Consider the following 72,089-nt stretch of genomic DNA (forward strand, 5'->3'; position numbering starts at 1 on the left):
AATCCCAATTTCGAATTCTCTTTTATTGTTTTATGCCCCTGACTAATGCGAGGAAGGGCCAAAGGGTGAGGAAGAAAAATATCCAATTACTGCTTCCTACGGAAAGAAACAACCAGCTTGGGTCGGAAAGGGGCGTGAGGCGCAGGACAGGAAAGCCTGCTCGCCGGGTCCGCAGGAGGGCGGGTGCTAGTAGAGCCCACGTTCCAGCTCCGATTTCCCCCGGCAGCGAGGCAGGAGGCGGGGCTGCGCCGACCCCGCCCACTGCAGACAGGTTTCTCTGAAGCTCAAGGTGCACCTGCGTCACACCGCCCCCACCGCGCTGATTGGCTGATTCTGGGAGCCCCGCCCTCTCAGCTGTAGCAGGGCCGGCATCAGTGCCGCCGCCATCTTTGTTGATGTGTCAGCTCTGCCGGGGTTTGGGGAATCCGCGACTGACCCAGCTAGGTCTTCGCGGGGTTCCCCGCCGCGGCCTTCCCCCTCCCACTCCCGTCGGTTGGCCCCAGCTATGGAGAAGCTGACTCCTGAGCCAGAGCTACAGCGGCCTCGTTAGGGTGCGGCCTGAGTCTGGGAGAAGTGGGGTGAGTGCCCAAGGGGTGCCCGGGTCGGACCGGAGAGGCGCGGCAGAGGCTCGGCGGAGTTGCTACGTTCCGGCGCTGTCCTTGAGGTCCCGGGGCGGGGGCTAGCTACTCCCGGTCTGGCTTCGGGGCGGGGTGGGGGTAGGGGAGTTGAGTGCGGGGTACGGAGTTTAAGCCCCTTCCTCTCCCTGCCGTACGTCCCTTGGGTCCCGGGCCGAGGTGGTGGGGAGGAGCGCGACCCGTCGGGGCTGGGCCGCGAGAGCGGCCGAATTTGGGCGGATAGCCTGGTCTGCAAGTACGAATTGTATCTAACCACTACCTGCTCGGGGGACTTTTTTACAGACTGAATCGTATATTTCTCTTTTCATCTCCAAAATGAGGCTGTGTGTGTGTGCGTTATGTTTACTGTGTACCTACTTTTTTTTTTTATCACCTTCTAAACACTCCGATTACTGTGAATTTAAGTTACTTAGAAACGCTTCTTCGGATTTGCGGATTCTTACGGTTATATTGCCTTTCTTCCAAGGCCATCAATGGATTTCATAAACCTTGGTTGGTAAGGCATGCAATTACAATATTCAGTTTGTGCCTCTGTCAAATGTGTAAAATGGTAAAGCCCACTTCCACTCTCCCGAAGTATCAATTCTGGAAAACAATGCAGGTGTGATTATTGCCCAGCTGTTAACAATTGAGTAACTTCCTCTAATGTTCACATCATGATTTGATTTAAAGGAATGAAGCCTGGATTTGGAGTCAGAACACCTGAGTTTGAATCCTGCGTTTTCGGTAGTCTTGTTACCTTGTACAGTTTCCTTCTCTGTTAAATAGGAATGTTACCTGTTTCACGGGAATTAGAAGAGCTAGTATAGTAAAATATGCAGTACAGTCTCAGGTACTTGGCAGTCTTTTTGTGTGTGTCATGTACTGTTGATGTCCACCTTTTGTATTTCTGCCAAAATAACAGGCTCGGAGTTTTTCAAAGAAAAATGTTCAGTAAATCAATGGAGCAGTGTTTCAAGAGTGTGCTGGTTGGTGGTCATTCAAAAAACAAAACAAAACAAATTATATCAACTCTTTAGTACCTAGGTATGCCATTTGTGAGCAGAGACTTCCCAGCTACTGGCTACACCTTGGTATTGACAGTGTGTTGTTCTTGATTAAGGCTGAAGAGACACTGATAGTGAAACTGTACTGTCTCCTTGGGTAAAGGTTTCTGTTCCTTGTACACTTTTCAGTTCTTTATCCACCATTATACAAATAGAAAACAGTGATGATTGTCCTAGTTCTTTTTTTCCTCTCTTTTTGGCATATTCATGTTATTTTAAATTCAGTAATGGTATTGGCTAATTCACAGATTTAGCAGTATTAAGAATTAAACTCCTTTTTACAGTGTAATAGGCAAGCATGTATAATTACTGAAGAATATCCTTGGTAATGCATGGATTGTGTTTATATTGATTTTATCTTTTTCGAGTATTTTATATAATTCAGAATAAATGCATATAAACTTAAGGTTTCTTTGCACAATGGCGATTCCATAGACTCTCATTGGCATTTCAGAATCTTATTTATTGCTAACATGAAGGGAGTGGCTAGTGTGTAGCACAGTAACCACTTCTAACCTTTAGTTCCTTCACCCTATAAACTCAGGAGTTGTCCTTTGATGTTATACAATGACAGAATAGCTGATGATGATTGCTTAGTATATTCAGTTTAAAAACATCTATTTACAGCTACATGCTGACATCATAGAATGAAGATGAAACAGTGCAGTATACTCACTTCTTAGGAAAGAGTTGATAGGTTGATAGCCTTATTTAGAGATTCGGAAAATCATCTTTTCTTTTGAAGAATGACTGACAAACTCTAGTAGTTTCCCAAGCTCATCTAACAGTTCCATGTTAAACTAGGAATCCTTAACCTAAGATTCTGTTTTTTTTTTTCTTCTAATGATTTGATTTTTTAGAGCCCTTATCTCTAGCTTTAAATAATAAAGCTGATTCTTGAATTTCTCTTAAACATATATTACTGGGCTTAAAATATTATGACTATTATATTTAGTACTCATATTAAGGGCAACAATGAAAGCATAGATAATTTAACAAATACCTTCCTAATCTTATCATGTTGTTTCACACTTCCCCATTGAACTTTCTCAGCTCCTGAGATTTTAAAATTTCCTTGGGCTGAGATGTAAACAAACAGAAATATTGGCGTGAAGAGCTGATAGACACAAAGTGGAAATTGATTCCTACGTATTAAAGTATTAGTTGGATTGTGAGTAGATTTCTTGTTAACACTTGTCTGTCACTGAAAAATGTGAACCAGTAAAGTGTCTATTGTAGGGGGATGATTGTATAGTAAAAGCTAATGAATAATTTAATTTTTTTGTAAACTACATATACCAAATTAACCAAGCCCAGGCCAAAGGTGGTTTCAAAGTTAAAACATTAACAAAAACTTTAATGTAAGGCAGACTTATAAATTATCTTAAAAAATTTTTAACCTTTTTGAAAAGGGAATTAGAGATCATGTGTTTTTTTCCTTTTAGTTTTCAGATTAAAACAATTAGCTGAAAACACTTTTCATATTTTCTTAGACTCAGAGTTCAAATGGTGAGATCTACACAAGAAGCTCCAAACTAAGATTTCTCACTCATAACTTTCTGCTTTTTTTTTTTTTTTTAAATTAGAGATATGTAAAATTGCATAGATCTAAAACCATACTGATGATCTGACATATATGATATAACTTAACATTATGGTGCTGCCACTGATCCTGTTTTTCTTGGAATCTTGATGAATCACAATTTTTCTTCTGTTAACTTTTTACCAGATTTTGAACTCTTCTGAAAGGTCTTGTTCCATCTATTGCCTGCCCCCCCTCCTTTTTTTTTAAACATTTTTTTGGGGGGTTGTCATTCACATAACATAAAATCACCCCACCCTGTCTTGAGGGCAAAGCTAAACAAATCCCTGCAAGGATAATTGATTTTGGCCTGATATAACATACTTTTCCTATGGTGTACTAAGGCAACTTTTAAAATCTAATGTTGTCTCACTTAAAGGAAACTCAATATATTAAAGTTAAATTGTACCAGAAAGGCTAATCAGGATGTGACTACCTTAAAAAAATATTTCTTCCTTTCCATAGAACTGTAGAGTTCTTTGAAAAAGTCAGCCCAGTTTTAATCTTTTAAAAGTATAATTTGATCTGCATAAATTCACTTTATGTGAGACTTCAGTATCATCATGTGAAACAAGGTTTTCATGTCTCTTACATAGGTTCTTTTCTGTTATTTTATTCTATTTTTAAAAAGCTTTATTAAGAAAATGTTTTTTAATGTCTATATCAAAAATCAGTTATTTGGGGGTTATTAGATCAGTTATTTGGGAGTTATTAGATTATACTGGACTGTGGATGCTTTGATTAATTTATTGCTTCTGACTTTAATTGCCATATGGAAATCTTGCTAGGACTCTTCAGAAAGGAGTTATTTTGTTTGCTTAGCTTTCAAAGTGTGTTTGGGGAATATGTATAAAACCTTTCAAGGTACTTTTTCTACTAAGGAGAGTAAGCCATTACATTGGCCATTATAAGGCCATACTTGCTTATCTTAATGACATTATTTAGGAAGTATACAGCTGGTATTATTTGAGACTTAAATGGTACATTTTATAATTGAAAGTTCGTAGATTGTTGTAAATAATATTTATACTGATCTGAATCAGATTTGCCTATTGGATGTAAAGCACTCAGCGTTTCTGTATAGTTTCTGATGGAACTCAGGCAGGCTTAACATTAAAGTACTGTAATTTTAAAATAAAAATTTAATGTTTATTTATTGGCAGCAACACATGAAAAGTAAAAAATTAATATAGAACCTTATATACTGGTCCACTATACCAGAATGTAAGCTCCATGAGGGGTGTCTGTTTTATTCATGGTCGTATACCTCGTATACCCACCGCCTAGAACAGTGCCTGGGCATAATAGGTGCTCAATACATATCTGATGAATGAATTAATTAACGTTTTGTTTAGAGATGTATTTCTGATGTGGTACCCATTGTATGAGACTTGTTTGTTTCATAACCTGTTATCAAATATTTGTGGATTGTATTTGTTCGTATTTGCAGTTTTTTGAATATGCCTAAGTTTTTCTTGTTGCTTATAATACTAATTAGCAGAGATAAAGGAAACAGCTAAAACCTACGTGGTGCTTTCATTTGTATGGCTCTTTTATGGAAATAATTCATAGAATTGCAAATTTTAAAAATTTAAGTAATTTTTTAATGAGTGTATTTTAGTAAGTGTATCCAAGGTGGGAATGGTTGGCTTTATGGCAAATAAAAAATGTTTCTTGACCAGTTGCCTACAGCTGATGAGCTCCAGTCAGAGCGAAACCAGTTCTCACGCCACAGAAACAATTTTGAAGTGTGAATTGGTCCTGTAGTACTGTCAGAAACAACTCCTGGGCCAGGTGCTTGAATTAAGAGGAATTTTGTGACTGTTGTAAGTTTTAAATACAGTATTTCCCGCTAATGAGTAAGAGCTGCTGAAAAGTCAAATAACTTGCTATTTTATTACCTCAAAAAGCCAACACATATTGTAATCTAAAATTGTAAATTATTTTAAGTGCTTGATTTGTACAAGCACTTAAAATGATCTTGTAAATAAATGGCTAGTTTTACATTCTTCCCCTTTAGTCTCAATACTGACTAGGCTGTTCTGTCCTCAGTAGCTTTAATGCCACTCCTAACCCTCCTACCCCCCAAAAAAGAAAAAAACAAAAACTAGAGAGAAAGTAAATTGGCCTATATGGCATTGCCAACTGGAAACCCACAAGAGGACTCAGCTTCTGTTTTTTTCTGCTGGTTAATCATGGACCTAATGCAGCTCATGGTTTTTTTGATCTGCTACCACTTCTATGCAGTTAATTTTTGTTGATAGCTTTGTTACATACTTCTACATAGATCTTCATTAACACCTTCTTTTCCTTTTGCTTCCTGTCAGTATTCATTTGAGCTTCAGAAAACTAAGCTTGCAAGCTAAGCTAAATTGGCTATCAGATGCCAGTTTTTATGACTTTTTCAAACTGAGAAAAAGTTTAGAAAGCACTTGTCTTTTGGGAGTAAACTAAGTCTTCCTTGATTTATAGAAGGATAATATATAAAAGTTAGATTCTAAGGTTAGGTAATTATAAATTTTTTTTTTTTAACCTAGATAAATAGCAGCAGAACGTGACATTATTTTTTGTTGTTCTGCACTGTCTTGCATATTACATGTCGTCTTGCAAACTGATTCTCTCCCAGTAAATGCAGTTTGGTTCCCCAGATCATTGTGTAAACCCAATGGTTCCCACTCCCTTTGAGAACTACTGAACAGCATTTGCAAAAATGAGTGTTAAATGCAATAGAGGATATATTGTTATATTTATTTATCTATTTATTTATTGTTACTATTATTTTGCTTGAGATTTAAGAGGCTTGATTTTAGTTTAGAGTAAGGCTTCTTGCTAATGCAGATATCATCCAAAAGACTGGAGATAAGCTGTCCAAAAATGTCTCAAGGAAGACTGATGATTATAAAGATATTATATGCTTATTTTACATGAGAGATTATTTTCATACTTGCAATGAGAGAAAATTTGGAGGAATATGTGGCATTAAAATTGGTCCTCTAAACAATTAGGCCCTGGATAGACTGAAGGGAAGAACAATCTAGGTGTGGGCAAAGCCATGGAAATGTTAATGTTTGGGAGAATCTTTAGACTGATTAGACTGGTGGAATACAGTGAACACTAGATTTTAGGAATATGTTGAGAGATAAGATTAGAAAAGTATTACAACTGGTTTACTGAGGAATCTTAATTCTGGGGTATATACATGGAATGGTTTTATTGTTTTCCTAAATGGGTCTCTACTCATACCGTATAAAACTCGCCCATCCCTCCCACTTCCCTCTGAAGTGTAACTCCTTTAATAATGGCTTAGTCATACCTTTTCTGCCCTTTTTGGTTACTAGAGAATACTCATTTCAGAAATTGACAGGTGTCATTTATTTAAAAAATAAAAACTAACAAAAAGAAATGAGTTTAATCACAAATTCATTCTGCTCCCTGAAGAGAGGCTCAAACTGTTGCTCCCTGCTTTGGATTGGAGAAAACAAGGTGTAATCTGGCTCTAAAACATGCTCACTTTTCTTCCTCCAGCTAGCCCCTTTGGAGTTGGGGAAGATCAGCCAGCAGAAGCAGAGCTGTCATTATGTGAACTTCTATAGTTGAGAGGTGGCCCTGGCCTCCCTCTGGTTTATCTGTTTGAACTGATGGTGGTCTCTGGGGAGGCTATGTATGTGGACTTTTTAGGGGCTGTGTTGTAATTCACTGGCCCCTTCTGCCACTAAGGACCCACTTTATAGCAGCAGCTCCTGCTCCCCTTTTGGCAGTTGATGGTACATACCTCAACCCCTTCTCTGGATTGGATGACCTGTCATTTGGCCTGATGGCCCCCTGGGCTGCACCTAGTCACCTGCTCCTCCGTTTTTAAACCTCCTTGCTTCTTTACTTGGAGTTGCAGGATGGAAAACAGTTGAGGGAGGAATGGAGAACAAAACCAACAGTTCAAGTCTTCCAGGTATGAGGTGGTCAGGGGCCTGGAATAGTTTGCAGATAGGAGTCAATTACAGTAGAAAGGAGGATTTAAGTGAAGGCGATATAAACTTTGTAAAAACTGTGAGGAAATAGATGACTAAGAAAAATGATAACATTGGTAGAAATTGGAAAGATTAGCTGAGAGTACTCCATTATAGGGACTGTAATTGTGATTTTGGATTTAGCCATTTTGACTTTGAGGAGATAGTGGAACATCCAGTAGAAATCCATATATTCAGTTGGAGATTTTATATCTAGACAGACACAGTAAAGAGGAGCTAGATTCCTCATCTGTATCTCAAGAGCACAGTACTGAATGATTATATGGGCATAAGCTATGAGTTGTTCAAGTTGTTCAAGTGGATGAATTCTAGGAGGAAAAATAAAGACTTGAGGATGAACACTGGGAATATGAAAACTGGGTAAGAAGATGATAACCAGTATTTCCATCATGCTTTTCTGTGGACAAATTATGGCACACATATAGGAGCCATAAAGTTGTCAGGTGATAAAGTTTCTTCTCTAGGGTAGAATCATAATGCCCTTACAGTCTTATTCTCTCTTTCCCACTCTCTTTTTTTCCAGTTTAAACTTGTTTCCCTTTTATTAAGGTCCAAGTTACCTTTACATAGTTTGGTATTCAATAAAGGAAAACTTGTTTGAATAAGGTAATATGTTATCATCAGTTTTCCAGGGGATTGTTTACAATCAAAGTAGCAACTCCAATAAATCCTTGGGAAACCCATCCATGGGAATTTACACTTTGTCAAGGCCCATTTCCCCTGGAGTGGAGATTCTCAATTCATTTAAAGTTGGTCTAAGATCCTGGATGACATGGGGGTGGATTTCCTTAAGAGGTCCTGCCTTGTCCTTAAGAACCTCTAGGATGCAAACTGCACTTCAGCAAAATTATTTAACTGTCTGCATGACCACAAAGCAGCAGCCATAAGTTTGGATTCTGATACTAGATCATAGCCCACAAGCGTGTTTATTTCTTTATGCAATTCCTTGGCATCAAAATATGCCTTGTTGAAGCATGTCACCCAGTGAGCATCAAACCTCTCACCTGTCACTCTGCGGTTTCTGGGTTGGACTCGCACCCACGCGTGGCGGAGTACTCTCTTTTAAATGGGTTCTTTATCTGCTATGCATTACATTTTGGTTAGCTCTTAGCTGACTTATGTTAGTGTAGCGTTAGTTGTGATTTTTTAAATCACTTCATTAGTTTTTAGATTGAATTCTAGATTGATTTTAAATTCAACAGCAACACATTCACAAGTTATCTTAATTGGGTTACTTTGGGAAAGATAATTAAGTGGCTAATGCTTTTGTTACTTTATCCTAAATTTTGGAAAATTTAAAGTAAAAATTATTTTACTTCATCCTGAATTTTGAAATACAGCATACTTGTAAGGTGTTTTATTTACTTACTACATTTATTTGTATTATCTAATCCAAGCCTCTAATATTAGAATAGGCTTTGGCTTGGTTATAAAATATATGCAAGAAGATGATAGGTTTTTTGTTTTTTGTTTTTTTTGGTTGTTTGAAAATATATTTTACATAGATAGGCAGTTTAGAGTATAAAGGCTAATGTCTATATTAGTTGATGCCCCAAAGGGCAGTCTAAACTAGAAGGCCAGGGTATTTAGCACACAAGCTGTCTTTTCTGCATTCCTAGAATAATGTTTCTCAGTTACTACTTTAGTCATATCACTTTTGTGCTTACAGGCAATCATCAAGATTGCTGAAATATTTTGTATTTGTCTCAGGATAATTTTTAAGTCGACTCATTTTCATAAGATCGCTAGAATAGTGAACCTCACATACAATATAAAAATGTATTCTAACCTTGTGGAATTACATTTTTTTTAATGTTGCTTTTATGACGTAGGCAGTGCTTAATGGACTCCATTTGATTTGCACTAAACATTGTTATTCCTGATGAGAATGTTTAAAAATTCTATCAGGGATCCTTTATACCCTGGCTTCCTCTCAGTTCAGCTTTTAGATCTCTGGGGTATAGGTAGCTGTGTCTTGTTATTGCTTAGTTTACCTTCTTACTAAGTTTTTATCATCATTATTGTACATTGTTTCAATTATCTTGGTATGCAGTTTCTCTTCTAGAGCTTTCATTGCTGTCTCATTTTCCCTGTATTTTCTTACAGATTCTTTCCGTAGTCTTCCCATTTATTGAATTGAAGTAATTCTAAACAATTCTTTGATGTTATTCTTTCAGTTTACTAGTATTATTCCTCACCTAACATCTTATTGGGGTGATTGGGAATGACAAACTGCAACTGAAATTAACTGGTGAAGTTATAAATAAGACAAAAATGGAAAGAGGAAAGAATCAGATTTTATAGCTGCCCTGCTGGTTGTGGCACACTTGGGTTGGCTGTGCTATTCTTTTATATTTTCCCTGAGCAGAGGCTTTCAAAGGAATTATTAATAATGAAATTTGTGTTCTTAGATATTTAACATCATGGAGGTTTGCAAATATATAGAGAGTGTCTTGGGTAATTTTTTTTATTTTTTGTTTTGATGTTTTGACTTAGATGTGAAACGAAGACCAGAAGCAGATATGAAGAGAGGCAGTGTGAATTGATACCAGTCAGCATGTCAGAGATAGAGCATGTAGCCTCTACTTCCTCTGATAAAAATATTGGAACAACATCTGAATTAAAGGAAGACTCATGCAACTTGTTTTCTGGTGGTGAAGGCAACAGCTTAGAAAATGAATCCATACTATTGTCTTCAAATTTTGATAAAACTTTATGTCAGCCTAATGAACACAATAATCAGATGGAAGCACAGGAAAATTATATTCCAGATCATGGTGGAGGTGAGGAGTCTTGTGCTAAAACAGACATATGCCCAGAAAATGCTGAACAAATAGCTAATTTTCCTGCTGGAGATTTTGCGAACCGAGTTTCAAAAACAAATGAAACAGAACAGACAGTAACACAAATATTGACGGAATTAAGGTCATCTACGTTTACAGAAGCAGCTGATCAAAAGTCTTATTCAGAAAGTCCTTATGATACAGACTGCACCAAGAAACTTATTTCAAGAATAAAAAACGTTTCTGCATCAGAGGATTTGTTGGAAGAAATAGAATCTGAGCTATTATCTACAGAATTTGCAGATGAACACCGAGTACCAAATGGAATGAATAAGAGTGAACATGCATTAATTATATTTGAAAAATGTGTACAAGACAAGTATCTGCAGCAGGAACATACCATAAAGAAGTAAGTTTTTGATGGCATTAGATTAGCAGTGATTTGAAATTGAATTCTTTAAGGGAAAATACCATCTTGTCCACTTTTAATCCCAAAGTAGAGTCATGCGTGTAGTAGTTGATCAATAAGTATGTATATGTAACCTTTAAGAAAGGAAACAAAGCATACTAGTCGTCACTAAAATAGAGATCAATTCTCTTTTTAAAAATTATATTAAAAATTTGGAATAGAGATGTGTGTGTGTGTGTGTGTGTGTGTGTAGCAAAAGGGAGGGAGGAAATCCAGATTCCAGAGGAAGATGACAGGAAAAAATATACTGTAATCCAAATATTGATGAATATAAAATTGTCTTTTAATGATCTCCTTGCTTCTAGTTTTTACTCTTCCAGATTATCCTGTAGTCATTGTGGATCAGTCTTCGCAAAACCAGCTCATCCTTTATTGACTTATCCAGTGAATTATAATCTCTTGGTGTCCAGGGTCCTTCTTAATACTACCCCAAAACCAGTGCCTGCTACTCCTATACACATCCTTACTGGAAAACTTCTGTTATTTGCAAGTATATGCTTATTTGCTTTTATATTGAACCATCAGTGCTTCTGTTGTTGTTTTTAGGGCATCTCCCTCATTTTCTTCCTATCTATATCTCTTCTTTTAGACCTTAGCCCTGAGCTTATTCTTGATGCCTCCTCTCACTTTCCTTAGGTCTGTACTCTTACCACTTTCATACCTTTCTTGTAAATTATAGGACATTGTACATTGAATAATAAATAATAGCAGCAAACACTTATATGCTGTTAATTATGTGCTTGACTCTTTATATATATTAACTCATAGAATCCTCACAACAACCCTATGGGGTATGTCCTATCACTATGTCCATTTTACAGATGAGGTACCTAGAGCACAGAGAGATTAAGTAACTGCTAAAGGTCACGTGCTAGTAAATGGCAAAATCAAGATCTGAGCCTAATTAGTCTGGCTTCACAGTTTTTATTGCAGTTATCTGCAATGAATTAAAGCTGTCAAGCTGTCTCAAAATAATAGACATGCAGTAGAAAATTCCTCTTTTTTGTACCATTGTTATAATAGTGGCAGGATGGTAGAGTGGGGAAAGCGTGGAGTTAGAAGGCTCCCACTGCCATTTGCAAGTTCTGTTAGATTGGCCAAACTAATCTCTCTGAGTCATATTTTTCACCCATATTACGCGGATGGTCCTTACCTGATGGAATTGTTTTGTAAACATTAAGGTGTTATACAAATTTCAGTTATTAATATTAAATCTGGATTAATCTTTTGTTCTACACATATTTTAAATTCCAAAATAAAATGCTTTGTAGCTTAGTTTGGCTCTAAAACAACTAATTTTTTAAACATTTTCTCTGAAGAAAACTACCTTTCAGTTCTTTTGACTTTTAATTTCTTCTTTGGCTTCTAAATTTCAATGAACATACCTATTTCCAAATGTCTATTTATATATCCATTCCTCTGCTTTCTAACATAACAGTATTATTGTCTAAGGTCCCAACCAAAACTCTTACTTAAAAACAGTTAGTGGTGTATAGGATGTGCATTTGGCCTATAAGATTAATAGTTTGAGTGCTTGCTACTCCTTACTCTTCCCTTAATTGTTCTCTTGTGAATTATAGCCAGGATTCTTGTTTCAGGTAATTTTCTGTAACAAGTCTAGTCTATGTCTTAACCATATAAATTATCTAAATTAAACCACTTTGCCATAAAAGGCTTGAATAAATTTGCATCTGCATTTGCCATTTTCCTAAACACTTGAATGATTGCTTCTTCAGTTCATTCCTGTGCTCAACTGTCACCACCTCTGAGAGGCCTCCTTTGACTACCTTATCTAAAATCATCACAGCTAAAGGCAGTCTTTGTCCTCTTGCCCTCTATTTATCCAAATAGAACTTAATCACTACCTGGCATTTTATTATGTATCTATTATTTATTTCATTTTGTGTTTCTCTCTTAGAGTGTAAGGTCCTTGAGGTGTATCCCCAACTTCCAGAACAGTGTAGGAACATAGTAGGTACCCAGTTTGTGTTAGTTGAATGTATGCGTGATCTTCCAAGTAGAAAGTGGAAAGGTGTGGGCTTAGGAATTAGCTATGGGTCCAATCTCAATTCAACTGTTTATTAACTGTGTGAACTGGAGCAAAGTTCTAGGCTTCAGGGTTTTTTGTTGTCTTTTTTTTTTTTTTAATAAAACAGAAGTAATAATTTCATAGACTTATTTTAAATATTAAATAATCCACTTAAAGGTAAACTTAGCAAATAGTAAGTGTGTAATAAGTTAGGCAATGGCTATCGTTATACTTTTGCAAGTAATTTTTAAGATTTTATTTATATTTTTCTGGAGGGACTGAAAATGAAATTTCTGCCCGAACTTTTATTGTTATTTTGTTTACTTGCTATTTGATTTGTATATTTCTGTAACCATTAAAATATTTTAAAAATCTAAAGCAAGATTTCTCAACTTTACCGCTATTGACATTTGGGGCCAGATAGTCTTTTGATGTGAGAGTGCTGTCTTCTACCTTGTAGGATGCTTAACAGCATTCTTGGCCCTTGTGCACTAGATCAGTAGCATTCCCTGCTTCAGTTGTGACAATCAAAAGTATCTCCAGAAAAATGTCTGGGGTGGGGGGGATATTTTCTAGGGGCAAAACCACCCCTGATTATAAACCACTGATCTAAATGGATGAAGTGCATAATTGAGATACTAGAAAATATATACTTAAGTGGGTTTGGTTTTCTTTATCTGATTATATTTTACTTGATTCGAAATACACAAATTTCTAAGAAAAATTTAATAGCCTTATTCACCTGAGAATATTTTGCAAAGCATAATGTATCATTAAAAAAAGATTACTTAGGAATGTTGATTTATAAATCATTGATATCTACCCCTAATCAGCAAACATTATATTCCATATATCATTTTTTCTCCATTTTTACTTGCATTTTACCTGTACTGCCCTTTTTATATTTAGGCTACTTAAAGAAAATAAGAAGCATCAGGAGCTCATTTTAGACATTTGTTCAGAAAAAGACAATTTAAGAGAAGAATTAAAAAAAAGAACAGAAACAGAGAAGCAGCATATGAGCACAATTAAACAGGTAAAATGACAAAAAATCTTTAATGACTATACTTCAATTTACAAAATAAATGCATTCCTGAAAAGTTGTGTAAAAATTAAGTTATTTAAGTAAAATCACATTTTCAAAAGCAGAGAATTGCTTGGTGTTTAGAGTTCTCTTTTATAATGTGGAAGAGCATAGCCAGTTTTTCTTTTATGCAAATCTTCGTTTTTATATAATATATGTGACTGTATTCTATGAAATCTGGGATTAAAAGATTATTGATGTGACAGTCAACTAGACTGTTTTTGCCAATTAGGGGATAAAGCAATAGATACCTAAAAGTTTATTATCTACCATTAGGGTATTTTTTAAGCTTATAGTTTAATGTGGTTCCATTCTTACAATTTTTGTAAACTACATGGTGAAACCTGACTCTCATAATTTAATCTTTTTCTGGCTAGCTGGCTCCCCTACCCTATCTTCCTTCTTCTTCTTCTTCTTTTTTTTTTCTAATGAACTCTGATGCTTGTATCAACAAAGTGAATAGTCAAGCTGATTACAAATCTGAGCTGCTCTTTATCTTTCTAAGCTGCTTTTTCTTCTGTGGATGGGATAGAAAACATTCTAGCCTTAAGAATGTTTCCTTTTGTATCATCTTTCACATAAAATAACAGCAAGCAATTGGTAATAACATAAAAAATTAAATGGTTTCACTTGATAATGTGTTGGTACACTCAGTACACCTTTATGTAGTTGGAAGGTTGACTGTATTTGGAAAATTTTATATATTTATATTCTGGGGTTTTTTATGTGCTTTAGGTCTGCCCCACGTGAACCAAATTTAGAACTTTAAAGGGGTGAGGGAGCCTTAATAAAAGGCTCAATCTTTATTTTGGTAGTTGGGTCATACTGCTCAATGATCAGAAACTTCACACTGAACAGATGGGAAGAAACAAGAGCTGTCCTTTCATGACCTTATTAGCAGTTTTGCGTTTTTCAAATAGGATTCACCTTTCTTTTGCTAGCATTTAGAGAATTTGACACTTTTAAATAGAAAGTTGGTATAAAAGGATTTTCTCTCTTAATTTTTTCCCTAGATCTGTGCTATGCAATATGGTAGCCACTAGCCACATGTAGCTATTGAGCACTTGAAAAGTGGCTAATTCAAATTGAGAAGTGCTATGAGTGTAAAATCCACACGTAATTTCAAAGACTTAGTATGGAGAAAAAAATAAAGAATGTAAAACTAAAACAGCTCATTTTTTTCATGTTGCTTATGTGTTGAAATGGTAATATTGTGGATATACTGGGTTTAGTAAAATATATGACCTCACCTGTTTTTTTTAGTATTTTTATTGTGGCTACTAGAAAATTTAAATTACAGACAGGATTGTGTCATATTTCTATTGGATCATGCTGCTCTAGATAGGGTTGTCATAAGGAAAGTTTGTACACATGTACCATGAGCTTTAGTTTTGTTTTTTGGTTGTTTTTTTGGTTGGTAACAGTTTTACAGAGATATAATTCACATACCATACAATTGACCTTTTTAAAGTGTATGGTTCAGTAGTTGTTAGTGTATTCACAGAGTTGTACAACTGTCACCACAGTCAATTTTAGAACATTATCACCTCAAAAGAAACCTTGTATCCCTTAGAATTCACTCCCCATTTCCCTCCAACTCTCCCAGCCCTAGGCAACAACTAATCTATTTTCTGTCTGTATTTTCTATTCTGGACATTTCATATAAATGGAATCATATAATATGTGGTCTTTTGTGATTGCTTTCTTTCACTTAGCATAATGTTTTCAAGATTCACCCAATATTGTAGCATGTACAGTACTTCAGACCTTTTTATTGCTGAATAGTATTTCATTGCATGGATATACAACCTTTGTTTATCTATTCATCAGTTGATGGGCATTTGGGTTGTTTCCTCCTTTTGGCTATTGTAAATAATGCTGCTGTGAACATTCATGTACAAGTTTTGTGGGCGTATATGTTTTCATTTCTCTTGGGTATATACCTAGGAGTGGAATTGTTGGGTTGTATGGTAACACTATGCTTAGCTTTTTTAAGAACTGTCAGAGTGTTTTCCAAAGTGACTGCACCATTTTACATTCCCACCAGCAATGCATGAGAGTTTGAGTTTTGCCACATTCTCACCATCACTTATTATTATCTGATTCCTTGCCTATAGCCATCCTAGTGGGCATGAAGTGGTGTCTCATTATGGTTTTGATTTGTATTCCCTGATGGCTAATGATGCTGTTTGTATATCTTCTTTGGAGAAATGTCTTCAGATCTTTTGCACATTTTTAATTGGGTTATTTGTCTTTTGTTTGTAAGAGCTCTTTCTGTATTTTAGATACAGATTCCTTATGAAATGTGATTTGCAAATATTTTCTCCTATTCCATGGGTTATTTCGTTTTCATAATAGTTTTCTTTGAAGTACAAAAGTTTTAAATTTTGACAATGTCCTATTTCTCTCTCTCTTTTTTTGCTTCTGCGTTTTCATCATCTCTAAAAATCTAGTACCAAATCCAAGGTCACAAAACTTTACCCCTAAGTTTCCTTCAAGAGCATTATAGTTTTGGTTCTTAAATTTAGGTCTTTGATCCATTTTGAGTTAATTTTTGTTTATGGTGTGAGGTAAAGGTCCAGCTTTATTCTTTTGCATGTTATCATCTCAACAGATATAGAAAAAGCATTTCACAAAATCCAACATCCTTTCACCATAAACACTCTCAGTAGACTAAGAATAGAAGGCAACTTCCTCAACCTGATAAAGGGCATCTATGAAACACATGCAACTAATATCAGAAAGATTCATGTGAATTCTTTTGCATGTTGTCCCAGCACCATTTGTTGAAAAAACTGTTCTTTCCCCATTGAGTGGTCTTGCCATCCTTGTCAAAAATTAGTTGACCATAGATGTATGGGTTTATATCTGGACTCTCAATTCTATTTCTGTCAATTCTATATGTCTCTCCTTATGGTAGTATCAACTGTCTTGATTACTATTGTTTGTGAGTACCACAGCTTTGTTCTTCTTTCTCAAGATTGTTTTGACTAGTCTGGGTTCCTTGCATTTCCATATGGTTCTTTGTGTTAACGTGTCAATTTCTAGAAAGAATTCAGCTGGGATTCCTTTTTTTGAAACATTTATTTGGTTTTATTGAGTTATGATTTTTTTTCATTTTTTAAAATTCAGTTTTATTGAGATGTATTCACATACAGTCATCCACAGTGTACAGTCATTTGTTCACAGTACCATCATATAGTTGTGCATTCATCACCACAGTTTTTGAACATCTTCATTACTCCAAAAAAGAAAAAATAAAAATAAGAATAAAAAAGGACACACAAAACATCCTATCCCCCCCGTTAATCATTTACCTTTTGTTCCTATTTTTCTACTCATCTGTCCATACACAGGAGAAAGGGAGTGTGAACCACAAGGTTTTCCCAACACATGGTTGCACCATGTAAGCTTTATAGTTATAGAATCATTTTCAGAAAATCAAGGCTACTGGTTGCAGTTCAACAGTTTCAGGTTATTTCCTTCTAACTATTTCAATACACTAAAACCTAAAAAGTGATATCTATATAGCATATAAGAATACCCTCCAGGATGACCTTTCAACTCCATTTGAAATCACTCAGCCACTGAAACTTTATTTTGTTTCATTTTTCTTCCCCCTTTTGGTCTAGAAGCCTTTCTGAATCCCACGATGCTGGGTCTAGGCTCATCCCCAGGAGTCATGTCCCATGTTGCCAGGGAGATTTATACCCCTGGGAATCACGTCCCATGTAGGGGAGAGGGCAGTGAGTTTATCTGCAGAGTTGGCTTTGAGAGGCCACATCTGAGCAACAAAAGAAGTTCTCTGGGGATGACTCTTAGGTACTATTATAAGTAGGCTTAGCCTCTCCTTTGCAGTACAAGGTTCATAAGGGCAAGCCCCAAGATCATGGGTTTGGCCTATTAAATTGGTAGTCCCCAATGCTTGTGAGAATCAGCTGGGATTCTGGTAGGGATTGCATTGAATCTGTAGATCAATTTGGGGAGGATTGGCATCTTAACAATATTAAGTTTTCCAATCCATGAACATGGGATATTCTATTTATTTATTTTTTCATTTCTTTCAACATTTTTTAGTTTTCAGAATATGTCTTGCACTTCTTTTTTTTTAAACTTATTCCTAAGTATTTTATTCTTCTTGATGCTATTAGAAATGGATTTTCTTTATTTCATTTTCAGATTGTTCATTTCAAGTGTATAGAAATGCAATTGATTTTTGTATATTGACCATTTATCCTTTAATCATTCTAAAGTTTTTTAGTAGATTCCTTAGGATTTTCCACAAAGGGACTCTAACCGTCAGGATTTTCTGTATACAAGATCATAACATCTGCAAATGGAGAGTTTTACTTCTTCTTTTCCAGTCAGGATACTTTTTATTTTATTTTCTTGCCCAGTTGCCCTTGCTAGAACTTCCAACGTAGTGTTGTAGAAGTAAGAGTGGACGTCCTTGTCTTGTTCCTGATCTTAGGGAGAAAGCATTCAGTTACAATTGAGTAAGATATTTTATGTGTTTCATAGATGCCCTTGGGTTGAGGAAGTTCCCTTCTATTCTTAGTCTGTTGAGTGTTATGGTGAAAGGATGTTGGATTTTGTCAAATGCTTTTTCTGCATCTCATTGAGGTAATCATGTGGTTTCTACTTACTATTTTATTGATAATTGATATGGTGTATTACATTAATTGATTTTTTCAGATGTTAAACCAATTTTGCATTCCTAGGATAAATCCCTGTTAGTGCATAATTCTTTTCATATAACATTGAATTGGTTTGCTAGTATTTCATTGAAAATTTTTCCATGTATATTCGTAAGAGATAATGGTCTGTGGATTTCTTTTTTTGTGATGTTTTTGTCTGGTATTGGTGTCATATTAGTACTGGCCTCATAGAATGGGTTAGGAAGTTCCTTCTAGTTTTTGGAAGAGTTTGTGAAGAATTGGTACTAATTCTTCTTTAATTGTTTGGTAGAATGAACCTGTGACGTCATCTGGCTCTGAACTTTTCTCTGTGGATAGTTTTTCTTTAATGCTAATTCATTCTCTATTTCTTTACTTGTTTACTTTTCTGTTTCTTCTTGAGTAAGTTTTGGTAAGTTTTGGTAGGAATTTTCCATCTCATCTAAGTAATCTAATTTGTTGGCATACAATTGCTCATAGTATTCATTCCTTCATAATCCTTTTTTACTTCTGTAAGGTCAGTAATCATGTCTCCTCTTTCATTTCTTATTCTAGAATTTGAGTCTTTCTCTTTTTGTCTTCGTCAAGCTAAAGGTTTGTCAATTTTGATGGTTTCGTTGCTTTCTCGCTATTTTTCTATTCTCTTATTTCGTGAACTTTTTTTTTTGAAAGATCAAAGTTTATTTACTACCTGCTTACAAAAACATATTGCACACCAAACAACCAAAATTGAAAAAAAAAAAAAAAAAAGGAAAGGGAAAAAAGAGGACTAACGTAGCTTATACAGAATAAACCTTCTGGAAATTGTACTTTTTAGTAGTTCAGGTTATATCTGAATGGACATAACTAGTTCAGCTTAGTGTTTTAAGTAAAGCTATGTTTAATTTTTAAATACTGTATATTTTAATAAACAAACCAAACAAAGCCTCAATGTAGAACAGTCACTGCCAATAACACTCAGTTTCCCTGCAGATAAGTTTAACAAATGTACTCCAGTAGTCTGCAGATTTTCCTTTACATATAGCATTTAAAAAACGCGTTAAAACATACCAGTTTCCAGACTAAACTAATGGAGAAATTACAATTTAGTGCAAAATACTTCCGATTGCATTTCATTCTCGTTTTCCTCAAGTGAAGAAGTGGTTGCATATTATTAAAAATATAACAAAAGCAGCTAATGCTTTCATAAAGAATAATAGGTTGGGGATCCCACCTCCCCCCATCTCTGCCATATTTTGAAAACAAAATAGCATTTCTTATAGCCAGCAACTTTTTAAAATGTTACATATAGTACTTTCAAGGCACTTCTGATGATAACTTTTTAGAACACATAGGTGTCTAAATATGTTTAACATATGATTTCTTCAGGATCCCTCCCCCTTTCTGAATTCCACATGGAGGAACTGCAAGTGTGATGTAAAGACTGGTGATCCATAGTCTATCTTTGGCAAGCTTGTACAAGCACAATTGTAAAATATAATGTAAAAGAACTGTAAACTAGGAGCGTCTTCAGTTTATGAAACACCATACAGGACTACTTTTCTTCTTTAAGGTATTAATCTTTTCTTCTCCTGGAGTATGCTATAGCTTAGAAATTTCACCGCCAGAAGCACTAGTTGGTCCATTTATTGCCTTTTCTGAAGGACCATGGTCTTCAGTCACATCTTTTGCCTAGCGCATTTTCATTAACTGAAGCTGTATCATATTTAGTCATTCCATCCATCAGAGCATCATCTTCATCATTCCTTCGTCTATGAGACCGTCTACGATGGCTGATACTGTGATGAGATTCACTGGCATCAGTGCCTGCAGTCTGATCTGATTCTGTATTATCAAGTAAGCTATATGGATTGCTGTCTGGATCTTTGAGCGCAGAACTCATGGAGGATTTGCTACCACGTGGTCCACCATCACCTTGACCCCCTGAAACACCTGTACCTCTTCCTTCTGGGCGTCTCCTGCTGTCACGCTGATGCTGGCTTTCTTGATCATCTTTTCCTGTCATGCTCAGACTCTGTTTCAGAGGGGTTGGACAGCTCAAGTTTGTACCATAACCAGAGGTGTAATTAGGGCCTCGATGACCTCTGCCTCTTCCACTGTAAGACCTAGAACCAATCTGTTGCAGTTGTTCATCAGTCTGTAGGCATTCCATGTCTTAGCTGTTCTTCTTCCTTTAGATAAGCAGTATGATACTCTAGAAGAACTTGCACATTTCCGATGCTTTGTTTAATGCCAACAAATATAAATGGAACCATCCCATCTTCTCTGGGTAGTTTATTTTCATTGTCTCCTTTGATTCTCACCCAAACCACACCAGATTTGTCTACTATTTCTTGAATCACTTTGATACATTTCCAATCACTTTTCCTTGTAAAAAGCCCCATTGGGAGCTGCGAACCTCCACTGTCAGATCCGCCATGTTAGAACTGCGGAGGCGGCTGGTCTGTTTCATGAATTTTAACTCTAATCTTTATCATTCTCTTCCTTCTGCTTGTTTTAGGTTTAGTTTGCGTTTCCTCTTCCAGTGTCTTAAGGTGGAAGCTTAGGTTACTGATTTCCTATCTTCTTTTTTTTTCAATGAAGGCATACAAAGCTGTAAATTTCCCTGTAAGCATTGTTTAAGCTGTCTCCCGTAAGTTTTGGCATATTGTGTCTTCATTTTCATTCATCTCAAGGTATTTTCTAATTTCCCTTGTCATTTCTCCTATTTGTTATTTAGGAGTATGTTGCTTAATTTCCACATGTTTGTGAATGTACCAGATTTTTTTCTGTTATTTCTAATTTCATTCCATTGTGATTGGGAAACATACTTTGTATTATTTCAGTTCTTTTGAATTTATGGAGTTTTATTTTATGCCTAGCATATGGTTTATCCAGGATAATGTTCAATGTCTACTTAACAAGAATGTATATTCTGCTATTGCTGAATGGAGTGTTCTATATATGTCTGTTAAGTCTAGTTGCTTTATAGTGTTCAAGTCTCCTATTTCCTTGTTGATCATCTGCCTAGCTCTATCCATTATTGAAAATGAAGTATTAAGGTGTCTAGCCGTGATTGTTGAATTGTCTGTTTTTCCCTTCATTTCTGTCAATTTTTGCTTCAGATAAATTTTTTTTAATGAATTTTTATTGTGAACTTTAACATATGTACATAACAGTGATAACTTTCAAGGTATGATTTAAAAAGTAGTTAGAGAGCAAATTTCAAAGAATGTCATGGGTCACAGTTCCACAACTTCAGCTATTTCCATTATTGTAAAATATAATATACATACAGAAATGTATTAACTTTTGATGTACAGCTCAACAAGAAGTTATATCGGTAATTTCAAAAATTGTTACGGGTTACAGTTCCACAGTTTCGGTTCTTTCCTTATTATTCAATATAGGTTATATACAGAAAGTGAAGACTCAAAACACAATTCGATGAGTAGCTATAGAGCAAATTTTAAAAGATATCGGTTACAGTTCCACCATGTCAATTACCTCCTTCCAGCTATTCCAACACTCCAGCATCTAAAAATATGTATATATTTATATAAAGTTTCAATATTCATAGACCTTGTTAAACCTTATCTTGTTTGTTGCTACCCCTTCCTCTCACTTAATCTCTTGCTCCGTCTTCAGGCAGGATTACTTCAGATATTTTGATGCTTTGTTGTTAGGTGCATATGTATATCATTTTTATGTCTTCTGATGTATTGACTCTTTTACCATTATGAAATATCCCTCTTTATCTCTAGTACCATTATTTTTTGGTCTGCTTTAATTGATATTGGTATAGCACCTTCTTCTTCCTCATGGTTGTTGTTTGCACTACTTCCAAGATTTTACTTTCAATCTGTTTTTACCTTTGCATATAATTTGCGTCCCCTCTGGACAGCATGTAGCTGGATCTTGTGTTTTACCCAATGTGACAGTATCTGACTTTTGATTGAATTAGTTAATCCATTTAATGTTACTATTGATATAGTTGGGTTTACATCTGCCGTTTTACTTTTTGTTTTCTGTATATCTCATGTCTTTTTTGTTCCTCTGTTCCTCCTTATTGCTTTCTTTTGCATTAAGTGATTATTTTGTAATGTAACATTTTAATTTCTTTAATTATTTTTTGGCTGTAATTTTTTTGAGTTATTTCCTTAATGGATGCACTAGGGCTTACTATATCATCTTAAGTTATCAGAATCTACTTCAGACTTAGATTAATCTTTTTCCAAATGGATACAAAAACATTGCTGACATTTGGTTTCTAATTTGATGGTTTAAGTGTATTTATTTCATTCTTGATGTTTTATTTAAGTTGTTTATATTTATTTGAGGTATTGGTAATCTGTTTCATAAAGCTTATAAATGTAACCTGGAAATAATTTTCTTTACAGTTAGAATCAAGAATAGAGGAACTCAATAAAGAAGTTAAAGCTTCCAAAGATAAACTAATAGCTCAAGATATTGCTAGTAAAAATGCAATTCAACAGTTACACAAAGAGATGGCCCATCGGATTGAACAGGTATTTTTCATGACATTGTCATTATTAACTTTGATACTCTGGGGCCTCTTGTTTATTAAAGTAAATTAATCCTGTTAGGGCATTTTGGAGCTGAATGGTGTATTAAGGATAGGTAATTTTACTTATATAAAAATTAATCTTTTTAAAAAATACTAAGACAATACTTTGTCCCCCTTTATCTGTACTTTTGCCTCCTTTGCCCTCAATCCTTTTCCATCCCATTCCTTGTTCCATGGGTAATTATTGATATTTGGGTTATGTATTTGCCACATGTGCATATACAAGTCATACATACTTATATGTGTGTATGTGTATTCATATACTTCCCTATTTAATTGGAATCTTACTGTACATATTTTGTAACCTCTCTTTTCCCCTACTTAAATATACCTTGGTAATCTTTTTGAGTTTGTATATATAAATCTCAGAGAAAGTAATTTTAAGCAATGCTTTTGTATTACTTGCCTAAACTTGTTAAGAGTGGGTCTTTGTCATCTTCATTTTTATATCCCCAATACCTAGCACAATGCATGACTAACAATTGGTCCTCACAGTGAATTTAATCTGATGGGTTAATTCACTTACACTGTGAGTGAGATGGATCCATTTTGTTTTGGAGCTACTACCATAGGGGGCTTCCTGGAAGACCTTTAGGGAACAAGTTATCCTCCCCCTTCATATCTGTGGTTCTTTACCATATACTAACCACTTAATTTGGAACTGCTATATATTTAAAATCCATACTATCAGATCTCCAACCTTTTCCACTAATTGAAGGGAATTATAGAGTCTAGAACTGTAAGAGATTATCAGTTTTAGTGAACCCAAACATAAGTGATCAGAAACCTAGTGAGCTTTTTTTAAAACTCTCTGAAGTTTATTTTATTTGTAATAAAAACAAAATAGTAGTTTGATATGATAATTCAAGCAGTAAAAAATTAATCTTCTTCCACATATTTTCTCCCATTTCCCTCCCTCTCTGGAGCAGCCACTGATGCCAGTTTCCAGTGTATCCTTACAAAAATGTTTGCTGCATGGACAAGCAATCATAGAGCTCCTCCTCTCCCCCCTTTTTTTTGTTTTACAAATGACAACATCTTATACTCATGTATCTGTTTCCTTCCTAATCATGAAGAGTGTAGATGATGTTAATAATAGCTAATGTATTAGATTTTACTATGTAGCAGGCCATGTTTGAAACACTTTACTCTCTAAAGGTATTAACTATTTAAAATCTTCAGGATGATCTTAAGAGGGTACTATTCAGTCAATTTTGGAAATTCTTCCACTTAATTATTTATAGATCTGTTTCATTCTTTTTTCCCCTAACTTTTTATTTTGCAAATTTTGAAGCCTGTGGAAAAGATGAAAGAATAGTGAAATGAACACCTGTTTATGCTTTATCTAGAATCACCAAACCTGGTGAGATGCATTTAAAAATAGATCTCCAGCATATGTTTGCATGCTTGCATCTACATGTACTCACACACAAATTTAATTTAATTTTCCAGACTGAGATGTCCCCATTTCCCATACCGGATAGGTAGAATGAGTTTGAACCTCAAAGGTACAGAAGGGTAGAGCTGTGATTATAAATATTCGGGGACTTTTATAACATGCCTGCTCCCCTTACCCATTTATTTTTCTTTGATCTGAAGCTGAAACAGATGAGTTACACATTATGTTCCTTTGTTCAACCCGAGGATTTTACTTGTAATGGGTGTTTGTGGGTGCATGGTGAGGTGGGCTGGATATCTTGGTTCCAACTCTGTACCTTGCATTGGGCTTAAGATCTTCTCTCTGACCTCTTTTTCCATAGCCTGGTATTGGTAAATGTCCTTAGGGCAATAAAGGTTTGAGCCCTAGCATACCATTCTGGATTCTTGCTGCTTCTTAGATTTTTTTTTTTTTTTTTTTTTGCTTTGGGTATTTCCCATACTTTCTTTTTAAATTTTTTAAGAAGTTTAATATTATTATCACTCTTATTATTATTTATTAGAGAAGTTGTAGGTTTACAGAAAAATTGTGCATGAAGTACAGTGTTCCCATATTAACATCTTGCAATTATTGTAATACATTTCATTGTAATACAATTCATGAAAAAAACATTTTTACTCATACCTTATGAGCTCAACTGTATATTAAAAAGATGTTTGTTTTATTTCATCTAATATTTTTGGTGTTTTGCATGGGCAGGATTTATCCGCCATATTGACAGAAGCAGAACTACTTACATTTTTACTTATTTTTAGCTTGCTGTTGATCTTGTTGATTATCTTGTTCATTCTTTAGCTTCATCTAATTCTATTATAAAACATCTTAAATTGGTCAAATCCCAAGATCTTTACTGGCCCTCTTCCTTTATCAGCCCCATAAGTAGGCTGACTTCCTATAGTAGCTTAAGTAATATTTACCATATTATTTCCTTTCACACTCCCAACAACTCTATGAAGTAGATGCAGCCATTACCTGGTATGGGACCTAGGACTGTGAACTTTTAATAAGCTCCTCAGATTATTTCTTTGCATTGGATCCATGGATGACCCATTGAGTAATAAAGCTGTTATCCAGTGTACCATACATGCTTTAGTCAAGAACCTCCTAATATTTCACCTTATCTATTGTAGTTGTTTTTTTTCCCTGGTCTTTCTGCCTCCCATATAACAACTTTAATGAAGCTTCCATGGTGCCACCAATTATCTTTCTTCAACACACATTTAATAAAAGGTTCTGATTTATGAATCCTTCTTTGACTTCTTATTGTCTAGTGGATAAAATCTCAACTTTTAGCTTCTTAAGAGAAACCCTTCTTCTAATCTCTACCTCTCTGTTTTTATAATCATTTCCTCCCCACTTCAGCCAATACATACAAAATTTAAGTCCTGCAAAATGACTTGCTATCCCCTAAATATACCATGCTGCTTCCTACCTTCAGGCCTTTACACAATATTCACTCTATCTTGAATTCTTTTCTTTGACTGATGCCTTGTATTCTATTGAATTTCTACTTATTCCTCAACACCTAGCTTACATCCTTCTCCTAAAAAAAGTATTTTGTGTTTCCAAAAAACTTTGTACATTCATCCATTAGAATTTATCATATTGTATTATACTTTTTTGTTTATATGTTATTCTCACTCATCCAGGACAGAAGCCATGACTTATTCTTTGTGTTTCCAATAGCTAATAGGTTATGTGAGGATTCAGTTATCATGAAACCAAACATCACATGAAGTTGACATTGAGCCATTAATTAACTTTTTCAAAGTACAATTATTCAATTACCTAAAATCTAGCTAATTCTGTCATATTTGCAAACTGAATTTCCTTAAAAGAAGGGTTATCTGTATATATTTTCATTATGTGAGATTTCAGAATATGGAGCATTATCTTAAACGCATAGAAAATTTAAATGATCTTATATATTTCACATTTAATCCAACTAGGTATTTATTATTAAGTGTGAAATACTTTAGAAATCTGTTCATATATAGAAAATCAAATGATCACTAATTTGTATATGGTTGATTAGGTTACTTTGGGGGAAGAAGATAAGATTAAGATCTTAGAAATTGTCAGCCATATAGTCAAGATCCTGGCCAAAAATAGATGACACACTATTATGGATAATTAGAAGAAAATTTAATAAAAGGACTCTATGAGGATGTGGACAAGGTTTAGGGGAACTGAAAAGGGAAAATTCAACTTTCTAAAGAAGCAAGGAGAGGGAGCAAGTAGCGCTATCCAGAGAGGACAGTTGTATAGGGAGCTCCTGACAGGAGCAGTGACCTTCAGCCAACCTGTGCTAACTCTGGAGGAGCCAGGCGTCATGCCCTTCTTACCCTCCAGATCTTCTGCCTGGTGCCTCCCATTGGCTGAACCCAAATGGAAGTTTGAGGGCAAGGGAACTTGTTGATATGGTCTATAATGGCCATCCTCCTGGGCATAGGGTGGGGAGGAAAAGGGTAGGAAAGTGGATCTGGTGCAGTAAATAGAGGGTAGCAACCATGTTAGTCAAAGTAAGAGGAATAGGAAAGGTTAGAAGTAAATATTAGTGATATTAACTTATTGTTCATTATATAATTTTTCTATAATTCTGAGTATTTTCTTTCATTTTAAAATTGCATGACACAAATCCGAGAAATGCTGTAGAAAGAAAACAAAAAATGCGTTGGCAATATAGGAAAATATTATTTTTATATGTCTTTATGTTTGTATTATTTGAACAAATGTTTTTTGTTAATGCTAGATAATATTTTTTTCAAAGGCCAACAAGAAATGTGAGGAGACACGCCAGGAAAAGGAAACAATGGTAATGAAGTATGTAAGAGGTGAGAAGGAATCCTTAGACCTTCGAAAGGAAAAAGAGATACTTGAGAGAAAACTTAGAGATGCAAATAAGGAATGTGAGAAAAACACTAACAAAATTAAGCAGCTTTCTCAGGAGAAAGGAAGGTTACACCAGCTGTATGAAACAAAGGTATAATTTTGCTATTGTAACTTATTTGAAATGTGTTCCCTTTGCTCTTCCTTATTTAATCAAGTAATCATAACTTAACATGGTTAGAACACTCTTAACCATAAACTTGTTTTTATTAGCTTACCTTCCAAGAAAGTGATTATTTTAGTAATTCCACTATTTTATCACCTGTCTGCAAAAAAAGTTCGCTGGGGAAGGATGAGATAATGACAAATGTTGCTTATTAGATAACTTTTTCTTGATGGGTTTTTTTTTTTTTTTTTAAGTTTTCTTTTAAAATCTAATGTTGGGGATATCAGTTTGTGCCTCAAGGGAGGATTTTATTTAGTAAAATGTATATGCAGTAGTTTTAAAATGTGAAGAGTTTCAGAGACAAAGCATAATTTGGCCGGAATCTTAATGTACCACTTATTCACCAAAGGAGAGAATTCAGATTTTTCTTACAGGAAAACTTGCACTTTTAGGGGCTGTTCCAAGGAGAGTTAATTACTGAATTATTCAGAACCCTTGCTGTTCACAAGCAGCCTCATAGTGTGGTCATGTTTCCAGTGCATTATCATTTTTTGGTGGTGAACATTATTTTTTTTTCATTAGTTTTTAGTTCAGAAATGTTGCCATTGTTCTTAGGAATATGGCAAACAAATTTAGTTCATAGTTAATCTTAATGTCAATCACTGGAGAAGAATCATAAAGGTATGCTTATGCTTGCAACACATCCAGTGGGCTAAAATACAAATGCTAATCATCTTCATGTCTATTATTTGGATTTAGTGATTTTCCAGCCCTTTTATGACTGGAATTTTAAATCAGTTTTATGACCTGTAGGCCATAGTGTGCCCACTCCTGATAAAGTATTGTTGCATTGATTGTTTTGAGGGGTACAAAAGATACATAAATAATTAATTGATAGTTTAAATGAAAAATATGACACAGTGATACTGTTTTAGGAAGGTGAAACTGCTAGACTCATCAGAGAAATAGACAAGTTAAAGGAAGATATCAACTCTCACATCATTAAAGTGAAATGGGCACAAAACAAATTAAAAGCTGAAATGGATTCACACAGGGTAAGTATTATAATGCGGTAAAATAATTAGAATCAGTTTTAAGAGCAATTGCAGTAAAAGTTAATGAGGCATGAAACCTAATGTAGTGATTGATGGAGGGGTAGCTTGGGCCTGAATTTTTGGTAATTGTAAAAGAAGGTATTTCTTTGCATGTTTTAAATATTCAGTTGGATAGAAAGTTAAATTTTATTATTCATTGTTTACAGCCCTCAAATTAACCCTGTTCTTTAAGCCTTTTTTGCATGCTGTATTTTATATTAAACATTGTCAGAAATTTGTTGGGGTGAGAGGAAGAATCTGGGTTATTAAAATTGAAAGCAAACTCTGGCAATTTTTAAAAGTATCAAAAATGCTAAGATTCTTCTCATCAAGACATTATATTCATGATTACAAATATAATAATGATTTTAAGAATAAAATAAGTTTGTTATGAGTAATTTCATTGATATTGTGGCTAATGAATATCATTTTATTAAAAAATAAATATAAAGAAAAGTAATTATAAAAGCCGGTACCTGATACCGTAATTTCAAACAGTAACTGAACTGGTATTAGAGGTAATAAAAATCTGAAGATAATGGAATGTGAAGAAGAAGAACAACTCTGAATTATGATTTAAGCAGAAGAGAAATGCTTTGGAAATATCAATTCTTAAGTTTTCAAAAATAGGCTCAGTGATATTGTTTAAAACCATAATCACAGATTATCTCATTAAATAATTCCAGATTAGTAGAACTTTAATAACTTGTGGATATTCGTGTATACTATTATCAGAGAAAACTATAGGTAGAGTTGTCTGTGTTGACAGTGATCAAAGATAGGTTAGAGAGAGTGGGTTTCCCCTCAGGTCTTCCACTGTCTACTCGTCAGTGCATGTGTGTAAGGAAACGGAAAGAACTACCCTGCAGAGGCAGGGAAGAATACCAAAAAGGAGAAGGTGGAACAATCCCTAGACTCACACATGGCTGGGAGCTGTTTAGAATTTTTTCTTTCCCTTGGGTTGATGGGAAATTAAAATTAAAATTAAAATTCCAAATCCATAGGACTATACCATGGTAATAGTTTTTAACTACCTGAGTTGCTTCAAGATCTGAACATAATGCCTGGTTGTATCTAATGACTGTTGTACTTCCCTTGTCCTCATCTATACTCCTAAAAACAGGATCCTGAAACTGATTAGAATTGTAGCACTAAAGAGTTAAAGACTGTTAGAAGGCTCCTGTGAGCCACATCGTGTTCAGAAAATGGGTGATAACTCAGATACTTAACCAGATACTCTGTAAGTGGGATAGAGGGGAGGTGTAAGGCTGACTTCTGTAAGGTTACATGGTGTGGATTGCTAGAAAATGAAAGTGACAAGCATATTGACCTGGTATGTGGAAATTAGAAATTTATCAGTTCTTTTCAGGTAACAGCATTTATTAGGCAACAGGTATTTAGTGGGTCTTCCTCTGCATGCAGCACTATATTAACCTAAACACATTTAATGTGATTGTCACTTTTCCATTTGCCAATTATTCATTTATTCAATATTTTTTGACATACAGAAATTCTTAGTTGTTACTTTAAAAAAAAAACTATATTGTAGTAATGTATATACAACTCACAATTTACCATTCTATTGCTAAGTTTTTCAGTGAATGAAGTGAGTATTTCCTATGTGCCAAGCTGTTTTGTGATATAGTAGTGGGAAAAAAACAGATAAAGTTCCTTCCTCCCTCTTTCTTTGTAAAACTGATAGTCTAGTATTTTTTTTTTTAAAAAAGCAATATTTGATGTCTCCAAATAGTTGCTTTTATTATAAAAGTGATAGTTTTAGTACAACTCATATTATTATTAAAGACCAGCAATTGAAAGTATGTAACTAAGTTCTTAATAACGTGGTAGAGTCAATAATGCTATAGCCTAGCTCTTAGAAAAAAGAGCACATTGTTACTAGATTTATCTTTATTAAAAACGGCATAATAAGAAGCTTGTGAGGGATAGGTGAGATTTGGATGGTATGAGAGATGAAGAGAAAGGCATTCTAAGTAGAGAAACAGCATGAAAAAAAGAACAAAGAGAATTGAATATTTGGTGTATTGGGAGACCAACCTAATTGGAACAGAAGGTTTATATTAAGTGTTCCTTTATTAATTCAACAAATATTAATTGAATAATTAATATGTGGCAGCTACTGAACTAGGTATTGATATAAGAAAAAAAACACAGGCCCTGCTCTCCAGAATCTGTATGCTTAATGGGGGAAACATAAGCTACAGCACAGTGTATTGATTGTTATGATTTAGGGATGCCCTGGATTCTGTCGACTGACAGGAAGAATAGCATCACCTAACCCTTTGAAGGACTTACTACTAGGAAGAGGTGATATATAACTCACACTTGAAATCCAGATGATAGCCAAGACTATGGTACTCGATGGTTCTCTGAAGGAGAATTATGGAAAAAGTACTTCAGGGCAAGGGCTGATCTTGATCTTGGAAAATCACCACAGGTAGCTAGTCAGGGAGACGGAGAAGCCAGCAACAAAGAAGGAAAAAGGTATTTTCTTGTAATGAAAACAGGAAGGAAAGTGGTCAGAGGGGTGGTCAGAATTGTCAACTGGAACATGGAAGTCAAGAATAAGAACCGAAAAAAGGTAATAGGATTTGATGGAGAGTAGTCCCTGCAAATTTTCAGAATTACCATCTTAGGGGGGTGGTTAGGAACAGAAATCAGATTGCAGCATGAATCTATTAAAAGGCAATTTTGAATAGCTACCACAGCCATAAGCCATTGTCTTTTATGTGTCTGCAAAGAGCTGTTTAACACTTTGCTTTTCTTGTCTTATCAGAGATGAAGGTTAGTAACTTCTAGTAACTTGCTGAAAACTCTTAACAAAATAAACTTTATTTATTGGCTATCAGTTAACTGTGCAGACAGTTTTAATTTTTTGTCAGAAGCAAAATATTATTATTAGCATAGTATGTGGCTGCTCAGTAGCAGTGCTGTGACGAGAGTGCTCCCTACTCCCTGGTCATGGTTCTTACTACTCTTCACATTGTTGTGACCAACTTTGTCACTGTCCTTCTGTCAATGCAGGAAACCAGAGATAAACTCAAAGAAACAACAACAAAGTTAACCCAAGCAAAGGAGGAAGCTGATCAGATACGAAAAAACTGTCAGGATATGATAAAAACATACCAGGTATGCTTAACACTTCAAATAGATTAGTGACAAATTGTGCTGAATATTGATACTCTTGTTTCGTTAGATTTCCATAGCTGCAGTATTTGCAGTGTGGAATGGATTTTTTTAGTGGAGTTCTCCCTTCTACATGGGACATGACTCCCAGAGATGTAAATCTCTCTGGCAACATGGGACCTGGCTCCCAGGGATGAGCCTGGACCCAGTATTGTGGGATTGAAAAAACCTTCCTGACCAAAAGGGGGAAGAGAAATGAAACAAAATAGTTTCAGTGGCTGAGAGATCTCAGAAGAAATCAAGAGGTCATTCTGGAGGGTATTCTTATGCACAATATAGATATCTCTTTTTAGTTTTTAGTGTATTGAAATATAGCTAGAAGGAAATACCTGAAACTGTAGAACTGCAACACGGTAGCCTTGATTCTTGAAGATGATTATATAACTATGTAGCTTTCATGGTGTGACTGATGATTGTAAAAACCTTGTGACTCACACTCCCTTTATCCAGTGTATGGACAGATAAGTAGAAAAATGGGGGCAAAAATTAAATAAAAAATAGTGGGGGGATGGAGGAGATAGAATATTTTAGGTTTTTTTTACTTTTATTTTTATTCTTATATATATATATATATAGGAGTAATGAAAATGTTCAAAGATTGTGCTGACGAATGCACAGCTATATGATGGTGCTGTGATCAATTGATTGTACACTGTGGATGATTATAGGGTATGTGAATATATCAATGAAACTGAATTTTAAAAAAGTATTTGCAACTTAGTGATCTTATTAGAGAAGTTTCCAACTAAATAAAACTCTAGAAAGTATGAGAAGAATGAAGAGTACAAGGAAATGTATAACTTAAAAACAACAAAAAACTGTTATGTTAACGTACCTTAAGTTTGCTATCTTCTTTTTTTAAATCATATTTTTTATTGTAGAATATGACATATATATAGAAATGATAACTTTCCAAGTGAAATTTAACAAGTAGTTAGAGAACGAATTTCAAAGAATACTGTAGGCTACAGTTCCACAGTTTCAGTTATTTCCTTATTGTGAAATATAACATACATAAAAATAAAGGTAATAGTTTTTCAAAGTATGCTTTAACAAGTAATTATATAGGAAATTTCCAAAGTAGTTATGAGTTATAGTACCATGATTTCAGTTATTTCCTTATTGTGAAATATAACATATACAAAAGGTGATAGTTTTCAAATTATAACCTAGCAAGTAGCTATAGAACAAACTTCAAAGGATGCTATGGGTTACTGTTCCACCATTTCAGTTCTTTCCTTCTAGCTATTCTAATAACCCAGCAATTAAGAAAAAGAAATTTATATAAAGATTCAGTATTCATAATCCTTTGTTAAATTCCACCTTGTCTGTTGCTACCCCTTCCTCTAGTTTAACCACTTTCCCAGTCTTCAGGGATGTCTAGGCAGTGACCACCCTAACCTGTTCATGTTAAAAAGGGGTATCAACTTTATGAGAAAAGGAGACACATCTAGTTGATGTTCTTGAAGAGGCTGTTGCCTCTGGGTTTTGGAACTTAGCTGGCATAGGAGTTCTCTGAAGTATTTAAGTTTCTGAAAAATAAGCTTAGTAAGTGAAACCTTTATAGAGTATCAGATAGGGATCCAGGTATTCTTTAAAGTTTTTGGGATTTCGGGACTACTGTTGACTTGGGCTTATCATACTGTGGTCATTTGGCATATCTTGGTGACGCTTGTGTAGGAGTAACCTCTAGGAAAGTCTCTTGACTCTACTTGAATTCTCTTAGCTACAGAAACCTTATTTTGTTGCCTTTCTTTTCCTCCTTTTGGTCAAAAAGGCATTCTCAGTCCCTCAATGCCAAGGTCAGGTTCATTTGCGGAATCCATGTCCCACATCATTCATTGGGGGTGGGGTGGGGTGGGGTCCCTGTCCCACCTCGGGGAGTGGGTGATGAATTTATTTGCAGAGTTAGAATGAGTAGTCTGATGAGATGTTGTGTGGAACCAAAACAAGTCATCTGTGTCACAGGAAGAGTTCTTGCTACTACTAGTGGCAGAATCTTTGGACACTTGTAGATAGCTGGGAGGGCCCAATGGTGGGAAAGATAAGTTTTCTTCCTGAATATTCTGCATATCTGGAAGGGATAGTGGGGAGGTGTTCCTGTTTGCTAATGCTGCCATTTGCAAACACCAGAGATGGGTTGGCTTTTATAAAGGGGGTTTATTTGGTTACAAAGTTACAGTCTTAAGGCCATAAAATGTCCAAGGTAAGGCATCAACAACAGTATACCTTCACTGAAGGATGGCATCTTATTAGCTTGGAAGGCACATGGCTGGCATCCACTTGCTCCCAGGTTGTGTTTCAAAATGGCATACTCCAAAATTTTGCTCTTGGTGTGTTTTGTTCTCTCTTAGCTATAGCTTTCTCCATTATGTCACTCCCAGTTGCTCTCTTTTTTATAGCGCCAGTGATTTAATTCAGACCCACCCTGAATTGGTGGGGCAACACCTCCGTGGAAATTATCCAGTCAAAGGTCTTACCCACAGTTGATTGAATCACTTCTCCATGAAAACACTCAATCAATAGGTTCCAACCTAATCAACACTACTACATCTGCCCCCACAAGATTGCATCACAGAACATGGAGTTTTGGGGGACATAATAAATCCAAACCAGCACAGGAGGCAAACTGACATGATGGAGAGCTGCCACAGGAGCTTCCAGAGCAGAACCAGCATACATGGGGACTAGAAATGTGCAAGATTTTTTTGTTGGAATTTGCTCAAGAAAAGGGTGACTAAAAATGCTTCTGGCTAAAACCAAGGTGTCAGAAACCTCCTGCTGGAGCCCCTAAAAGAAACCCATTTCAGGTTATTGGCAGAGTCTGCTTCCCTGTGCTGGCAGCATAAGGTTCCAAGTCCTTGCTGGGTGTCAGCGGAGGGCCCTCTCCAGCTCCTGGAGGCCGCTGGGCCAACTGCTGTTCTTCTTGATGCAAAATTGACATATTAAAATTTTTTCATTGCAATCATAATATTAAAATTCATAACTGACTAGGTATTTCACAATTAGAAAATTTAATTGCAAAACCCCTTCACTTTTAAAAGTATAAAACTTTAAAAATTGTCATACATTTCTTTCATTTCCATTAGGAATCAGAAGAAATTAAATCAAATGAGCTTGATGCAAAGCTCAGAGTCACAAAAGGAGAACTTGAAAAACAAATGCAAGAAAAATCTGACCAGCTAGAGGTGAGCAGTTTTGCTCTTTGTATACTCTTGAATTTGTAATAAATAAATGATAACTGAAAGAGAAAACTGCTTTCTAGGTGGGAGTACTTATCGCTATCTAGTTTTAGGCCTTTGAGAAGGAGCAAAAATTACATTTTAGAATTTTTTTAGTATATAATGATTTGTGGTTTCTTTTAAACTTTTTAAAAGATGCATCATGCCAAAATAAAGGAACTAGAGGACCTGAAGAGGACATTTAAGGAGGGCATGGATGAGCTACGAACACTGAGAACAAAGGTAATTAATCATTAGTCATGACCCCAGAGGAATGATAAATATTATCTTTAATTTTGGACTCTGATTTTTCAAAGGGAGGGGAAAGAATATTTATATGGAAAATTTCCAAATAAAAGAACTCGGGACTAGAATAGCAATTCCCTGGCAAAAAAATTGGGTCTTTTGTTGTAATGAAAATGTCTTCCACTTCAGTCCTTTTGAATTTTTGTCAGACGTACCCTTTTCACACCAAATTTTCTATATTTATAATCCTCTGATCTAAAGGCAATCTTGCCAGCACATTAATTGAAAAGAGTTGGATCTTAGAAGTATGGGTGTCAGAAAATAATAGGAATCCTTCCTTTATATTTCTCCTGGGTGTATTTAATAGTCTTAGAAGGATAGAGTTTTAATTTCTAACAATCTATGAAATCTTTTCTGGTGTTTATAGTCTTTACTATAAGGACAGGATCTTTTTTAATATGAATGTGAAATATATCATCACTGTAGATCATTTATTTCAAAATAGGCTGTTAAGTAACCACTTGAAGTTGAAATCACTTAATTTTCAAAGTGTTTTTCATAGTACCTTCTTACTTGTTCTCCATGCCAGTTCTTTGAGGTAGGTAGGAGAGGTATCTCCCTTTTCAGAGGAGGAAATGGATACTCAGCAAAAATCAAAGTGTCGTACTAAAACTCCCATCCAGGTATACTTTCTTTATGTTCTTTAATAGTGATTCAGAATTCATTTTACGTTATTAATATATAACCACTGTCTGAAATAGTTTATAAAGAAGAAGAAAATATTGTTCATAGTTCAACTTGGTTATGATCATTTGACAGGTAAAATGTCTAGAAGATGAACGATTAAGAACAGAAGATGAATTATCGAAATATAAAGAAATTATTAATCGCCAAAAAGCTGAAATTCAGAATTTATTGGACAAAGTGAAAATTGCAGATCACATGCAGGAGCAGCTTCAAAGGTATAAAATGAGCAACTTCTTCTGGTGCTAATCAACAGGCTTTTAAATTCTCTTAAGATTCAATTTTAAATGCAATCATTGCATTAAATGAACAGTGTTATAATTTTTGCAATTTTACTAGCTAAAAAAATTTTAAATTCCTGTCTTCATTAGGTCTTTTTAAAATCTTATCTGAAGTTTCCATTGTGGCTTCTAAAAATCAGAGTTTATATTCCTTAAACAATAGCAGAGGCAATTTATAAGATAGAATGGATTTTTTTAGTCCCTCTATTCCTTAGCCTTCAAATTTCTGTTGCTTATTCATTGTACTTGTTTTTCTTCTGAAAGGTAGAAATATATATATATATATATATATATATATATATTATTTATTTATTTCTTGTGTGTCTGTAGCTGGAGGTCAGGAACTGACATTACTCTTTGCTTTGTGTAAACCATTTAGCTAAAATCCACTCATGACATTACCTGGCAGAGCCTGGGTTCAGGTTGACTCCAAGTATCTTCTTTTTCACACCTTACTGATACCCAAGTTGCAAAATGTTGTTATAGAAATCTTCAACATTAACCAGATTGGTACTGCTATAAATTCATGGTCACAGCCTCAACTGAGATCTTGAGTCCTCTGATACTACCATGTGTCCTTGGTCAGAGCCTTCTCGTCCATCTTTCTAGCACCTATTCCAAACCTTACCTACTTCCTTCACACTCTGGCCCTCCCCCTTACCTTTCTACTTACTCTTAGCAGATGATTCTTCTTACTTCATAGAATGGGAGCTGTCGGGGGGGACAGTTCTCTCAACTTCTTGGAATCAGTCCTGTGAACTTGCCTGCATCTGCAACCATTCTTCTTTCCTTCCCTTCTGTTATCATGGAAGAAATGTTCCTACTCCTCTCTGAATCTAATTATTCTGTCTACTTCTGCTGTGGATCCTATACTCATGTGCCTTCTTAGGGTTTTTCTTGATTATTCCTTTATATAAAAGATATCCTTTATCTCTCATTTTTTTAGAATATGATTAGATCTTAGAAAATCAAAACTCCTATGACTTTCCCCTACCAGCTTATATTTCTCCTTTCCTTTACAGCCAAACTTCTTTAGAGTATCACCCATCCTCCCATTCTTCATTTCTTATTTTCTTCTACTTCTCCCCACTGCAGTCTAGCTTCTACCCTACCATTCCATTAAAAACAACTAATGCCCTCAAATCTAGTAGACACTTCTCAGACCCAGCCTTACTTGAACTTTTCAGCATCTTTTAACACCCACCACTGACCTTATCATCTTTCTCAACACTGTTCCTTTGGCTTCGTTCTCATCCTCCTCTCCTGGTATTCCTTCCGTCTTTCTGGCAATTCTTTCTTGGTCTCTTCTGCAGCCTTCTCTTATTGTCCTGAAGCCCTCTTCTGTTCTCATTTTACTTTACCTGTAAGTGATCCCACCTGTTCCTAAAGTATGCTGCAGGACCTTCCATTCATTATTTCATCCCTTTCTGCTGAGCAATGGACACACAAGAATCAAAGATGCCTCACACTTAAACATGTCCAAAACTGATTCATCTATCCCACCCATAAATATGCTTCTCCTCTCATGTTCCCAGGATGAGTGATGAGTGTGACATCCACATGATTGCCCAACACAGGAACCTGGAAGTCATCCTTGCTTCTTCTCTCTTTCCTCATACATCTAGCCAGTCACAGAGTATTGTTCTTGCCAATGCTTTAAAATCTTTCAAGTCCATTTACTTTTTACATCCCTACTGCTACAACCATAGCTCAAGCCATTATCTGCTCTCATCTAGAAAACTGCAAGGGTTTCTAAACTGGGTTTTCTGCTTGCTCCCCCTCTAATCCATTTCCCACATTGTGATTAGTATAATTTTTATTTAATAAATTTTATTTTGAAATAAATTGGAACTTATAGGAATAGTTGCAAAAACAGAACAAACCCCATACATAGAACTCCAGCATACCCTGACCCCCCTCACCCGATACCCCGATCCACCACCTTTAACATCCTGTCACACCAGCATTTCTTTCTTTCCCTCCCTCTCTCCCTCCCTCTCTCCCTCCCTATCATCCATCATCTATTGATGATGAGATATGAGAGCAAGCTGCACATGTCTTTGAACAAACATTATAATTCACATATACCTTTCCCATGGACAGGAACATTCTTTTATGTAATCCCATTAAGCGCAGCTAAGAAGTTCAAGAAATTCAACATTGATACGAAGCTTACATCCTGTATTTCCTTTTTTTTTTTTTTTTTTTGTCTTATGTCCCATCTGTGTCCCTTTGAGCCTCCTCTCTTCCATCCTCATATCCCATCCAGGATCATCCTTGGCATTTAATTGTCATCTATTTAGACTGTCTTTTTTTTTTTTTTCCAATTGTGGAAACATATATATAGGCTAAATCTTCCCATTCCACCCCTTCCCTAGCATTCCATTAGTGGGATTAATCACATTTAGAATGTTGCAATGCTATCACCTTCCCACCATCCATTTCTAGAAGTTTCCCTTCACCCCAAACAGAAATCCTACACTCATTTCTTAACTCCCCATTGCCCCTTCCCCCACTTCTCATAACGCATACTCTACTTTTCATCTCAATGGTCATATTCTCTGATACTTTGTTGGTGTTTACCGTGGGGCTTAAATTTAACATCTTAAATCTATAACAATCTTGTTTTTCTTTGATACCAACTTAACTTCAATATGACACATAAACTATGTTCCTATACTCCATCCATCATTCCCCCACCTTTATGTACTTCTTGTCAAAAATTACATATTTTACATTGAGTTCAAAACCACTGATTTATTATGACAGTTTATGTGTTTTAGATTCTGTAGGAAGTAAATAGTGGAGTTACAAATCAAAAATACAGTAGTATTGGTATTTATATTTACCATGTGATCTTTACTGGAAATCTTTATTTCTTCATGTAGTTTCAGCCCATTGTTTAGTGTCCCTTCCTTTCAGCCTGCTCAGCTCCCTTTAGCATTTCTTATAGGACTGATCTACTGGTGATGAAGTCCCTCAGCTTTTGATTATCCAGAAATGTTTTCATCTCCCCCTCATTTTTACCCTCCAGGTGTTTGTGACTTCTCCAAGTCTCTGATGGTTATTGACTTCTATTTGTATTCCACTGCTGTCAGAAAATGTGCTTTGAACAAATTCTTTTTTTTTTTTTTTTTTTTTTTTAATTTATTGAGGCTTGTTTTTATGTCCCAGCATATGGTCCATTCTGGAGAAAGATCCATGATCACTAGAGAAAAATGTGTGTCCCAGTGACCTGGGATGTAATATTCTATATATGTCTGTTAAAATTCTCTATCTCTCTCTCTCCTTTCTTTGTTTCTTTGTCGGCAGGGCTCCCTTTAGTATCTGAAGTAGGGCAGGTCTTTTATTAGCAAAATCTCTCAGCATTTGTTTGTCTCTGAAAAATTTAAGCTCTCCAAATTTGAAGGAGAGTTTTGCTGAATAAAGTATTCTTGGTTGGAAATTTTTCTCTCTCAGAGTTTTAAATATGTCATGCCACTGCCTTCTCGCCTCCATGGTGGCTGCTGAGTAGTCACTACTTAGTCTTATGTTGTTTCCTTTGTATGTGGTGAATTGCTTTTCTCTTGCTGCTTTCAGAACTTGTTCCTTCTCTTCAGTATTTGACAGTCTGATCAGAATATGTCTTGGAGTGGGTTTATTTGGATTTATTCTATTTGGAGTTCGCTGGGCATTTATGCTTTGTGTATTTATATTGTGTAGAAGGTTTGGGAAGTTTTCCCTAACAATTTCTTTGAATACTCTTTATAGACCTTTACCCTTCTCTTCCCCTTCTGGGACACCAATGAGTCTTAAATTTGGATGTTTTATTTTATCTATCATATCCCTGAGATCCATTTCGATTTTTTTGATTTTTTTCCCCATTCTTTCTTTTGTTCTTTCATTTTCTGTTCTGTGGTCCTCAAGGAGGCTGAGTTGTTGTTCAGCTTCCTCTAATCTTGTATTATGAGTATCCAGAGTCTTTTTAATTTGGCCTACAGTTTCTTTAATTTCCATAAGATCTTCTGTTTTTTTATTGACTTTTGCAATTTCTTCTTTATGCTCTTCTAGGGTCTTCTTTATGACCTTTATATCCTGTGCCATGCTCTTCTTCATGTCCTTTATATCCTGTGCCATGCTCTCGTTGCCTGTCTGTAGTTCTTTGATTAATTGTGCCAAGTACTATGTGTCTTCTGATCTTTTGATTTGGGTGTTTGGGTTTGGGTTCTCCATATTGTCTGATTTTATCATATGCTTTAAGATTTTCTGTTGTTTTTGGCCTCTTGGCATTTGCTTTACTTGATCTCTAATTTGTCAGAACTGCAGCTTGGTGGCGTACACGTTCTCTAACCAGCAGATGGCATCTGTGAGTCACCTATTCCCCTCAAGTCAGTTCTCCCCAACTTTGTCTTTGTGGTGTGTGGGGATCTGATTCTTGTGGGGTTCAATTGGTGCACCAAGTTTGGGTGTGTTGTTGGTGCTGTCCGCCCTGAATGAGGGGCATGTGTCTGAGCGGTTAGGAAGGGAGAGCAGCTTTAATAATCATACCTCCCAGCTGTTGCCAGAGATTTGAGGCTGATACAAGACTCTAAGCCTTCATTTCAGTCTTGCCACAGATTGTCTCTGCCACTGACCCACAAGTCCTTGGTATTGGCGTAGGTTCTCTGGGATTTCCAAACAGGTCCCTCTTCCCTGCTGTGCTCTTCCAGGACCTCCACTGAGGGAGGGCCGCGCCACATCACAAGTGTGTGCTGGCCTCCAGGGAAGCCCTGGGCTGCTGGGCCATGCAAGGGCGTTCCCAGCCCACTTCAAAGATGATTGAATGGGATGCTTTAACTTCCCCCTTTTTGCACAGCTCCGCCCTCCCAGCTCCGGGTGTATTAGAGGCCACTGTCCGCGGCCGATATTGTGGCATGTCTGTGGTGCTGTGGGAAAGACTCCCCATCACACTGGGTTTCTTGGCACAGCTCTGGGCTGTGGTTCCGGCCTCGGGCAGGAGTGTCCCCAGCCTGCCGGGGAGATGGCTGCAAGTGGTGGGTTTTTTACTCCTTTTGGCTGCCCTTTGCTCCCCTGGCCCCAAGACAATCATCAGCAGGTGTGGGAAGGGGTATCCACACCAGACACTGAGGCATTAGCCCAGCCCGCTCCCACCGTGCTTCACTGAGCGGCTCTCCCCGTTGTATCCACGGCTGCTCCCGGGCTTTTTTTTTTTTTTTTTTTTTTAAGGACTAGTCCGTCTCCAAACACCAGCCCACCATTTCTCCACACCGCAGCACAGCCGAGGGACTTTTAGCCGACTCACTTACTTGTTTCAGAATGCAGACTCCTGGTTTCACCAAATCCAGGGTCCCTGTAGATTTAGCAGAACTTGTCTGGCTGGTGCTACGCTGGAACTGGTGTTCTGGGTCACTTTCTGATTCTCATCTAGTATTTTTCATGGAGGTGTTTTTTTGCCAGTATAATCTTTTTAAAAAGCAAATCTACTTACATCCTTTCAGTGATTTACCATTGCCTCAGATATTACCTAATGAGTTCAAATGCCTTAACATGGCTTGTCAGACCATTAGTGACTTGCCCCTTGATTCTCCCTCTGCACCTTCCCCTTTTTCCCTCTTGTATTTCAACCATAGTTAACAAGTGTTTATTGATATTCTCCTATGTAACAAACGTTGCATTAGGTGCTAGTGATACAGTGTGGTCCCCACCTTCACCAATACAGAATATCTTTTAGTACGTATAAGAAGTCATTCTCTTGTTCCCTTCTCAGATTTAGCGTGTGCTTTTCCCTCTACCTGAAATGTATTTTGTACCCCCACTGACTCCTGCTTTTCCTTTGAGTCAGGGGCCAGCAAACTATGGCCCATAAGCCAAATCCAGTCCACTGCCTGTTTTTGTAATTAAGGTTTTATTCAAACGTAGCCACGCTTATTCACTTACTGTCTATGCTGCTTTCATGCTACTTTGGCAGAGTTGAACAGTTGCAACAAAGATCATACAGCCCCAAAGCTTAAATTGTTAACTGCCTGGCCTTTTATGGGAAAAATTTGCCAACCCTGCTTTAGGTATTAGTTTACACATCACCTATGCTAGGTTAGATGACCTGGCTCTCTGCTTTCATCATTAAAAATGTTTTATCACACATCTCATTTTCCCACTTGATTGAAGTCAAGCAGAAGTCATATCAGTCTTGCTCACCTATATCCTTAGCTCTTAGTTTCTGGCATATATTAGGCATTCATAAATATTTGAACAAATGAATTAAAGTACCTTTGTAAAGCATTTCAATAGATGAAAATTCCAAAGCCATTAATTTAATGTCTTTTAATAGTTTGATTTTTCTTAAATATAAACTTTGTTTTTTAGAGGTAAACAAGAAATTGAAAATTTGAAGGAAGAAGTGGAAAGTCTTAATTCTTTGATTAATGACCTACAGAAAGACATTGAAGGCAGTAGGAAAAGAGAATCTGAGCTACTACTGTTTACAGAAAAGCTCACTAGTAAGAATGCACAGCTTCAGTCTGAATCTAATTCTTTGCAGTCACAATTTGATAAACTTTCCTGTAGTGAAAGTGAGTTACAAAGCCAGTGTGAACAAATGAAACAGACAAATTTTAATTTGGTAAGTATAAATGTGTACTTAATCTGTAAAAGCAAAAAGCACAAATTAAATTTCCCTAACAGTGTAAAATTAGTGATAGCTCTTCTCTATTGGCTCTGACTTTCTGGTAATTTCAGATACTGTTAGAAATGTCAGTTATTCCTTTTGACTAATGTAATTTATAATAAAATGTCTCCCTAAAATTATTATGAAGTCCTTCACTTTTGAAAGTAAGAAAACCAGAGTTTCTGCCATTCTTCACAGGTATCACTATTTATTTTTTAAAGGTGCTTTAAATACCTTTGGATTTTTTATGGTTTCAAAATGGCTTAATATTTCCAAGTTATGAGGATGTCTTCAATTTACTAAAAAAAGTAATTTGAAACTTTGGACCAAAACTTCGAAACACTGTATCATATATTGTTTTTTTTTGTGTAGAATGAAATTCATTATAGTGCATCCCTCTGCATTGTTATATGAGGAATTAGAGTAGCTCAGTAAACAAAACCTAATAAGGAATGTCTACTATAATGGACCTTGTATTTTTAATATTTTAAACTGAGCAGTAATGGAAATAAATAGTGAAATATTGGTGTGTTTTTTTAATCTTATTTAATATTCAGGAAAGTAGATTGTTAAAAGAAGAAAAACTGCAAAAAGAGGAAGTCCAGACTCTGCAAGCTGAACTCACTTGTAGACGAACAGAAGTTAAAACATTGAGTACCCAGGTAGAAGAATTAAAAGATGAATTAGTAACTCAAAGACGTAAACATGCTTCTAGTATCAAGGATCTTACCAAACAACTTCAGCAAGGTATAAAATTCTTCCAAACTTAGATCTTAAATGTTTTTGTTTCTTTAAATCACTAAGGATTTTATAGAAAAAATATATTTTACATCTGGTTCTACTGCATTATGATGAAGCCATTTGTTCTTTTTAATGTATTAAGTTCATAAACCAAATGGTTAAACTTCTTGCAGTTCTGTGCTAAACGACATTTAATCCCAGGATCACAGAATACAGGAATTGGAAAGTACATTTACAGCAGTAATGTCTAAATTCTTTTGATTACATTCTTCTGTTTGAGCAGTTGTTCTCCAATTTATATATGTTTATAAATTATAAACATGTACTACTCTATCTTATGAACATTAGAAAACATATTAAATTGAAATTTAAAAGGATATATAAATAGAAGTTCTAATATTTTCTTCCTACACATCCCTATAAATTATCTCGTGTAGCTTCAAGAGTACTTGCACCCATTTTAGAGACCATTAAATTAGAGACCATTGAGACCAAACCCTTCACCCTATAGAAAACTGAGACCCAGAAGGGTTATAAATAACTTGAACTCCATGGTTGACAGCTAGGACTGGATCCCTGATATCTTTTATTTAAGAAATTTTTGTAATTATTGGTGTCTGTGCTATGTGCTTGGGATACCAAGATGAATAAGACATGTACTCTCCTATTCCTCTGCACTGTTTCCCACTACTTTATTAGTGTTAAAATAGAATGAAATATAGTATTAAGATCAGACACTTAGCATTTTCTTAATATGAATATTTTCAGATATTTGCCATAAGAATTCAGATTATTCTTATAGATGTAATTGAAGGGAAATTTGGGGCAAATGAAAGGACTTCTCTTATTGTAGAGATCTTCTGAATCTTTCAGGGCTCACAAGTAGCTTGAACACCAAAAGCTGAGTTTATTATACTTACCCAGTTCCAGTTTCAGTTGTTATACTGCTGTTTCCATAGATTTTGTACTTGACTTGTGTATTTCCAGATATCATTTTATATGAATAAATAAACCTTCAACCCTTCTATCTAAAGTGTGTATTGAAGAACTTTCTCTTGTTGTCTATGGCATTTTTGACTAAGTGATTCTAGCAGTGAAAATCAGAGATGGTGGGAGCAAATGGTCATAATAATTATCACAAGTAATACATTACTTTTTCTTATAGCACGAAGAAAGTTAGATCAGGTTGAGAGTGGAAGCTATGATAAAGAAGTCAGCAGCATGGGAAGTCGTTCCAGTTCATCAGGTAAAAAAAAGAATGCTTTTAGTTGTTACTTAGCAATTGACTATAAAAAGAAATAGCATTTTTTCATTTTAAAAAATTATTGATATGCTTTTCTTCCATTTTGAATTACAGAAAGTGCTGGTTGTATGTAATTGTATTGTAAAGATGTTTCAGTTATGTGTCCCAGTTCTATTCATTACCCTGGGTTTCAAGTTTCCCATCTATCTCCCTGCTTTCTTCTTCTTTTTTTTTATTTATTTTTATTTTTATTGAGATTGTTCAGATACCATTCAATTATCCAAAGATCCAAAGTGTACAATCACTTGCCCCTGGGTACCCTCATACAGCTGTGCATCCATCACACTTAATTTTTGTTCAATTTTTAGAAACTTTTCATTACTCCAGACAAGAAATAAAGTGAAAGATGAAAAAAGAAAAAAAGAAAAGGAAACTCTAATCCTCCCCTATCCCTAACCAACCCCCCTCAATTGTTGACTCATAGTATTGGTATAGTACATTTGTTGCTGTTTATGAAAAAAATGTTGAAATACTACTAACTGTAGTATATAGTTTGCAATAAGTATATATTTCTTCCCTATATGCCCCTCTATTATTAACTTCTAATTGTATTGTCATACATTTGTTCTGGTTCGTGGAAGCGATTTCTAGTATTTGTACAGTTGATCATGGACATTGCCCACCATAGAATTCAGTTTTATACATTCCATCTTTTGACCTCCAGCTTTCCTTCTAGTGACATATATGACTCTGAGCTTCCCCTTTCCACCTCATTTACACACCATTCGGCGCTGTTAGTTATTCTCACATCTTGCTACCAACACCCCTGTTCATTTCCAAACAATTAATGTTCATCCTAATTGAACATTCTGCTAATACTAAGCAACCGCTCCCCATTCTTAAGCCTCGTCCTATATCTTGGTACCTTATATTTCATGTCTATGAGTTTACATATTATAATTAGTTCCTATCAGTGAGACCCTGCAATAATTGTCCTTATGTGTCTGGCTTATTTCACTCAGTATATTGCCCTCGAGGTTTTGTCATCAACCCATTTTTTTTTTTAATATGGTTTTGTTCACTCACCATACATTCCATCCTAAGTAAATAATCGATGGTTCTCTGTATGGTCATATATTTATGTGTTCACCACCTTCACTATCTATATAAGGGCAATTACATTTCTTCCACAAGGCAGGAGGGAGAGTCAAAGAAGGTAGAGAGGCAAAAGAAAGAGGAAAAAAAAATGACAGCTAGGAAGCAGCAAAAGGAAAAATAACCTTAAATCAAAGTAGAATAAAGAATCAGACAATACCACCAATGTCAAGTGTCTAACATGCCTCCCCTATCCCCCCCTCTTATCTGCATTTACCTTGGTATATCACCTTTGTTACATTAAAGGAAGCATAATACAATGATTCTATTAGTTGCAGTCTCTAGTTTATGCTGATTGCATCCCTTCCCCAATGCCTCCCCATTTTTAACACCTTGCAAGGCTGACATTTGCTTGTTCTCCCTCATAAAAGAACATATTTGTAAATTTTATCACAATTGTTGAATACTCTAGATTTCACCAAGTTACACAGTCCCAGTCTTTATCTTTCCTCCTTTCCTGTGGTGTCTCACATGCTCCCCACCTTCCTCTCTCAACCATATTCATAGTTATCTTTGTTCAGTGTACTTACATTGTTGTGCTGCCATCTCCCAAAATTGTGTTCCAAACCACACACTCCTGTCTTCTATCGCCCTGTAGTGCTCCCTTTAGCATTTCCTGTAGGGTGGGTGTCTTGTTCACAAAGTCTCTCATTGTCTGTTTGTCAGAAAATATTTTGAGCTCTCCCTCATATTTGAAGGACAGCTTTGCTGGATATAGGATTCTTGGTTCGTGGTTTTTCTCTTTCAGTATCTTAAATATGTCACACCACTTCCTTCTTGCCTCCATGGTTTCTGCTGAGAGATCCGCACATAGTCTTATTAAGCTTCCTTTGTATGTAATGGATTGCTTTTCTCTTGCTGCTTTCAGGATTCTCTCTTTGTCTTTGACATTTGTTAATCTGATTATTAAGTGTCTTGGCGTAGGCCTATTCATATCTCTTTGTTTGGAGTACGCTGTGCTTCTTGGATCTGTAATTTTATGTCTTTCATAAGAGATGGGAAATTTTCATTAACTATTTCCTCTATTATTGCTTCTTCCCCTTTTCCCTTCTCTTCTTCTGGGACACCAATGATACATACATTATGGTACTTTGTTTCATCCTTGAGTTCCCGGAGACGTTGCTCATATTTTTTCATTCTTTTCTCCATCTTGCTCCTTCGCGTGTAGGCTTTCAGGTGTTTTGTTCTCCAGTTCCTGAGTGTTTTCTTCTGCCTCTTGAGATCTGCTGTTGTATGTTTCCATTGTGTCTTTCATCTCTTGTGTTGTGCCTTTCATTTCCATAGATTCTACTAGTTGTTTTTTTGAACTTTCGATTTCTGCCTTATATATGCCCAGTGTTTCCTTTACAGCCTCTATCTCTTTTGCAATATCTTCTCTAAACTTTTTGAATTGATTTAGCATTAGTTGTTTAAATTCCTGTATCTCAGTTGAAGTGTACGTTTGTTCCTTTGACTGGGCCATAACTTTGTTTTTCTTAGTGTAGGTTGTAATTTTCTGTTGTCTAGGCATGGTTTCCTTGGTTATCCAAATCAGGTTTTCCCAGACCAGAACAGGCGCAGGTCCCAGAGGGAAGAAATATTCAGTATCTGGTTTCCCTGAGGGTGTGTCTTAGAAAATTTCTCCACCCTGTGATGCCTCAGGTCACTGTGCTTTTCGGCCCAGCAGGTCATGCCTGTTAGCCTATAATTCTTGACTGATGTGAGGAGGTATGGCTGTGTTCCCCCAGGCTCTGGGGTCTGGTTCTGAATGGAAAGGGCCCCACCCTTTTCCTCCTAAAGAAGACAGACCCCCCAGGTGGAGGTCATTAGCATTTCAGTGGTCTCTCTCTCTGCTTGTGCTGTCTCCACCCTTCCCCGAGTCACAGCCCTGGAAACTGAAAATGACTGGGGCTTTCTCCACTGAGCCGAAAAAGAAACAGATTGTCCCCTTCAGACCCAGTCCAAGGCGACCCTCCGGCTCTCCAAGGTCAGTCGTCACCCAAAGCCTCTGTCTGTTTTTTTGGGAATGCATACCTGTAGTGAGCAGTTCACACTCACTACTTCAAACTCCAGTTGGAGCTCAGCTGAGCTATATTCGCTTGCTGGGAGAGAGCTTCTCTCTGGCACTATGAGGCTTTGCAGCTCGGGCTATGGGGGAGGGGGTCTCGCAACTTGGATCCGCAGGTTTTACTTACAGATTTTATGCTGTGATCTTGGGCATTCCTCCCAATTCAGGTTGGTGTGTGATGTGTGGATTGTCTTGTTTGTCCCCTCACAGTTATTCTGGATTATTTGCTAGTTGTTCCTGGTTTTTTGTAGTTGTTCCAGGGGGACTACTTAGCTTCCACTCTGCTCTATGCCGCCATCTTGCCCCGGACCTCCTGCTTTCTTCTTACCTGCTTCTTTATTCCTCCCAACAACTTCCTTGTCCATTTTTTAAATTTAGATTTGTGTCCATTTATATAAATTTGTTGTAGTATGCTGTCTCTCTCTTTTTCTCTTTACTTTTATAGTATTTTTTAACACCTGAGAACTAATGAAATGTCATCATTATCAAAATTTTTATATATATGTATTTTAAATCTTTTAACTTTTCCCATGAAAAATATGCTTATAGTTTAAAGTGAATTTTAAAATGAATTGAGACTATAAAATTATTGATACCATTGTGAAAATGGTTATTAGCAAAAAATTGATGTGCTTTTAAATCTGTTTTATGTCCGTTAGGATGTGATGGTATTATTTTTGGAATGCCTGGACACTTGCTCAGCACTTTATACATAACATATCATTTACTCTGCAGAATAGCCTAGTGATGTAGGTTTTATGGATGAGGAGACCGTGATTCAGAGCAGTTACAAAATCCACACAGTGACAGAACTCTCCACCTCCACAGTCATGACATGCCCCTGTATACCATACAGCTTCTCAGGCGTTGCACATTAGAAAACCAATCATCAACTGTTACAATAGGTGGAAGAATTGTGTAATAGAAAGAAGGTGGGTTTTGAAATTACAGATATGTATTTAGAACCCAGCTCCACCATTTATTCGTTGTATGACCTTGGATAAGATATATAACGTCTCTTAAATATACAAAATGGGATTGAAAAAAATATCTTTGCAGGGAAAAGAGGATGAGAAATTCTTTTCACTGATGTTGATTAAACTAATAGCTATACTTACATAGTGCTTACTGTATGCTAGGCATTGCTCTAAGCACTTCACGTATATTAACTCATTTAAATGAGGATAACAATCCTAAGTAATATTATTCCCATTTTAAGATGAAGTAGGCAAGCCACAGAGGGTTAACTAACTTTGTCCAAAAATCACACAGCAGTAAGTGAAGGAGAGGGATTTGAACCTAGGCAGGCTGGCTCCAGAGCTTAACTACTATATTCTATTACATCTTTTTTTCTTTCTCTTTTTTTCTTTTTCTGTTATTCCTTTTATGGTTTAATTTTGGGCTAACTTTAGACTTGTTATTCTTTTTCTTGAGTTTCTTCTTTCTCTATTCTCACTTCTCATACTATCCCTGAGAGACATAATAGATCCTTTTGATACCTTTGTCATCAGTGTATTCAGAAAAAAGAACTCAAGTCCTGTTTTGGGTTCTGTGCCCAACTCTGGTAGATTGCATATTTGAAAATGACACTGAAACAAATAATATTTATGAGACAAGAAGTGATTCTAGGCTAAGAATAATATCTAAACTGACTTTTTTGTCTTCAGGGTCCCTTAATGCTCGAAGCAGTGCAGAAGATCGATCTCCAGAAAATACTGGGTCCTCAGTAGCTGTGGATAACTTTCCAGAAGTAGACAAGGCTATGTTGATTGAGAGGATAGTAAGGCTGCAGAAAGCACATGCCCGGAAGAATGAAAAGATAGAATTTATGGAGGACCACATAAAACAATTGGTGGAAGAAATTAGGAAAAAAACAAAGTGTGTATCATCATGGTAGCATAATCTCTGTTCAAAATAGCATTGTCTATAAGATTATGTTCCTGTTTTCAAATTAATTATATCAAGAACCTACCTTTCAAAAAATAATTCTTAGTTATAGTCACTCAGTTCCCCATCTTTTATGGATCTAGATTTTTGGAAATAGATGAATGAAACACAGGTCTTTCCTTTAAGGCAATGTAAGGTTCAGAAGATGTTAATTCTTTTTAGGTACTAAAATAATTTTAGAGCTTAAATAAGATGATGGTCTACTTAGGTTCGTTCCGTTATATTTTTATGATTATGGCTCCAAGAAATATATGTGGTTGTGAATTTGTTGTCCTGTTTAATAGGAAATAGTGGGGCAGTTTATTGGGGGGCACCTACTAAATATAAGGCACTGTGCCTGTTGCTTTATAACAGCTCGCTGAAGCCTTAACTACTCAGTGAGAGAGTGGGTTCTGTAATTTTGCAGATGAGTTCATTGGGGCTCATATCAAATAACTAAATGTTCCAAGGTCACCACTTAGCCTGTAAGTGACCCACTTAATGCTAAAGATCCAAACCCAGACCTCACTTGCTCCAGAGTCTGTATGGTACCAAGTTCCTTTCACAAATGCCATATTCATTTAAATAAGAATTTTCTTTTTATTGGCGGACTTTACCCATGACTTTTGAATTTTTATTTTGAAATACTTTTAGATATGCAGAAGTTTACTCATGACTTTTAAAAGAAAAAGAGTAAAATGGAGTTCTAAGTTTAAAAAACAGGAAAGTAGAAAACTTTATAACTGAAATCTGAGCAATAAAGAAATTGTCCAACTATTTTGATTAAAGTAATAGGGGAAGAAATAGAAAAGCAGCATTTATATGTTTTTAGTCTAAACACCATGTTAGAACAAAAATGAAATCATTTAAGAAACCAGCCTCAGAAGGAAAATTCCTTTCATATTCAGTGTATTTCTATTAACCTAATAGATATTTATTTTATGTTAATCATCTTTATGCCTATTATTAGTTGACTCTTGAAAACTCCAGTGGTTTTAATTCTGTACTGTTAAAACTGCAGTTCACAAGTATCAGTACACAACTGATAATGTTTTGTTTTGCAGAATAATTCAGAGTTACATTTTACGGGAAGAATCAGGTACACTTTCTTCAGAGGCGTCTGATTTTAACAAAGTCCATTTAAGTCGACGGGGCGGCATCATGGCATCTTTATATACATCCCATCCAGCAGATAGTGGGTTAACACTGGAACTCTCTCTGGAGATCAACCGAAAATTACAGGCTGTTTTAGAGGATACATTACTAAAAAATATCACTTTGAAGGTATTTGTGTTGCTCATTTACTTATCGACCAGTAAACATGTTAATAATAAACATGTCACTTTCATAGTCTGATCCAGCACATAGTTGTACTGTTTCCATAACACAAGGTAGCCATTTACAGATAAAATTTGTGTTTTTCTCTTTTTAAAAAATATTATTTTTTAAACCAATGAGGAAAGATGAATAGAGAAAATTCAGTTTAGTTATTGGATAGACACTTAAGATGAGTTGTTTTCTTTGGGTATAGGTTCATTGTTTTTAAAAACAAACTGAGATTGGCAATGGGTGAACTTTGACAAATATTATAATTATAATGTAATTAATTGCTGAAACAGGATTGTTTTAAGATTGAAGCACTTATTTTCTAATGTGTTTTCGAGGTTTATTTTTTTGAAGCTATTATCTATCCCAACTATTCTATTTATGCTGTGTTTGGACCTTGATATTAAGGGATTTAAAAAATAATTTTTGAAGTCTAGTAAGTAATAATTTTATGCACTGAAAATTGCTGTAGCTTCAGGGTTGTGTGTCTTTGAAATGGACAGGACTACTTCAGTGAAAACAGTGCTGTGTGCCTAGTTTGTCTCAAATACTATTTAAAACTAATCATCCCTCTTTCTGTTTCAAATTTTTAGGCAAAAATAGTTCAAGATGAGTCTCTTTATTTATCATACTTGATAGTTCTGTTTTCTCCTCCCCCTTCTTCCATTTATAAAAGGAAAATCTACAGACACTTGGAACAGAAATAGAACGCCTTATCAAATACCAGCATGAATTGGAACAGGGGATGAAGATCTAACACAGAGTAAACAGAAGCCACCCAAGGAGCAGGTGCTGCTGACCAGTATTATTGGAAACTGTCCCCTGCTTTGTGTGTCACCCAGTAGAACATGTTTTGCTTCATCTGTACAGAAAGTATCCTTTCACAATATAAATGCATTCTTGTGTATACTGAAAGAATATAAGCTTTGATGACATTTGTTTTTGTATGGTGCAATACAGCAGCCTATTATTGAATAAAGAAAACTTAATTTAATTGCTAACAGTCATATGAAGTGCTGAATATTACTACAAGGGCTTTTAAAACCCCTTTTCCGTATTTCTTTCCCTTAAAGTATATAATGTCAAAAATGAGTCAGTATTTTAAAATTATGCATGAAAACACAAGTGTTACTCATTCAATAAGTAACATGCTATTCCTCCAACATCAAGAAATCTAAAGAAATGATAAAATTTCTAATACTTTGAAATTCAGATGATAACATTTGATAATGTTTTAGGGATGCATATGAGTACTTAAATCTCTTCATTGTAATTTTAGTTTTAAGGACAGCTAAATTCACTAGGAAAGCTAAATATTGATAACCAGCAATGATCATGAATTGTCATGCCTCTGTCCAATATCTGCTAGGTAGCTTCCTTTTTAATTTTTGTGATTTATAGTGTAAAACATATTTTCAGATTCCAATTATTTGAGTTAGTAGTTAAATTTTTAAATCTTCAATTATATAAAATAGGGTTTTAAGTAACATGTTCATTTAGAAAATTACTGTGGACTTCAGTTATATTTTCAAATCTGAAATGGATCCAATCATTAGAACAGAGAGATGAATAGTCAACTATTTGAAACTGAAATATATTAGTTTTACTAACATCAAATGTAAAGATAAATGTAATAGTGTTTTAAGATATTTATGAAGAACCAGTTCCCATGAGAAACCAGCATATGACACTGTAAACCATTTCATTTGAGCACTATTCTTTCCTATTGATATAATTGCATATTGTAGTGAAACAATCATACAGTTCCCTGAAAGAAATGTGATCTATTTTTTTATTTAGTACACAAAATAATTACATCTCCAAAACCAAAGGAATTTTGGAGCCAAATGTATGTATCTGTCAGATTTTTATAATACTTTATTTAAGATCTGCCATTAAAAGTTGTCTGCCAGACATAATATCAATATTAGTCATTGAATTTTTTTCACCACTTATGATTTCTCACATACTATGATTTCTGCATGTGATTTTTCATATTTCATTATATTCATATCATTTCTGTAATAGGATACTTGGCCTGTGTGCAGATATTGCAGCAAGCCTCATTTTATTCTTAACTTGTAATTTTGAAATAATTTCAAACTTACAGGACAGTTGCAAAAATAATATAAATCTCGTATACGGAGAACTCCAACAAACCCACCTCACTCTCCCAGATGCTCAGATCCACCAATTTTAACATTTTGCTGTCTTTGCACTATCATTCTATCTTTTTTTTGTTTCTGTCTATCTCTGTCTTCTATGCATCTATTTTCTGAACATTTAAGAGCAGGTTGCACACCTCTAACTCCTTGAACACATAATACTTTCATGTATGTTTCCTACAAGCAAGGATGTTCACTTGTGTAGTACCTTAAATGCAGCTGCCAAATAAAGAAATTTAACATCAGTAGAAAGCTTACAGTGAATAATCTAATTTTTTCTTATGTCCCAATAATATTCTTTCAAGCCTTTTGTCTTCCATTCTTAGATCCCATCTGGTATCATGTATTATATATAATTGTCATTATCTCTTTAGTTTCTCATTTTTTTTTTTAATTCTGGCAATTTATATACCACATAAATCTTCCCATCCCAATCCCTCCCAAACCTACCAACTAGTGGGATTAGTCACATTCACAGCGTTGCAGTGCCCTCACCACCATCCATTGCTAGAACTTTTTCCTTCAACCCAAAGAGGAACCCTACATTCATTTGCTTTAACTCCTCCCTGTCCCTGCTCCCACCCCCGATAATCTGTACTCTGCTTTCTGTCCCTGTAATTTTGCCCATTCTCTGGTATTTTCTTTGTGGTTACCATGGGGAACAAGCCTCATTTTTGTTTTGGACTTTTTTTTTATCCTTTTCTCCCCTTAAGGGAAGTTAGTGTTGGGGTTAAAGAATTGTATGGGCTCTAAAAGTTGGACTCATAGTGACAATGTCCCTTTAATATGTTTTAGCATTTTTAAAATCAACTTTAACACTATTTAAAAAGATAGTGTATTTACTAAAGATTAGACAATTCCATGTGGTGTCATATTTTTTCTGTATTGAGTTATATGTTATCCAAAAGCAAATATCATCTTATCACTTCAGAATGAAAGTATAGGTTCAAAGAAATTTTATTTTTAAAAGTTACAAAAGCATTAGTGATACTATAATGTGTCTTGTTCTTTTTACCAATAATTTATCAAAATAAAATAAGAGGGGAAGTGCAATCAAATCTGAATCATTTTCCCATTTGTTTCTAGACATACTATTGACACTCCTAAAGACTATTTAGAGAGCCAACATAACTAAATTTTCCCGGCTTCTTACGTGGTACGGATTCGTAAACTACAATATTTGTTTTATTCTCCAAGACAAATATGTTATAGACTACACAGTGATCAGATCCATCAGGTCTTTTGTCTATACACTTTTAAATCTATATACATATACATTTATTAAAGAAAAACATGCCAGTATTAACATTTGTGGCTCCATCCACTTGCAGATATTTAATGATGAATGAATTTTAGAAGAAAGTCATTATAAAACATATTTTGACTGTTGTAAACCTCCCCCCTCCATAAATGTAAGAAACTAAGGAAGTCTTTTGGAAAAAAAAATGCTTTATTTTCCTTTTGTTCTTCTGTATCTAATGTATCCTTTTGTATATGAGTCAGGATTGAGTGAAAACAATGTAATATATGTCAGATATCTCTGTACTGATTTACAAACAATTCCCGATATAAGGATTTAGAGGGCTTCTACCTCTTACTATATTGAATTTATGAAGAGAAAAATGGAGTGTCTGAAAAAGGAAAATGGTTGGGATAAATGTGAGATCTGGGGGAAATTTTATTATATGTGTTTATTTTCTTAACTGTATACATCAAAGACTGTCTTGATTCGATAGCAATATTTTGGTTTCTTTGAGAAGGAAATGATTTATGTGCTTGTGTATATGTGTACACTTCAGATGGTTTTTATAACTTTGACTCCCTTTGTCCCATATTACTTCCAATTTCATCCTATTAAGTTTTAAGAATTGAAAATAGTAGGTTTGGACAGAAGAATGAGATTGCACTTTTTTTTTGTTTTTTGGTTTAGTTTTGATTTTTTAACTTTGATCTTCATAACCATTTAAAATGATTAGGCTTGGAATTAAATTTTATCACACTACTAACATGTAATTTATCCATTTATTAAGTGCATCTATTGAGCACCTACTATCGCTAGGCACCATTCAGGACATTGTTATTGTACTGGTGACCAGACAGGGCAGTTCTCCCACATCTGGGGCTCATGTTCTGTAGAAAATAGCTGGGAGGCCATAGGATTAGGTCTTTGGTCCTCTGCAGCTCATGGCCAGTCCCTTGTAACCAGGCTGGAAGAGGGTTAATCCATGTGTGCAAGGAGATAGCCCAGAAATCTCTCTTGGACCTGAAGCTTTGGGGAAATGAATTCTTGCTGAAGTATGCTGAAAGCAGATTGCTGTTTTCATGGTGGTTTTGCACATTTCCTAACTTTTTCACAGTTTGAGGTTTAATTAATGCTTTAAGAAAAGGAAAAAAAAAAAAAATCCAAAGACCATAAAATGGCATTAGAATTTTGCCACTTTAGTAAATTATTAATGCCTTTGTTATGCTTATAAAGATAATCTAATCATGTTGTCATATGTGTTTCTAAACTTTGTTTTGCAATATATGAATTATTTTCTAAAAATTTTTACATGTAAATTTAGGCCTAGATTTACCAGTAGAAGAAAAACATAAGACATCGTTAATATTGCAAATGTTATATATGCCACCCTGGGTGAAAATATTTTTATAAATCACGTTGTCATTCAATATAGTTAATTTGCCTCATGAATGTTAACTCCAGTAGCCTATTTTCAATAACCTTTTTTTAAAAAAAAAATTCTTTTTTAATACTAAAATTGTTAATTTTTAACTAATACCAGTTGGTGGCACTAGAAACCTGAAATTTTTCCAGGCTGAAGAAATGAAAAAGTATCCAAACAAAGAATTTTCAGAAAAATAAGAGACATATGTGTATATTAAAGATATATTTTTCTTCTGGAATGGAATTCTTTTTAAAAATGCATGTGACTGTCCGTTTTGATTGTAGTAATGAAACTTATCTTCCAAAGTTCATATATATATATGTGCACTGTACAGATAACCTTTGATTATACTGTTCATTTTGTAAATGTTTCTGTATGAAATGAAGCTTCTCAAAAGGGTTCTATGTATATATTGTACTTATTAAATAGGTAATATCTGTTATACCAAAGTTTATTTTAATGGCATCTTTGATTATTTGTTTACATACACCACTTGCCAGACAGACTGATTCTCCAGAATATTGGCAAGGATGATTCAAATTGCTTGAATTTTATTTTTAAACCAGACTGAAAATTTTTGCTTTCCATATTTGTCTTTATTCTACCAATTATTGATTTTATGCCAATGAACAGAAATTAATTTGAATGTCAGGATGTATTTTAAATTTTTATTTAAATAATTTATGGCCAAACTTGGTCTTTTAAAAAAGGCTTTAGGCCCAAGGTTACTTTCAAACACAAACTAGCATTTAGGAGCTATTCCAGTCAGAAATAAATAAAATGTTGTGTGCTATATTGCTTTTCTCTTTAAAGAATATTTTCCTTTTGAAATGATAGGGAACCATATTTAAAAAGACAAACATCAAGGGAGGACTAGGAATGGATGCTGATTAACAGCTTTGAGTGAGGTTTAGGACAACCCTATAGGGTAGGAAACTAAGGAATTTTTAGGAATTTGTTGACCTGGAAATTGAATCCAGTTTAGAGACTTCTTTCACTATTGTATGCTGCCTCCCCAAAGTCAAAAGTTCTCATACCTCAGTAAGTTGTTTAAAGTCATATTTATATTGTTTTTCTATACACAAATACAGTTTAAACAAAAAGACCAGTAATCTATCAGTTTAAAGATGTGTTTGCCCTGGTGTACAATTTAACAGTCTCTGAGGTGAAGACTTGATGTCTTTTTTCTTCTTCTCTCTGATTGTCTTTTGACTTAGCTCTTCCTCTGACTCCAATCAGTGAAGAGGAGAAATAAAACCATTTTATCACCTCTTAAACTTAGTAAAGGTTTGCTGGGGGATCACAGTTAATTGAGAGATCATATAGTTTTCTTGACAGTCTGGGCCCCGAATAGTGGTTCCTTAAGTTTTTTAATTACCTACGGGCACATCTTTTCATGCTGCCCTGTTGATGACTTTAACCAAGACTCCCTGTCCCTCCTCCGTCTCCATCGAAGGCAGCCAGAGAATAGTGAGGGCTGGAATGCGCTCTGGACTTGGACTTGTTAGACCCTGCCATGCCCCACCACTTGTTGTGAAACCTTAGACAAGTCACTTTTCCTCCTTGAGCTCCAGTTTTCTCATTTGTAAAATGGGGAAGATAAAAGTCTTTATTGCAAAGCTGTTCTGAAGATTAAATGCATAGAGAAGGAACTTTGTAAACTGCAAAGCTCTGAGATATAAACATGTTATTTAGCTAAATCTTCAAAACTAAAGAAGTAATTTCTATTTTTAAAATACTTCTATAAAAAAGATGTTGAAGGATTGCATGTATGTGTGTATGGTAAAAATTATTGCTATAATATAACAATATTTACAGCCAAGTGAAAAAAATACTGTTCTCTATACAGCCATACGTAAAGAAAAAGTTCTGAATGTACACAAACCAAACTCAACAGTGTTTTTCCCTGAGGAGTGGTAGACTTTCATTTTTCACTTTATATTAATGTTTAAAATTTTTTTCAATGAGTATGTACTATTTTTACTATGGTTAATTTAAAAAAATTTTATTCTAAGAATCATATCCCATGCCTGGCACTATAGGACTGCATAGTAAAAGAAAAGGGGGCATGGAGATAGTGTGTATGTGTATACATTGATTTGAAAAGATCCTATTGTTCTATTTTCTCTTTACCTTGAAAGAGATTAAATTTAGAAAGAGGTAAGATAGGATGGTGTGTGCTGCTGTAAGGGAGCAGTACTCGTTTGAGCAGCATCCCTGAGAAGACCTAGAATCCAATTCTAGTTTCAGACCTTTGTGGTTTTCTTTAATCCACCACCACCACCCGTTTCTTTAACAGCTTTATTAGATGTCACATACCTTACAACTCATCCATTTAAAGTGTACAATCCACTGGTTTTTAGTGTATTCACCGAGTTCTGAAACCATAACCACAATCAATTTTTGAACATTTTCATCATTTCAAGAGGAAACCCTATACTGTTTAGCTCTCACCCTGACAATTACCCCAAATCCCCATCCCTGAGAAATCACTATCATCTTTCTGTTTCTATATATTTGTCTATTCTGTTTCATATAAATGGAATCACATCAATATGAAGTCTTTGTGGCTGGTCTCTTTCATGTAGTATAATGTTTTCAAGGTTCATCCATGTCATAGCATTTATCAGTAATTCATTCCTTTTTATTACCAAATATTCCATTATATAGATATCCTACATTTTATTTATCCAATCATCGGTTGATGGACAGTGGGTTATTTCCACCTTTTGGCTACTACAAATAATGTTGCTATGACCATCCACAAATTTTTGTGTGGGCATGTTTTCAGTTTTTCTCAGGTATTTACTTAGGAGTAGAATTGCTGAATGATATGGTAACTCTATATTTAACTTTTTGAGGAACTGAAAATGGTTTTCCAAAGTGCCTGCACTATTTTACATTCCCAGCAGTGTATGAGGGTTCCTTTTTCTTCACATCCTCACCAACCCTTGTTATCTGACTTTGTGATTATAGCCATCCTATTGAATATGAAGTGGCATCACATTGTAGTTTTGATTTGCATTTCCTTAATCACTAATGATGTTGAGTGTCTTTATACATACTCATGGGCCATTTGTATATTTTCTTTAGCTAAATGTCTGTTTAGATCCTTGACCCATTTAAAAAAAATTTTTTTAATTACAGAAGTTGCAGCTTTACAGAAAAATCAATCCCATATATCCCCCCATCATTTTTTAACGCAATTTTGAGATATGTTTATATACCAGATAATCATCCAAAGTGTATGATCAATAGTTCACAGTATCATCACATAGTTGTGTATTCATCACCACAATCAATTTTTGAACATATTTGTTACTTAAAAAAAAATGAATAAAAATAAAAAAGGAACACCCAAAACATCCCATACCCCCATTTATTTATTTATTTATTTATTTATTTATTTATTTATTTATTTATTTATTGTCTTTGTTTTCTTACTCATCTGTCCATACATTGGATAAAGGGAATGTTAGTTGCAAGGTTTTCACACTTACACAGTCACACCTTAAAAGCTATCTAGTTAGACAATCATCTTGAAGAATCAAGGCTACTGGATCACAGTTCAACAGTTTCAGGTATTTCCTTCTAGCTATTCCAATACACTAAAAACTAAAAAGGGATATCTATATAATGCATAAGAATAACCTCCAGAATGACCATTCAACTCTATTTGAAATCTCTCAGTCACTGCAACACTATTTGTTTCATTTCTCTTCCCCATTTGGTCCAAGAAGACTTTCTCAATTCCATGATGCCAGGGCCAGGCCTATCCCCAGTAGTCATGTCCCATGTTGTCAGGGAGATTTACACCCCTGGGAGTCATGTCCCACATAGTGGGGGAGGGCAGTGAGTTTACCTGCAGAGTTGGCTTAGAGAGGCCACATCTGAGCAACAAAAGAGGTTCTCTGGGGGTGACTCTTGGGCAATAATTATAAATAGGCTTATCTTCTCCTTTGCAGGAATACATTTCCTAAGGGCAAGCCCCAAGATCGTGAGCTTGGCCTATTAAAGTGGTAGTCCCCAATGCCAACAGTGAATACATATATCCTTCTCTCCACATTTTCTCCAGCACTTGTATTTTTCTGTTTATTTTTTAAACAGTTTTACATATCATACAATCCATCCTAAGTAAACAATATATGGTTCCTGGTATAATCACATAATTATGCATTCACCACCACAATCTATATGAGGATATTTCCATTTCTTGCACAAAGAAAGATGAGGAAAAAAAAAATGAGGAATAAAAAAATAAAAAGGAGAAACAGCAACACCAAGAATCCCATACTCCTCCTTTATATCCCCTTCTTACTGACATACAGCCCTTGTGTATTGACTTTGTTATAGTTCATCTAAGTATATTACAATGTTACTGTTAACTATCATATCTAACTTGCATCAACTGTATTTTTCCCTATACCATCCCATTTTTAAAACCTTGCAATGTTGACTTTCATTTGTTCTCCCTCATGTAAAAACACTCTTAAATTTGTACATTTAATCACCATCACAGTCCACCCTAGGTTTCACTAAGTTATACATTCCCAGTCCTTATCTTCTATCTCTTCTGATGTCATACATGCCTCTAGCCTTCCTCTTCTATCCCTACACACACTCAGTTTTGTTCAGTGTACTTACAATATTTTGCTACCATCTACCATTTTGTCTTTTTACCCTTATTGATAGTTGTCATTTCTACACTCTTCTCCAAACTTCTCTCTTCTGTCTTTTCCTATCTGCCTGTAGTGCTTCCTTTAGTATTTCTTGTAGAGCAGGTCTCTTGTTCACAAACTCTCTCAGTATCTGTCTGAAAATATTTTAAACTCTCCCTCATTTTTTTTTCTACACCAATCTTTATTTCTAAATAAACAAAAACAATAAAAACACAAAAACCTCACCCATGAAAATCATGAGCGAAGCAGACTTAATGCTTGTCAACTATTGGAACATAGTAAAATTAATTTTACTAAAGTAAGTTATCTTTTATGTACTCCAAATTTACAGAAATCATGTAACCTCCCCATAATAATTAAAAATCAATAAACACAACTGAGGAAAGAGAATAAAATTATTAAAAATTTAAGTCTAAGTCTATTTAATTGGGAGTTTATTGGCAGAAATCTCTAATAAACACAATAACCAAAAATGTTTTGAGCTATAACAAGAAGCTTCTTATCAAAGTTAAATTTCAACTGATTCTACAATCACATATAATGTCTGGAAGCTTAGACAAAAGATTTAGGGAGCTCTCACTGTATAACTTTTGATTTACTGTGAAATTATCACTTTAATTCACATACATTAAGTGTTTGGCCTATAAATTGAATATGACATTTTAACAATCCACAAACTGATAATTTTGGGCAATAACTTTTAAGAAATTAAAGATCTTTAAAACTTCTACAGCCATAGAAAATCAGGCTGGATTTATTTTAGTTGTAGAGAAATAGTCTGAATTTTCAACTATCAAGTCTAAATTTTTCTCTAATAAACACAGTACATATTTAATTCTTAAAGACACTATTTTGGAGCCCATCAATAACCATAAATAAAAATATTATTCTTATCTTGGTTTATAATTTAATGAATCAATAATGTTATCTAGCCAATAACACAGGTAGCCTACATTATGTCAGATATACAAAATTGATACAGAAATAATCTAAAAGCTTTGAACCATAACTGATGGCTTTCTGCATTTGTAAACTAATGACTTTGGTGGGGAGGGGAAGAACAAGGGTACTTAAAGAAACTGTACATCTTAAAATCTGCAATGAAAGGGAAAAACTACTAGATACTAGTTTTTAACACCCACATCTTATAATTATGTAAAACAAATCTATCATTTTAAGTGAGCTGCAATATTTTTATACATGCAATATAAATTACAAATATGTATAACATTGCAACACCATCTAAAAGAAAAGAAAGTTGTGGAAAATCTTTTAAATAAAATTATTGCATTTAAAGTCATTTTCTTGAATAAAAACCAAAATCATCAAATTGCTTAGTGTTGTATCAAATATAAACAACACCTTTTCAAATTTGAGGAAATGTATGCTAACACCAGCTTCTGTCAACAAAAATAATGGAATTAGAGCCCTACAGTTTGTCTGATTTAGATCAGGTAATCATGGAAGCAAAAGGATATTTAAACTTATTTATTTTACCATTATGCCCACTGAAGAAAAGCATAATAGCAGAGTTCTTTTCCACTGTAAAATTATTTACACCCATTTATTTAGCTAGAAACACTAGCTTGAAGAGGTACTTGTATATACCATTTGTGATTATTTCTCTACAGCAATCAACTGTCTCTCATTTTGAGCATGTTGAATAAAATATTGTCTCATAAGTCTTTTTTGGTTTTTTAAGTTTCAATCATTAAGAGTTCAAAGTACTTTGGGAGAATTCTGGTGTTCTGGATGACCTGATGAATGCACTGAAATCAAGCAGCATGTTTGTATTCTGCAAATACTCTTAAATCCACACAAATGTTGCTTGGGTTGTGGAGCTCAGATTTCCCCTGCTGGCACTATGACGTCTGATGATCATTTGTTATGAAAGTTTCACCCCAACTTTGTTTTGTTCCTTCTTCATTAGCCGCTGGGCTTCCTTTTCCATTTTCTTTCTTTGTTGTTCTGCTGCTCTCTTTTCTTTGTCTGCTATTTTCTGCTGCCTCAGAACTTCTGCTTGCCAGGCTGCATCTTCTTCCTTCCACGCATTGGTATTTTCTTGCCAGGTACCTAAGTCACCTAATTCAAGAGACTGATGAATAAAAGGCATATCTTGTGTAGCTGCTAATCTACTACAGAAACCTGTGCTACCATCTGGGATGCCAAAATTTAACGGTTCTCGCTTCCTAATGATTTTCTGAGTCTTCCTTTTTGTTGGTGTCTTATCCTTAAGATAGGTTCCAGCTGTTCCAAAGCATTTTGGTGTGTTTCCACATTCCCATTCCCTTCTTCGATCTTTACACTTGTGGGTGCATCTTCATCCCATGAAGTCCACTCTTGAACATCTGTCTCCTTAGGAACTGATGAATAATCAACTGTAGTTGGCAAAGTTATTTGGTCAACACTTAATTTCCGTCCTCTGCCAGATCTCCATACTAATGTCTTTAGGAACAAGAATAGTGTTGCTAGATAAGGACAAACTTTAAATAACTGGAAATGTGTGATGGCCATGGCAGGAATCAAAGCCTGTCCCTCCCCCTACCCACCTGGTGGGCAGATTTTGAGCTACTGTGGGCCATATGCATGCACCCAAGGTGCACATGCACGGTGACAGTGGCTTCCTGGAGCTGCTGCTCCATTCATTTCAGTCCCAGCACCACTCATTCAAAGCTGGGCACACACTCCATCACAAGCTGCTGTTGCCACCTCCCAGCAGCCATGGCCTCCCCCTCCTTGGGAAACCCATTCCTGGCCCCTTCTCTCTCCCTCAGTTTTGAAGGTCAGTTTTGCCGGATTTAGAATTTTTGTCTGGCAGTTTTTCTCTTTCAGTATCTTAAATATGTCATACCACTGCCTTCTCACCTCCATGGTTTCTGCTGAGAAATCTGTACATAGTCTTATTGGAGCTTCCCTTGTATGTGATGGATTGCTTTTCTCTTGCTGCTTTTGGAATTCTGTCTTTGACGTTTGACAGTCTGATTAGTAAGTGTCAGTCTATTAGTCAGAGTCAGTCTATTCAGATCTATTCTGTTTTGGATATATGCTGAGCTTCTTGGATCTGTAATTTTATGTCTTTCAAAAGAGATGGAACGTTTTCAGTGAGCATTTCCTTTATTATTCCTTCTGCCCCCTTTCCCTTCTCTTCTCCTTCTGGGACACCCATGGCATGTATATTTGTGTGCTTCATGTTTCATTCAATCCCCTGAGACCCTGCTCGTATTTCCCCATTATTTTCCCTATTTGTTCTTTTTTTTTTATCTTCATTTTATTGAGATATATTCACATACCACGCAGTCATACAAAACAAATCGTACATACGATTGTTCACAGTACCATTACATAGTTGTACATTCATCACCTAAATCAATCCCTGACACCTTCATTAGCACACACACAAAAATAACAAGAATAATAATTAAAATGAAAACAATTAAAGTAAAAAAGAACACTGGGTACCTTTGTCTGTTTGTTTGTTTCCTTCCCCTATTTTTCTACTCATCCATCCATAAACTAGACAAAGTGGAGTGTGGTCCTTATGGCTTTCCGAATCCCATTGTCACCCCTCATAAGCTACATTTTTATACAATTGTCTTTGAGGTTCATGGGTTCTGGGTTGTAGTTTGATAGTTTCAGGTATCCACCACCAGTTACCCCAATTCTTTAGAACCTAAAAAGGGTTGTCTAAATTGTGCGTAAGAGTGCCCACCAAAGTGACCTCTTGGCTCCTTTTGGAATCTCTCTGCCACTCAAGCTTATTTCATTTCGTTTCACATCCCCCTTTTGGTCAAGAAGATGTTCCCCATCCCACGATGCCAGGTCTACATTCCTACCCGGGAGTCATATTCCACGTTGCCAGGGAGATTCACTCCCCTAGGTGTCTGATCCCACGTAGAGGGGAGGGCAGTGATTTCACCTTTCAAGTTGGCTTAGCTAGAGAGAGAGGGCCACATCTGAGCAATAAAGAGGCATTTGGGAGGAGGCTCTTAGGCACAAATATAGGGAGGCCTAGCCTCTCCTTTACAGCAACCGTCTTCCCAAGGGTAAAACCTATGGTAGAGGGCTCAACCCATTAAACCACCAGTCCCCTATGTCTGTGGTCATGTTAGCAACCATGGAGGTGGGGTAGGCGAATACCCCTGCATTCTCCACAGGCTCCTCAAGGGGGCACTACATATTTTTTTTCCCTTTTTTATTTTTTAACTTTTTTTCTTTTTTAAATCAACTGTATGAAAACAAAAAAAATACAATAAAAGAACATTTCAAAGAGACCATAACAAGGGAGTAAGAAAAAGACAACTAACCTAATGTTGGGGACAATTAAGGTAGCATATATAATATTCACCTTCAGCGATACCGGTAACATGCAACATGGCCGCCAGGGCTGATGCAAGAACAGCCTAAGCTATAATTAGCCTTCTTCAAGGAAGTAACAGTAGTTCCCGCCTAAGCAGTAGCTAGTTCGCGCCAAAAGCTAACCTTACATCTGCCTCTCACCCTAGCAACAGCAATCACCAATCCTAGACCGCCACCCGTTCTTACTAGCCACTCTCTCCACCCTTAGAGTATATATACCCTGCCTCTTCAATAAAATTTTGCAGCTTGATCAGAAACCTGTCTTGCTGTCATTCCTCGTGTCTCTTGTCCCATACCATTCTTCCTTCACAGGACTTAGAGCTTCTGTTGATCGTCCCGTGGGCCGGGATAACCTAAGATAACTGCTTTACTTCGAACCTGTTCCAATTTTACCCCAAGAAAGTTACCTAATATACACAACATTTCTGTGAACTTGTTCCTACTATATCCATCAGAAATTAACAGACCATAGTCATTCCTGGGCATCCCCAGAACGTTAAATAGCTTATCTGTTCTTCTTTGATTATTGTTCCCCCTTCCTTAATTGCTCTCTATTGCTAGTTCCCCTACATTCTACATTATAAACCATTTGTTTTACATTTTTCAAAGTTCACATTAGTGGTAGCATATAATATTTCTCTTTTTGTGCCTGGCTTATTTCGCTCAGCATTATGTCTTCAAGGTTCATCCATGTTGTCATATGTTTCACGAGATCGTTCCTTCTTACTGCCGTGTAGTATTCCATCGTGTGTATATACCACATTTTATTTATCCACTCATCTGTTGAAGGACATTTGGGTTGTTTCCATCTCTTGGCAATTGTGAATAATGCTGCTATGAACATTGGCGTGCAGATATCTGTTCGTGTCACTGCTTTCCGATCTTCCGGGTATATACCGAGAAGTGCAATCGCTGGATCGAATGGTAACTCTATATCTAGTTCCCTAAGGAACTGCCAGACTGACTTCCAGAGTGGCTGAAACATTATACAGTCCCACCAACAATGAATAAGAGTTCCAATTTCTCCACATCTTCTCCAGCATTTGTAGTTTCCTGTTTGTTTAATGGCAGCCATTCTAACCGGTGTTAGATGGTATCTCATTGTGGTCTTAATTTGCATCTCTCTAATAGCTAGTGAAGCTGAATATTTTTTCATGTGTTTCTTGGCCATTTGTATTTCCTCTTCAGAGAACTGTCTTTTCATATTTTTTGCCCATTTTATAATTGGGCTGTCTGTACTATTGTCATTGAGTTGTAGGATTTCTTTGTATATGCAAGATATCAGTCTTTTGTCAGATACATGGTTTCCAAAAATTTTTTCCCATTGAGTTGGCTGCCTCTTTACCTTTTTGAGAAATTCCTTTGAGGTGCAGAAACTTCTAAGCTTGAGGAGTTCCCATTTATCTATTTTTTCTTTTGTTGCTTGTGCTTTGGGTATAAAGTCTAGGAAGTGGCCGCCTAATACAAGGTCTTGAAGATGTTTTCCTACATTATCTTCTAGGAGTTTTATGGTACTTTCTTTTATATTGGGATCTTTCATCCATTTTGACTTAATTTTTGTGTAGGGTGTGAGGTAGGGGTCCTCTTTCATTCTTTTGGATATGGATATCCAACTCTCCCAGCCCCATTTGTTGAAAAGACCATTATGACTCAGTTCAGTGACTTTGGGGGCCTTATCAAAGATCAGTCGGCCATAGATCTGAGGGTCTATCTCTGAATTCTCAATTTGATTCCATTGATCTATATGTCTATCTTTGTGCCAGTACCATGCTGTTTTGGCAACTGTGGCTTTATAATAAGCTTCAAAGTCAGGGAGTGTAAGTCCTCCCAGTTCGTTTTTCTTTTTTAGAGTGTCTTTAGCAATTCGAGGCATCTTCCCTTTCCAAATAAATTTGATAACTAGCTTTTCCAAGTCTGCAAAGTAGGTTGTTGGAATTTTGATTGGGATTGCATTGAATCTGTAGATGAGTTTGGGTAGAATTGACATCTTAATGACATTTAGCCTTCCTATCCATGAACATGGAATATTTTTCCATCTTTTAAGGTCCCCTTCTATTTCTTTTAGTAGAGTTATGTAGTTTTCTTTGTATAGGTCTTTTACATCTTTGGTTAAGTTTATTCCTAGGTACTTATTTTTTTAGTTGCTATTGAAAATGGTATCTTTTTCTTGAGTGTCTCTTCAGTTTGTTCATTTCTAGCATATAGAAACATTACTGACTTATGTGCATTAATCTTGTATCCCGCTACATTGCTAAATTTGTTTATTAGCTCTAGTAGCTGTATCGTCGATTTCTCAGGGTTTTCCAGATATAAGATCATATCATCTGCAAACAATGACAGTTTTACTTCTTCTTTTCCAATTTGGATGCCTTTTATTTCTTTGTCTTGCCAGATTGCCCTGGCTAGCACTTCCAGCACAATGTTGAATAACAGTGGTGACAGCAGGCATCCTTGTCTTGTTCCTGATCGTAGAGGGAAGGCTTTCAGTCTCTCACCATTGAGTACTATCCTGGCTGTGGGTTTTTCATATATGCTCTTTATCATATTGAGGAAGTTTCCTTCAATTCCTACATTTTGAAGTGTTTTTATCAAAAACGGATGTTGGATTTTGTCAAATGCTTTTTCAGCATCTATTGAGATGATCATTTGATTTTTCCCTTTCGAGTTTTTAATGTGTTGTAATACATTGATTGATTTTCTTATGTTGAACCATCCTTGCATGCCTGGAATGAACCCCACTTGGTCATGGTGTATGATTTTTTTAATGTGTCTTTGGATTCAATTTGCAAGTATTTTGTTGAGGATTTTTGCATCTATATTCATTAGGGGGATTGGCCGGTAGTTTTCCTTTTTTGTAGCATCTTTGCCTGGTTTTGGTATTAGATTGATGTTAGCTTCATAAAATGAGTTAGGTAGTGTTCCATTTTCTTCAATGTTTTGAAAGAGTTTGAGTAAGATTGGTGTCAGTTCTTTCTGGAAAGTTTGGTAGAATTCCCCTGTGAAGCCATCTGGCCCTGGGCATTTATTTGTGGGAAGATTTTTGATGACTGATTGGATCTCTTTGCTTGTGATGGGTTGGTTGAGGTCTTCTATTTCTTCTCTGGTCAGTCTAGGTTGTTCATATGTTTCCAGGAAATTGTCCATTTCCTCTACATTATCCAGTTTGTTGCCATACAGTTGTTCATAGTATCCTCTTATAATTTTTTTAATTTCTTCAGGACCTGCAGTTATGTCATCTTTTTCATTCATTATTTTGTTTATATGGGTCTTCTCTCTTTTTGATTTTGTCAGTCTAGCTAGGGGCTTGTCAATCTTTTTGATCTTCTCAAAGAACCAACTTTTGGTGATATTTATCCTCTCTATTGTTTTTTTGTTCTCTATGTCATTTATTTCTGCTTTAATCCTTGTTATTTCTTTTCTTCTACTTGGTTTAGGATTGGTTTGCTGTTCATTTTCTAGCTTCTGCAGTTGATCCATTAGTTCTTTGATTTTTGCTCTTTCTTCCTTTTTAATATATGCGTTTAGTGCTATAAATTTCCCCCTCAGCACTGCTTTTGCTGCATCCCATAGGTTTTGGTATGTTGTGTTCTCATTTTCATTCGTCTCTATATATTTAGCAATTTCTCTTGCTATTTCTTCTTTAACCCACTGATTGTTTAGGAGTGTGTTGTTTAACCTCCAGGTATTTGTGAATTTTCTAAGTCTCTGATGGTTATTGACTTCTAATTGTATTCCCTTGTGGTCAGAGCATGTGCTTTGAATAATTTCAATCTTTTTAAATTTATTGAGGCTTGTTTTATGTCCCAGCATATGATCTATTCTGGAGAAAGTTCCATGAGCAGTAGAGAAGTATGTGTATCCTGGTGATTTGGGATGTAAGGTTCTGTATATGTCTGTTAAATCTAATTCATTTATCAGATTGTTTAGGTTTTCAATTTCCTTATTGGTCTTCTGTCTGGTTGATCTATCTATAGGAGAGAGCGATGTGTTGAAGTCTCCCACAATTATTGTGGAAACATCAATTGCTTCCTTTAGTTTTGCCAGTGTTTCTCTCATGTATTTTGTGGCACCTTGATTGGGTGCATAGACATTTATGATTGTTATTTCTTCTTGTTGAATTGCCCCTTTTATTAGTATGTAGTGGCCTTCTTTGTCTCTCAAAACATCCCTGCATTTAAAGTCTATTTTAGCTGAGATTAATATTGCTACACCTGCTTTCTTTTGGCTGTAGCTTGCATGAAATATTTTTTTCCATCCTTTCACTTACAATTTCTTTGTGTCCCTGTGTCTAAGATGAGTCTCTTGTATGCAACATATTGATGGTTCATTTTTTTTGATCCGTTCTGCAAGTCTATATCTTTTAATTGGGGAGTTTAATCCATTTACATTGAACGTTATAACCGTGAAGGCATTTCTTGAATCAGCCATCTTATCCTTTGGTTTATGTTTGTCATATATATTTTTCCCCTCTCTCTATTAATATCCTTTATTGTACACATACCATATCTCTTTAGTATTGAACCTTTCTCCATGTCTCTCTGTCCTTTCTTTGTTTCTCTGTCTGTAGGGCTCCCTTTAGTATCTCCAGTAGGGCAGGTCTCTTGTTAGCAAATTCTCTCAGCATTTGTTTGTCTGTGAAAAATTTAAGCTCTCCCTCAAATTTGAAGGAGAGCTTTGCTGGATAAACAATTCTTGGTTGGAAATTTTTCTCTCTCAGAATTTTAAATATATCATGCCACTGCCTTCTCGCCTCCATGGTGGCTGCTGAGTAGTCACAACTTAGTCTTATGCTGTTTCCTTTGTATGTGGTGAATTGCTTTTCTCTTGCTGCTTTCAGAACTTGCTCCTTCTCTTCCGTGTTTGACAGTCTGATCAGAATATGTCTCGGGGTGGGTTTATTTGGATTTATTCTATTTAGAGTTCGCTGAGCATTTATGATTTGTGTATTTATGTTGTTTAGAAGATTTGGGAAGTTTTCCCCAACAATTTCTTTGAATACTCTTCCTAGACCTTTACCCTTTTCTTCTCCTTCTGGAACACCAATGAGTCTTATATTCGGACGTTTTATATTATCTATCATATCCCTGAGGTCCGTTTCAATTTTTTCAAATTTTTTCCCCATTCTTTCTTTTATGCTTTCATTTTCCATTCTGTCATCTTCCAGGTCACTGATTCGTTGTTCAACTTCCTCTAGTCTTGTACTATGAGTGTCCAGAATCTTTTTAATTTGGTCAACAGTTTCTTTAATTTCCATAAGATCATCCATTTTTTTATTTAGTCTTGCAATGTCTTCTTTATGCTCTTCTAGGGTCTTCTTGATATCCTTTGTATCCCATACTATGGTCTCATTGTTCATCTTTAGTTCTTTGAGTAGCTGCTCTAGGTGCTGTGTCTCTTCTGATCTTTTGATTTGGGTGTTTGGGCTTGGGTTATCCATATCGTCTGGTTTTTTCATATGCTTTATAATTTTCTGTTGTTTTTGGCCTCTTGGCATTTGCTGAACTTGATAGGGTTCTTTTAGGATTTGCAGACCAATTGAAGTCCTTATCTCTAATTTATCAGATCTACAGCTTTGTGGAGTACACTTTCTCTAACTAACCAGCAGGTGGCGTACACGAGCCACCTATTCTCCACAAGCCAGTTCTCCCCTGCTTAGCCTTTGTGGTGAATGGGGGAGTGAGTCTTGTGTGGTCCAATTGGTGTACCAAGCTTGGGTGTGTAGTTGGTGTTGCCTGCCCTGTATATGGGGCGTGTTTCTGGGCAGTCAGGGAAGGGGGTGGCTCTAACAATCAAATCTCCCTGGTGATCCTGGAGTTTTTAAGCTGCTGCAATAGTCTAATCCTTCAGTTCAGTCCTGCCACAGTTTGTCTCTGCCACTGACCCACAAGTCCTTGGTATTGGAGTATGGCTCCTGAGACTTGCAAGTGGGTCCCTCTTCCAGGCTGTGCACCCCCTGGTCCTCTGTTGAGGGATGACTGTGCTATATCACAGGTGAGTGCCATCCCCCCAGGGCAGTTCTGGGCTGCTGGGCTGTGTAGGCAGGTTCCCAGTCTCCTGAACTGATGGCTGAATGGGGCTTTGTTAATTCACACTGCTCCACCTTCCCAACTCTGGGACAATCAGCTGAGGTTGCAGGGAAGGCTAATGTCCATGCCCAGTTTTGTGGTGTGTGCCTGTTATTTGAAGCACTTCCATCACACTGGGTTGTCCGGAGCAGCTCTGGGCTATGGGGCTGGCGATGGGCAGGAGTGTTTCCTGTCCACCAGGATGATGGCTGTGAGCAGACACCCCCCTTTTCTTGGGAAGTTGTGGTGTTTAGTGAATTTTCTCAGCCACTGGATTATTGTCTTTTGTCTCAGAGCTCCCTTAGTTCTGCTCTTGTCTTGACCTGCCAAAATTGCAAGTCTTTGAAGCTTTCTGTATTGGGCTTCTTAGAGCAATTGTTTTAGAAAAAGAAAAAAGGATTAAAAAAAAAAGGGGGGGGGCCCCCTCACAGATCTAATGGGTTATTGAAATGCTAAGAGACAAAGCAATTAGCGCCATTAAGGAAAGGTCCACAGGGCAGAGAGATCAGCTTTTCTTTGGGATTTGCATATGAGCCTCAGGGCCTGAGCTCTGTCCTTCCCCTTTCTATGTTCACCAGAACTCCAAAAATCCTCCGCTTTTATTTTGGAGTTTTTTGTGCTGTTTTTTTTCTATGCCTGTCTCCTCTCTGCTGGGCTGGCTGCTCTCAGATTCTCTGGTGTCTGGTCTCAGTCTATCTATGGTTGGAGTTTGGATCAGTAGAATGAGTTTCCGATAAGAGCTGCCACTGCAGTTCTCCCTTCTCCTTCCCGGAGCTGACAGCCCCTCCTCCCACGGGACTGAGCCTGGCAGGGAGGGGTGTGGGTCCCCTGGCCACAAAAACTTACAGATTTCACTGATCTCAGCAGTTCCACATTTTCATGAGTGTTGTATGAAGTATGCCCAAAGTCAGATTGCTCTGTGGTGTCCAGTCCACGCAGTTCCTGGCTTTCTACCTAC

The 72,089-nt window shown here is 35.9% G+C and overlaps 1 protein-coding gene and 1 pseudogene across 1 annotated transcript; one reads left to right on the top strand and one right to left on the bottom strand.

The window, feature by feature from the left end:
- Positions 1-371: 371 nt before the first annotated feature.
- Positions 372-56,480, top strand: CCDC186 (coiled-coil domain containing 186). Its single transcript, XM_037804622.1, has 16 exons — positions 372-578; positions 9,785-10,480; positions 13,479-13,605; positions 22,709-22,837; positions 27,105-27,317; positions 28,265-28,384; positions 31,466-31,570; positions 34,717-34,815; positions 35,005-35,091; positions 35,914-36,056; positions 42,462-42,717; positions 43,320-43,509; positions 44,669-44,749; positions 49,616-49,826; positions 50,939-51,158; positions 51,877-56,480. Exons 2-16 carry the CDS (start codon positions 9,846-9,848, stop codon positions 51,955-51,957), a joined length of 2,697 nt encoding a protein of 898 aa, XP_037660550.1. The 5' UTR covers positions 372-578; positions 9,785-9,845; the 3' UTR covers positions 51,958-56,480.
- A 6,100-nt stretch (positions 56,481-62,580) lies between these two features.
- LOC119510875 lies at positions 62,581-63,224 on the bottom strand (annotated as a pseudogene).
- Positions 63,225-72,089: the final 8,865 nt, after the last annotated feature.

The sequence above is a fragment of the Choloepus didactylus genome, chromosome 15 (assembly GCF_015220235.1).
Source record: "Choloepus didactylus isolate mChoDid1 chromosome 15, mChoDid1.pri, whole genome shotgun sequence".
NCBI classification, from domain to species: Eukaryota; Metazoa; Chordata; class Mammalia; order Pilosa; family Megalonychidae; genus Choloepus; species Choloepus didactylus.

Coding starts and splice junctions, on each gene's coding strand:
- CCDC186 (XM_037804622.1), top strand. CDS start 9,846: ATGTCAGAGATAGAGCATGTAGCCTCTACTTCCTCTGATAAAAATATT. Junction 36,057..42,461: donor ATGCAGGAGCAGCTTCAAAG/GTATAAAATGAG, acceptor TTTGTTTTTTAG/AGGTAAACAAGAAATTGAAA. Junction 51,159..51,876: donor TAAAAAATATCACTTTGAAG/GTATTTGTGTTG, acceptor CATTTATAAAAG/GAAAATCTACAGACACTTGG.